A 72089-nucleotide genomic window follows, 5' to 3' on the forward strand; every position below is an offset into this window, starting at 1 on the left:
CAGACACCATTTGATCACATGTTACAATTTATTTTGTATCCATTCCTTCATATATGAATGTCTTTTGTTGAAGTATAATATAAAACAGTAATTTCATAATTTGGGGGAAATATAATGAGGGAAGCTGTGAGACTTTATGACTAGTTAATAGACTATAAATTTGGGTTTCTGGATTAGCTACACATGTTTAATATCTAATAGGAGCAGAATCCTTTGGAGTTATCTGTTTCACTGAGAATTAGCCTGCACCACTACTGAACAAAAACCTATAAATTATCATGTAGCTTTAATAGGCTTGGAAACTGTAAGCAATAAGAAACAGTAAGCTTAGCTAAGTACATTTTCCCAAAGAATCATTGGATGGATTTCATCCTTATGTGACATTGAAAGGATGTATCACCCATATTCTTGCATTATTTCTTAGTTTCAAATATTTTTGAGATATTTTAAATCTGGATTTATTAAACACATCTCTAAGCAAACACTTTCCTTTTTCAAAGTGGCTTCCCTTTTCCCAGAAAATGTAGACTGTGCGTTAGTTGCTTTAACACCTTGATCCATATATTACTTTGATGAACTGTAGAGAATTTAAGTTACTTGTCTCCTAAATAAACATTTTCCTCACTCAGAGTTTACATCTTTTCCTTTATCAAGGAAATGAATTGAAAATTTACATATCTATATGGGTATAAAATCCAGGTTGATTTTACATTCCTCTGACATGATAAATGTCATAAAATAGTAAACATTCAAGAATATTAGGTGGCAAGATGTTTTACAGAATGTTAACATTTAAATATATACTTAAAGGTTATGGAAATATTTAGAAGTTTAAAAAATTTGTGGTATCCAAAATGTCCCTTCATAAAACACTAAAGTTTAATGTTAGAATATATCTTGGTTAACTATATTTCTGATAAAGTGTTCACAGGGATTATAGAAATTGGATTTTCATTATTAGTTGCTAATAGCAGTATTAGTAAGATAAATATTATTTGGCTCATGTTTGTCTAATACAGTTAGAGCAAAATAATGCAAAATAGAGCTGAAATTTCATCTCACATAGACCATAACACAATTCCAATATGAATTTTCTTCACTACTTTTTATTTTAATAAAACCTGCAGAATTAGTTAGTACTATGTTTAAAAGGAACTTCCTTAGTGATGAAAACCAAATAGTTTATAACTATTCAAAAAAGCAAGATCTTTGAAATGACTTTCTATTATCATACAAAATACACCCATTTTGGACTTTCCTTCAATGTATTCTGATAGTCATTCGAGCTTGTCTGATTTAAAATTAAAATTAGTCATGAGAAGAATTATTCCTTGAGAACTGTTATGAAAAAATTCCATTCACCTCACTGCCAACTCTCAGATTCTACTACTTGGATTTTCTCAAGACCTCACGGAAATGTATGTTTTTAGACATCTCCATATGGAGAACAGTTAATTTTAAAAAATAAGGAGAATCTGTGAACTGGCCTGTAACTTTTGTATATTAGACCTTCTTCAGAAAAATAACTTTTGAATAAGATTTTGGCAAACATAAAGACATTCTATTTAAATCCAACATGTTCAAAAATCTATAAGATATATTCTTAAAATCAAGAAGGTAATCTGGATGTATGGTTAGCATATTTGTTTAAAATGAAGGAAGATTTCTCACTGAACAATCGAGAAAGAACAGACCTCTATCTTTAACTTGTTGTAAGATCTTTTCTTCTTTCTGATTTTATATGTTGCTTAAAGTCCAGGTTAAGTTATTATGATCAGGTTTAGGACTAGTAAGAGAGAACAAAGTATAATTTAGTGATTTAAATAAAGGATTTGAAGTAAGAAATGTCTGTGTTCAAATTTTAATTCTAATACTTGTTATTTTTTTTTCTGAGATAAATCGATCACTTTGATGATCCTTAAAATAAATTTAATAAATAATGTCTATCTCATTAATACATGCATACATTAAATTATATAATATATTACTGTTCTTAATACGTTAAAGTTATTAATTTATTGAATGATAAATGGCAGAGGTTCAGTTGTTAGAATTAATGGCCATTTCTATTTCTATTGCATTATAAAGCACCCCTAATTGAACAAGTGCATTCTCTTTAATTTAAGGAAGAATGTTCTAAAAGGGGGCTTGCATGTCAAAATTTTTCCAATTTGCTAGTTTCCTTAAGTTTGCACCAGAGACCATGTTTAGTTATGAGATAGAGAAAGATAAGAAAAGTCTTGTAAAATGGATAAGAAAGGGTGTAGGAAATAAGCTAATTATCATTTTTTTTATCCACCCCACAATTTGCTTTCCATTGAAACACATTTAAACACAATCACTAAGGTTTTACCTATTTCCATGAAGGGGATCAGAACATGCCAATCCCAAAATGCCACTTTTCATATTCATTATGTTGAGCTAATGTTACTTGAGAAACAATAGTTGCAGGAAAGGTTTTCTGACTTCTGGTTTCTACCTAAACACATTATAAAATTTTCCTGGAGAAAGATGCCTTTCCTCTCTCAGGAAGAGAACATTCTTATCTCTGGAGGGTGAGTTGATGCCAACTGTATCTGTACAAACATACCTACTAAAATAATTCTTATCTTCCATTGGTTTTGCCCATATATTTCCTAGTCCCTTTCTCACAATTTACTGCCCCAGCACAAACCAATTTATCTTGTCACTTTACCAAAAATCGATTATTTGTTAAACAAACAAACAAATAAAAAGTATATAAGCTCTCAGTCCTAATTGCTCTTTTGGGTCTTCATTTTCCATCTGAAGGTTTCTGTGTGCACATAAAACTATTATATTAAATCTATATGCTTTTCTCCTATTACTGTTAATTCTCAGACCCAGTGACAAAAACTAAGAGGATAGAAGGAAGTTTCCCTCTGCACCAACTTCCCCTTTATGAACTCAGATATACCAGGGGATTAGTTTGATTTAAATAAAATTCCATAGATAGTTTCAATGTGGGGGGAAGAGGAGACAGTGGAAACCAAAACATCTTTCTCAAGATGGTCTTGGGAAAATAGAAGGATTTTGAGACTTAAGCACTAAATAATGAAGGACATAATAACTAGCACTTATACAATGTAAAACTCTGGAAAGAGCAAGGATAAAGAGGCAGAAATTCGCCCAGGCTGGTTGTGAAACTGAATCACTGGAATTTAGGATGACAACATAAAGAGCATACGATAGGGAAACCTGACCAGGACAGGCAGAATGAGGAAAAAAAAAGAAAAAATAAGCACAAAATGGTTGCATAGCTGCATTTCACAAGCTTCTAAATCATCAACAGCAGATAAACAAGTGGGAATGAATTTATGGAAGTTTATTGACATGTCTCCTTTTTGCCATGAACAGTGGGTCTCCCAGTGACAATTATCTATTCCTGCTCAATTAAATCACTCCCTCTGAACACTATTCAATAACTAGGAGGTTGTAAACCCACCCAGTCCCTTCATTACAAATAAATCGAGTATGGAGTTCTTGACTCTTAGTGAAAAAGTGAATGTCGTTAGTATTGATAATTTGGGTAGGCCTGCTGATCACCAGCTTGAATTTTCCCTGGAGTCAAAAAGCAAGAAATAGTCTTACACTATATACATAAATCTTACCACACCAAATGTAACATAAGAATATTCAAAAGTTAAGAAAATGTTATTTGAATTAGTGTTGGGAAATGAGAATGTAAAGACTATTAATTTGATTTTTGTGTTTTCCTAATTTAAGGTGCCCTAGAAACATATTTGAGTGATTGTTTTCAAGTTGTCTGGCCAAGTTTATTAATTTAAAACATTTATTCTTGCATTTTTATAAAAAGGCTATAGACCTATGTAACCCAAATATTTCAAATTTCCATAACCATATGACTACAAAACCAAACAGAAGAATGCAAGTTGGACCCCTCACACATATAACCGACTGATAGAGCCCGGCCCCTACGTGTGCACAGGGGAAGCTGTTGAAAGCATCCAATGAAGTCTCAGTACAACAATGGACCCATATTGCCCATGCAAACATATCTGACTGAAAATGTCAGTCTTTAATATTTTCAATATAAAGGCATTGTATGGTAAGAGCAAAGACAGAAAATCAGATTCAAGAGTTAAAGGATAATGAGAGAAGAACCCTGGACAGTTCTCTCAGAGTAGGCTTCTGCAAATTGGGTGGCACTCTCTGGGGATCAATGTAATAGAGGTGGATGTTTGAAATTTTCTATCATGTTCTTTGTATAAGTATTCTGTGATAAAAACAAGCAAACAGAAACACGCAGAATCACCATCTTTGTTTTTGTGCTTCTGCACTTAGGAGAATCTTTGATTCTTACCCTCTCAGACAGAAAAGAAGGGTTTTTACTGGGAGCAAGTGAGACTCAACTCTCCAGCAAAGGATCTAACATAGACACACACACACAAAATCTGTATGAACAATATAAAAGAAAAAAAAGTTACATGACAGATAAGACCTGAAAATTTTTCCAAAAGGAAATTGCGACTTATCATCACACCATTAACTAAAAGACTTAAATGAAATAAGTCCTTCTATCATTCTGAAATATATTGTTGAGTAATGTCCAGACAAAGTTTATCAGAGTACTGCATAAACGGTACTCTATACAGTGTTTTTTTTAATACCAGTTTGTTGTTGTTGTTGTTATTTTTTTTATTATTTTTATTTATTTATTTATTTTTTAATTTTTTATTTTTTATAAACATATATTTTTATCCCCAGGGGTACAGGTCTGTGAATCACCAGGTTTACACACTTCACAGCACTCACCAAAGCACATACCCTCCCCAATGTCCATAATCCCACCCCCTTCTCCCAAACCCCCTCCCCCCAGCAACCCTCAGTTTGTTTTGTGAGATTAAGAGTCACTTATGGTGTTGTTGTTATTTTTAAACTGTGATCTTTAAAAAGATTCACCAAAAGGCTGAGCAAATTGTGTTTGCCTCGAGTAATGGAAAAAAGGGGACTGACAGAAGATATAGCTCATTATTCTACACCAAACTTTGAACCCTTTTGTAAACAGTTTATGAAAAATTTTGTATTTTGTAACTTGTTATATATTATGTATCATAAATCAAAAATACAAATAAACAAAAGATGTAAGTAAAAAAAGTTTTAAAACAAAGAAAACTTGGGGCGCCTGGGTGGCTCAGTGAATTAAGCCGCTGCCTTCGGCTCGGGTCATGATCCCAGGGTCCTGGGATCGAGTCCCGCATCAGGCTCTCTGCTCAGCAGGGAGCCTGCTTCTCTCTCTCTCTCTCTGCCTGCCTCTCTGTCTACTTGTAATCTCTGTCAAATAAACAAAAAAAAAAGAAAAAGAAAAAGAAAACTTTATCAAGCACAAGTGTTAGCACTTGGTCTTAGCACTGAAAAAAAAATGTATATGTATGTGTGTGTACACACACACACACAGCACCAGCAAATACTGTTTCTGCTGTTTCCACTACTTACATATAATCTTAGCCACCTACTTAAATATGACTCATTTTCTTTACCTGAATTCTGGAGTCAGTAAATGTAAATCAAAATTTTTGAGAAAAAACTCCAAGACAAACTTTGAAAACTGTTATAAAGCCTGGTACAGAAGGACTCAGAAAGTTGATGTTGTTACATTATTTATATTGAAACACATTTAAAATTAACAAAGCTGTCTCATTAATTAATCAAATAAAATAAACAATAAAGAAAAACTCACCAAAGCCAAGTATTCATTCTAAGGAATTTCAAATTTGGTTTGTTCTTTCATTTAGAATAAGCTCTCTTTGTAGATATTCGCTATCATAATGAATAGTTTCAAAAAGGAGCATAGTATGGTGAACTTTTTTAAGCAGTAAAATGGTGTCTCATATGAGAACATATGTAAATTGTGATCGACTTTATGTATTTGATAAACTACTTATTTTGATATTTTCTGCCCTCAAATTCAGGAGACAACACAAGAATTGTTACTGGTGTTAAGCACCCACAGTTTTTAACATTCAATTTGGCAAATTATATCTCTGCATCTAGCTTTTGCTCTCATAAACAGTGATAAAACAAGTCATGTTCTGCTTATCTCAGAAGTTAGGTGAACAGAGAAACTAGAAGAACATATGTGAGAATTCCTTGAATACTACCTAAGTAGTAACTATCTTAACCAGCTTATCTGATGATCACATGAATAACAGCAGAATGCTAGAAAGAGATTATTTTTAAACTGCTTAGATTTGAAGGAAGAAAATCATTGATTTCTTTATTTATTGAATTCCTTTTTAATCTATATATATGTATATGCTTTAAACCTAAGTCTCTTTTTAACTGAACTAATTTAGGTTGAAAAAATTGTAAGCAATGCATTTAAAGGATTATGATAAATCTCATTTTAAATAAAGAACTTATATATCATTTAACTATGTAAGAGTTGGAAGGTCAGCATTTGAGATATTGGAGTATTATTTTCCTAATTAGCAAAATAAATTAAATACATTAAAATATTTGGCAATCTTTTAGTGGTTTTGTGTTCTGAAGTAGAATAGAAATAAAATTTAATTTAAACCAGAATATGATGGAATTTAGCATTATTAACTTTAATAAATTAATAATTATAGAGAGGACATATGTTTTGAAAAGGACATTATCAGTTTGACTTTTAAAAAATTCAATATTTTCAAAGATGATGCATAATTCATTTATGCAAACTAAATGTATAACATTAGACAAAAGAATTTTTCATTTAAGTATATGATTGGTAAATGATAATATTCTGGTACTCATTATTTTAACATATTAGTTTCTAAACATCTTGAAATAATTTCCTTCAAACTGTAATTTAAAACTCAATATGCTTTGGATTATATTTTTGCATTATAATACTATCTAAAGTTTGATGATCTGTATGGAAAGCATTAGCTCTTCCTTAAAAAATAAGTGGATTTTCAGCTTACTGAAAATCACAGTTCGAATAATCCGATTTCTATTAGTTTTACTCAGAAGAAATGCTAAATCATTAGAATGTTTTTATTTTTACTGTTATTGATTAGTTTCTAAGTTCTTCTAAGACAGATTTAAGCAGCCACCTTGCTGAATGTAATGACAAATTTGGCTTAGGCAGTTAAATATTCAATGAAAAATCCTTTAAGGTCCACTCTTTAAATGAGCAATCTTAATGAAAAGAACAGTTTTTATATTCCCATAGAGACAACTTAGCATTTGATGAAATTGTGCTTAACATTTGTTTTTGGATATTACATATATCTTCAAATTGTCTTGCTCTAAAACACTAAAGAAAATGTTTGAAAATTCAAAACACCTCAAATATTTAATTAGTGATTCTTGGCACATTTTATTAAAATATTAGTAAATTAATAAACAATGAAATAGAATTCTGTTGAGAAATTGATTTAAAAAGGCCATAATAGCATATCCTCTTGTCTACTATTAGGTTTTCACATCCTCCCTGGATGATAAACTGTCAGTTCTTTTATTTTCCAGTTGTCATTGTTGTCTCTTACAAGGAAATTGAGTGGTAATTTTAGGAAGGACTTTAATAGTGATTTCTTTTTTCATAAGTATCTAACACATAGTAGTCATTCAATATATAAAGAATGAGAAAGGAGACTACAAAAACATGGACAAGAATATTGTTGGCATCCAATAATGATTTTACAGTGAAATTTTAAAGAACATGAAGTCAGATTTTTCTTCATTTCCATATTTACCTTGGAGATGAAGATTGAGAAAAAAATTGTGCATAATATCTTATTATTTGTATTACTTCATTTTGGCTCTGTGGATCCTTTTCACAACATGGAGTGATATGGCAGATGTGTCATAGAAGGGTGTTTTTCTTCTCATAAAACATAATTTTGCTCTATGTATCAATGTTGGCACCATATCTCCACAGTAAATATGGAGACGTAGAAGACATTTAGAGAGAGAGTCACAGAAAGTGAAGGAACTCAGACTCCTAGTGATGTATAAATTTGTAAGGAAATCAGCCATGACTTTTATTTATAAAGTGAGTGGCCAATAGTAATCTACCAATAAAAATGTGTTAAAATATAAATTTTATTTTTCTATTTTTTTAAGATTTTATTTATTTATTTGACAGAGAGAGATCACAAGTAGGCAGAGAGGCAGGCAGAGAGAGAGGAGGAAGCAGGTTCCCTGCTGAGGAGGGAGCCTGACACAGGCTCCATCCCAGGACCCTGGGTTCATGACCTGAGCTGAAGGCAGAGGCTTAACCCACCAAGCCACCCAGGCACCCCAAATTTTATTTATTCTTTAATCCAAAAATATTCATTGAATATTTACTATGGGCTATCCATAAATTTTGAATCTGTGTAGAATAAAATGATAAATTGTAGGTTAATTCAACATTTACTCTTGATTAAATATCTAACATATTCCAGATATTATTCTTATCACTGAAATTCAACAGTTATTAAAATGGTCAGCAATTTATTTTTTCAAGAGAGTTACAGTACAGAGGAAAACCATAAAAGAGAATAGGTGTAACATGCGGTATGTTAAATGGTGATAGGTACTAGGGAAAAGTAATAGAAAAGGGAAGGAGGATGGAATGGCAGAGAAGAAGTGGTTTAGCAATTTAAATAGGGGGGTCAAAGTAATAAAAGGTAATGATGCAGGTAAACGGTGAAAAGGCATTTTAGGCAGAGGGAACAAAAAATACAAAGACCATTTAAGATCTGAATGTACCCTGCAGGTTCTTCTTCAAGAAAAAGCTAGAGATTCCTGTGAAGAAAATGGGAAGATAATAGTTTGTGAGTGCTTGGATAGAAAGGATGTAAGATTGTGTTTATACCCTTATAAGCCTCACTATGTAAGATAATGGTTTTCAGTTGGAAATATACAGGGTGCCACTGGAGGGAGGAGGAGAATAGGAAACATACTCTAATGAATGCTTTTTCAGGATCACTGTGATTGCTGTGCATTAAATAGTTTAAGGGGGGATTAAACGAAGTAGAAGGAAAACTTCTACTTCTGAGATTTGCAATAATCTTAGTGAAAGGTGAGTTGGGTCAAGGTACCTAGAGATGATACATCTTGAGATGGACTTAGGGCTTATGGGTACAGGCAAAAGAAGACAAGTTAAGGAAATGACCTAAAAATTTGAGGAATAGAGAAAACACTAAACTGTGGAAAACACTGAGAGGAGATATTTTGTTTGTTTGTTTGTTTGTTTGTTTGTTGTAAGAGAGGGAAATCAGGAGTTTCATTTTTGACAAATTCGATATGCCTATTAGATATCCAAGTGAGCTGTTAGCTCAATGTATGATTTTTGAAATCATCATAGAGGTTTGGCTAAAAATATAAATTTAGGGATTATCAGAATGCTGATGGTATTTAAATTCAGGATACTGGAAGGGATGGTCAAGAAATAAACTATATATTGGAAAAATATGCAGACCCAGATGTGAGGCCTTAGTTACAGCAATGTTAAGATTAGGAAACATGGGTAGAAAACACACTAGTAGCCCAAGATGGAACAGCCAGTGATGCATGGGGAAAAAGTCTTTAAGTCAAATGAAGAAATTTTTCAAGGGAAGAGAAGAGACAGTTGTGTCAAATGCTGCTAATGGGTCAAATAAAATGAGGTCTGAGACTGTATTTAGCAGCAAGGAGGTAATTGGTGAACTTGACAATGGAGGTTTCTGTGGATTAATAGCAAAAGCCTGCCTAAAATATTTTCAAAAGAAAGTGGGAGAGGAATTTGAGACAGTGAGTGGAAAAAAAGCTTTCAGTTTAGCTGCAAAGGAGAGAAATGCAATGATAGCTGTAAGGAGAGTCAAGAAGGATTTTTCCCCCCTAAAAATGGGAGAAACAATGCCATGTCTGCATACTAATAGGAAAGTCTGAGTAGAGGAGGAATACTTGGAACCTGGCAGATTTGTTCAATTCCTGTTTAAGATTCCAGGTGTCCTGGGCGGGGGGGGGGGGGGGGGGGGGGCTCTGCGGGCTCTGGCCTGACTGGGGCTGCCAGGGAGTCCATGATCTCTCAGTAGTCGCTCCTGCCACCATCAGGTCTCCCGGGGAGGAGTTGCAATAACCAAACCAGGTGGAGACCAGGGGCTTGGAGGGCCATGGGAGGGCCAAATCCTCCTGGCTTCTCATTACCTCTCCGCCCCAGCTGGAGAAGTTATTCCTGCCTGCCTCTGTTCCAGGGTCCACTTTCATTTTTGCTGTAGCTCCTGGAGGAGGTCTCTTAGATGCTGACAAATCAAGTGCTCACTGTGGCCTTTGCTTATTGCCACCAGCCTCTTCTAAACCTCCTTAGCTCTGCTGCTCCAGCTACGATCCAGGATAGCTAGGTGGTAAGAGAGGCAGGGGAACAAAATGAATCATCTTCTGCTTGTCCTAGGAGACACAATTCTGGGGGTATATTTACGCAGTTCTTCCATAGTGACAGGGACTTAAATCCATAGGATTTAAATCTATAATTCGCTCTTCATTTGCCTTTTCCATCCCTTAACTCTCTTGTTCTCCCTGTCTCTCTCCCCTGCTCCCTGCGTTCATTTACCATAGGAAGTTCAAGTATCCAGGCTTTCCTACTGGCTCTGTTTTGTGAGGAACTCAAATTAGACTAAGTCCAAGAATTTTAATCTTAACATTATTTATAGTGTTAAAAATAAAGCCAACATCTAAAACCGTGCAGGACTAGTTAAACATTATTAAATGTTAGGTAGTCATTAAAATGTGAAAAAAATACAAAGTGTTCATAAAAAATTAAATCTGGGGGCACCTGGGTGGCTCAAGGGATTAAGCCTCTGCCCTCTGCTCAGGTCATGCATGGTCTCAGGGTCCTGGGGTCAAGCCCTGCATAGGGCTTTTGCTCAGCAGGGAGTCTGCTTTCCCCACCCCCTCTGCCTGCCTCTCAGCCTACCTTGTGATCAATCTCTCTCTCTCTCTCTCTCTCGCTGTCAAATAAATTAAAAAACAAAACAAAACAAAAAACCCAACAACTAAACTAAATCTGGGGGTGTATATATGGTTGTATTTTACAATATTCTTTTCTTTAATTAAAAACAGTTTCTTGGGGCACCTGGGTGGCTCAGTTGCTTGAACCACTGCCTTGAGCTCAGGTCATGATCCTGGAGTCCCTCTTTGGAGTTCCCCAAGAAGCTCCCCACTGGGGGTGGGGTATGCTTCTCCCTCTGACCTTCTCCTTCTTATGCTTGCTCTCTCTCATTCTCTCTCTCTCTCACTCTCAAATAAATAAATTAAATCTTTAAAAAAATAAACAAAAATAAAAAGCTTCTTAAGTAACTTGTGACATCTTTATAAACATGAAAATACGATAAATATTACTTATGAAGATAAATGCCATTAGCAAAGCATTAAATACAGGGAGAAAGTCTGTGTATTCTTTTCCTTGCCTGTAGGCAAATTGCACAAATGATTGGGTTTTAACTAGTTCAAAAGGTAGAGCGAAAAGAATAAATATATTTTAAGGAACTGGAATGTAGCACAAACATTGTGCCAAAAAGAAAGAAACAAACAAAAACAACACCTAAAGTAATAGCAGCTTTAAAAATTTTCTTATTTTCATTTATGTTAATCATATTTGTACTGTGTAATGACCAATATTATTGAAAGTAAATACCACGCATTTATAGAAAGTCTCTCTTTTTTTATGCAGCATACATGTTTACAGTCTGTTCACAGAACAGACATCCACATTTATTTAATCATACTGATGACTTTATACTTTTTTTTCCTGCTTCATTGATGGCTAATTTAGAGGCTATCCATGGATCTAAATCATTTACAACTATTTCATTCCATGTTTATTATCTAGTCCTTATCTATGCCATAAATCAAAATTAATGTTTTTATGAGCATCTTAGTGCATTACTGGAATCATGACATGTTAATAAAAATTACAGCATTTTATTTTATTATATAAATGGGTACTCTCCTACCAACATGTTGCCAGAGAAATCCTTACAGCCTATTATGTTAATAACTCAAGGGTGCCTAAAATCCCCAAATGAAAATAATGAACTAGAATAAATAAATAATAGGTCACACAGAAATATTTAACCACCTTATTACAGTTATCAATAAGATGCTTTTAAAAATCAAGAAGAATGTATTATCCTTATAAGATCTTCATATCCTTAAGATTTAGTAGATTATATTATATATTTAAGACTATAATGACTCCTTTATAACATTTTTTTTTTAAGATTTCATTTATTTACTTGACAGAGAGATAAAGAGATCACAAGTAGGCAGAGAGGCAGGCAGAGAGGGGTGAAGCAGGCTCCCTGATGAGCAGAAAGCCCTGAACAGGACTTGATCCCAGGACCCTGAAATCCCCGAAGGCAGAGGTTAACCCACTGAGCCACCCAGGCGCCCCCCTTTATAACATTTATAATGACTCCATGAATATTTGAAATTTCTATGATTTATATGATCTTTGAGTCTGCTTATATATCCAAAGTAAAGCTTAAGTATGATTTTCTATTTAGGCAAAATAGTGACTAAAAGCTAAAGAATATTATTATAGAACTATATTAAATAATGAATTCATTAATTTTGTGTTGTTATTCTTTTATTCTGCAAACATGTGCTAAATATCTTGTATATGCCGGGCACTGTTTTGTGCACCAGATTGGAAGAGAAAACAAAACAGGCCTAAATTACTGCTTTTAATCTATTGAAAGAGGACAATATAGAAACTTGAATTATAAAACTATGGGATATCAAAAGGAGATCAGTACTAGGGAGAAGAGAAAGGGAAGGAGAAGGGGATGAAGATGAGGGTGGGGTAGCACCACAATTTTAAAGAGAGTGGAAAGGGAGTGTTCACTGACAGTAGCCCACACAGACGCAGGAGGGATTAGAGCCAGCAGTGAGGAAGGGTATTTCTAAGAGAGTACATAAACCCTGAGTTGAGGCAGGAGATGATTTGGAGTGTTTGAGATTAGATAGAAGCTTTGTAGTTTGGGAATAGACTCAGTGAGGGAGAGGGGGACTCTCTGAAGACAGACTGACAGATGTGGTCAGATACTGTAGGCCACCACAAAGAGTGAAATGCACAGGACCCTCAATTCTTACTCTACCAGAGTCCTAAAGCTACAAGATTATCTTCTGTATTTCCAAAATAAAGGCTTGGAATCTCTGTCACTTCAGCAGAATATTCTTCATGAAAACTCAAGAATCTCCATTAAACTACATGATTCGAGCTACCATGATCATACAGACCAATGAATATCCCAAAGGAATGTCGGTATGCATAATTACTTTGAGTTTCTTGATCCAAACCATTTGTCAGCATATGTCTCTTTATCCAGACATTTGAAGCATTATTAAATTTAATATATTTATATATTCCAAATCATTTTCACTTGTTATAATGAAGACAGGGCTTTTATTTAACTATTAATTGTGACAATAGCAATCTAAAGACTAGCACAAATTATAAATTTACTAAACCATGTTCACTCATTGCAGATCCCAGCAGGAGATATATATTTAGCATGTTTTATTAAAAACAGGGAAGAAGAGGCTGACATTGCAAATGTGGATTTATTTCATTTGTTGTTAATAATTATTATCAATTTTTATGTTAATATTTGCAAATAGAATGAAACTTACATGAATAATGGCTACTATATAGCATCTGTTATATGCAATGCATTGTGTAAAACATTTTATATTTATTACCTCCTTTTGGAATTGTAATAATAAATATGTATTTTAAAGATTTTGCTTATTTATTTGACAGAGAGAGAGTACAAGCAAGAGGAGCAGCAGGCAGAGGGAGAAACAGGTTCCCCACCGAACAGGGAGTCCGATGCAAGGTTCGATCCCAGGACTCTGGGATCATGACCTGAGCCAAAAGCAGATGCTTAAGTTACTGAGCCACCCACACACATCAATAATAAATATATTTTAAGTAAATATTTTCTAGTATAAAAGCTTTAGAGTTACAGAAAAAATCCCAAAGATAGTATAGGGAATTCTCGTATGTCCCACAGTTTCTAATATTAACATCTTATATAAATTATGATAATTTGTTATTGTTAATAAGCTAATGTTAATACATTATGTTAACTTAAGTCCATCTTTTATTTAGATTTCCTTAGTTTTATCTACTATTTTTTTCTGTTCCAGGATTACATGTAGGACATGACATTAATTACACTGATTTATGGGTTTCCTTAGGCTTGTGCTGTGACAGTATCTCAAACTTTTCTTATTTTTCATGATCTTGAGGTACTTTCATTTCTGTTGAGGTACTGAAAGTTAGGATTTTAATTTATCTTTTTTTAGGGGAACACTATTCAACCCATAACAGTGCCCTTGATATGATGTGATAAAAATAACACTTTACTTCTATAGTCTTTCTCCTAAAAAAACATAATCCCATTCTATTCATGAGAAAAAAAAATCAGACAAATCCCAACTGGACAATATACAATATGGATATATGTATATGTAGTGATATAAACTGTGTATATGTAGCAACTTTATGAAAAGTTTTAAGCATTATCATAGCTCTAAATCACTTACAATTTCCTTAATTTTTTTTCTTTTCCAAATTTCATCTTCCTTCATTAAGAATCTCAGATAGCTATACTGCAGTTCCAAGCTTATTGTTAAGCTTCTGCATCAGAAGATTCTACTATCTTTTCTATGAAATTTGAAAATAATTTCTTAATAATTAATAATTAATAATTTCTTAACTAACGTAAGTTCTTATGTTGCATATCCACTGATATCAAGAATATATTCCTAAAATATAACAATGATCATACAACCCTTTTGAGGAAAAATATTCACGGCCCTTCTATCACTAATCAAATAAAATTCTACTCCCACTCAAGGTTTATATGATTTAATTGCATACAGAATTTCTAGTATCACCTCTGTATTCTCTTTCCCAAGTCTCTAACTTCAGCAAGCAGAATTTTCATCAGTGTACACACATATATTAACCAAGTTATGTTCTTATTCATATTGTTCCCACTATTCAGAATACACACAGCCCACAGTCAAATGTCTGAGTCATATTTATCTTTTCCGGACAAGAACAAATGTAGTTTACTTGATGAAACCTCTCCTAATCTTTGCAGTTTGAAGTAATTTCTGGTCGCTGAGCCACCCATGACATTTGAGTGTTTCTCCTTTTACTCACCACTCTTGATCTCACCCATGCAGCTATTAATATTGAAACCAGGACACACATCAGCATTTTTTAAAATCCTCCACGGCACCTAACATAATATCACCCATATTTAGTTTCATATTTATCATGATTTCATGTGGCATAAGTTACAAAAAAAGAGAGATTTTTAATCTTCTGCTAAATTGACAACATTTACAAACCTTTTTTTCTTTTTTTCCAGTTAAATCTAATTACACAACAATTTATTCAGTACTTTCTCCGTATTCAGGTCTCCATATTCAGCAAACAATTTAATGGAGTTTTTCTAACTCAGGCTAATTTATAAAGTCAGATATTATTTTAGCCCTGTCTCCTTCTTCCCATTATTCCCATATTTTATTCTGTATCTGCAGGAGTTGTTTTTCTCTAAGTACATAGTCATATCATTGATTTTCATATGAATGTTGCACTTTCAAATTTAAGGAAAGAGAATCTCTCCAAGAAGACAAAGCTAAAGAAAAAGTCTTTAAATCTAGGAAAATACTTATAAATGAAAACGATAACTTTCTATATAAGCCCATTCTATATATTAGTCAGTGACATTTTTAATAATCAGAAGAGTTTTTAGTTTCCTGCTAGGAAATGATATAGGGATGCCTGGGTGGTTCAGTTAAGTGTCTGACCCTTGATTTCAGCTCAGATCATGGTCTGAGGGTCCTGGGATCCAGCCCCATGTTGGGCATTCTCAGCAGGAAGTCTGCTTAAGATTCTCTCTCTCTCTCTCTTATAAATAAATAAATATTTTAAAAAATGATATAAATTCTAATAAATAATTGAGAGGAAAAATTGAGTGAAGAAGCAACTTGAAAGCAAGAACAAAATGGAAAAACTGAATATTAAAATGCCTCCTCAAAAATAAACAACACAACAACAGAGTTTAATATGACCATTAGTAAAACTCATATGGCTATTGCCAGTTCTTTCCAAGATTGGTCATTACTTCCCAATATCTACTTGTCTAATTAAGTAAATATTTTTCTAGGACAATATTTCTTTTTAATGACTTTTCCTTCAAGAAATATAATCAGTAGTTTTTTACAAGGACATTTTGACAGGACATACTGATAAATCACATATGCAACAGAATTTGCATCGAGTACTTAATATTCCTCTAGTGCTGTTCTACACATATTAGATACTGTGTTGATAAGTCACTGCTGTTTCCTCACTCTGTCAACATCTTAACAATAAATGGACAAAATATAAATGTTAATATATAGATTTAAAAATAAACTTGAGTAGTAATCATTCTTATAAAGCTAAATATAGTAAGGTAATATGTGAAGGCGTGGCTGGCCTGTGTGTGTGTGTGTGTGTGTGTGTAACTTGAAAGTCAACAAAGACTTCTTTGAGATATACCATTTGAATAGGAAGCTTGAATGAAATGAAAGTGTGGGTTCTCTGAGATCTTAGCATGGGTACTATCCTTCCCCATTGGGGTTTTTGCAGACTGAAAACAGTGCAGTTGTTTAAAGAAAGTGAAAAGAATTTGAGCAAGATAAGGATTTGGGATACTGTTATTTTATTTTGTTGCATACATTTGAAAGTTTAAAGCTTAATCCAGAATTTTTAGTATCTTTCTGCATGTATAGACACACCTGATTGCTTAAGATGCACAGAATATTGTAAGCTTTTGGTATAAGAAACTCCTTTTGAGTTTCAATGTGATAGTTAATTTTATGTGTCAAATTGAGTGGGGGCACAAGATGCTCAGATATTTGGTTAAATATTATTTCAGTGTGTCTGCAGGGATGTTTCTGGAATAGATTAGCATTTGAATTGGCCAAATGAGTACACAGATGGCTCTCCCCAATGGCAGCATCATCCAATCCACTGAGGGTCTGAGTAAAACTAAATGGTAGAGAAAAATTGAATTCACACTCTGCCTGAATGTTTGAGTTGGAACATCAATCTTTTGCCCTCAAACCAGGACTTGCATGTACATATACAATTATAGTATCTTGGTTGTTAAGCCTTTGGATCCAGACTGTAATCTATACCATTGATTCTTGGGCTTCCAATTCTTTGAACTGCACCGTGGCTTTCCTGAGTTTCCAGTTCATAGACAGCAGATGGTGGGACCTCCCAGCCCCTATAATTATGTGAAGTAAAACTTGATATAAAACTTTATGTATATAATTCCTATTCATTTGGTTTCTCTGAAGAATCCTGGCTCTACATTCAGTTTCTGCTGTGATAAATAAAAATGAAACCCACTTTAGCCTAAAAATCTCAGGTATTTGTTTCTTAAAAGAAACACAGATGTGACCAGAATTTCTTCATTTTAAGGTGGCACTTATTTTTGTTGACAAAGTATCACTTTAATAACAGTTTAGTGGAAGAAATGCTAACACTGCTTGGAAAATACACATACAAAAACTTTATAACTGGGAAAAATCTTGTATTTAATTATATCACAATAAATGTTTACATTTTGAGCTTTTTTTCAGTTGGGTTCTAGTCTTCTTAATCCTTTGAATGCATCAACATGGCCACACTGTATTTTATAACCCATGCTTGTGATTTCATACTCTTAAGCAATCAATCACCACTACCCATATATTACTTTATCTTTAATTAATATTTTAAAAATATTTTATTTACTTATTTAAGAGAGAGACAGTGAATGAGAGAGACCACGTGCAAGTGGGGGTTAGGGGCAGAGGGAGAGAGAGAAGCAGACTCTCCACTGAGCAAGGAGTCCACCACAGGGCTCAATCCCAGGACCCTGAGATCATGACCTGATCATGACCAAAGGCAGACACTTAACCAACTGAGCCACCCAGGCACTCCTAATTAATATTTATTTAAACTCATAGTATATTTCCCTATTTTCATTATCTGTTAATCATTAAGTGATAAATATCTTTTGTGTATCATAGGATATTTTTGCCTTAGATGAATGTATCAGAGTCATAGTAGTTAACAATTAAAGAACTAGTAACAATCGTCATTCTATGAGGGGAGAAAATTCCAGACCTTCCAAGGTATTTGGTAATTTCTTTGTTTATAATGTGTTGTCTGGTATATGACTTTAAATAAATTATAATTAGATTAAGGTTTTTCATTTTTAGATTATCAAAATATGTTCTTTTAGAAGATGTTTTAATGTTTTGTTATCAAGAACTAGGGCTAAATATTTAAGTTAAACTTCAATTTTATTATGTTCCCTGTGCAAATAAGTCAAGTGACAATTAGTGAAAGAGATACATTCTTGTACTGCTAACTTCACTTTGGTATAGACAACGTGAACACCACAACTTATTAAACATATATAAACTACTTCTTAAATTTGGAGTGCACACACAATAACAACTTTTCATGGTGGCTGGATGTATTTATTAACTTATTAGTAAGAAGTCCTGTATGGCTTGCTTGGATCTTTGGGTAAATTTTGCAACAACCTAGGATTCCTGTGCCATTGAAATGGCACAATTCAACTCTCACACACTGAATGAATACTAGAGTCAGCCTAGTTGATATTTGCTATTGCTTCTTAATGCCACATTATGCATGTACCAAACATTGATAATTTGGTTTCTCTGATTTAAAGATTTCCTGCTGGTTCTAGTCAGTCCACATTGTTCTTCAAAGAACACAGTCATTTTCTTGGTGTTGAGTCTGACATATGTCTTTAATATTGTAGTCATTATATTCTGCCTTCAGATTCACATATATTTATCCTTTCCGGCTGCTAGCAATATGATTTGTTCCAGCAATTTCTACCTGAGAGACCTATAAATGCTCTCCCACAATCATCCCTGTTCCCCCAACAGGTCAAGCTGTTTGTCTATTTCAAATCTTAAATTAAAAAGTGTTTAATTTTCTTCCCTTCTCCAGAGACCCATCCTCTGCAAGGGGCAACCCTCAGTGATTTATGTGGATCTAAACTTGGCCTGCTGTGGTAGCTTTCATGCAGGGACTTGAATGAAACTTCCCTCACTTCCTCTTCTCAAAGAGGACATTCTTGGTGATTCCAAGATGACTTTCAGTTTATGTATGTGTCCTTATTAACTACTCTCATTAAAGAAAACGAAGTGCAAATGCACGCAGGTATAACTTTGCCAGAATACACCCTTTGGTAGTTTCCTCACAGTAATCCTCTGCCAAGTGCCTGGCAAATTTATTTTGGCACCAATTACAAGATATCTTGATTTCAGAAAAATAAAATGTAAGAAATGTGCTACTTTGACTTTGGCAACATATTATGTAGAGTCACAACTTTCATATTATGTCCTCAAGCTGAATTTAGAGCTGTGGAATTATGCTGTGAAAGAAACTGAATGGGGAAAATAAGAGATAAATGGTAATCTTGATTAGCATGTTCAACTCTGCTTACTCCTTAAGGGAAAGTGACGCTGCTATCTATCCATCTATTCAAGCTGGGAAACTATGTATCATCAGACTTCTGCTGTCTTATTTTTTTCCTGTCTCCCACATATAATCCATCACCAGATTGTGTCAGGTCTGTCTTCTAAATATGATTCACATCAGTCTACTTCATTTCCATTTCCACTGATGTACTTCAGCCGGTGCCACCAGCATCTCTGGCTTGAATTACTCTAATAGTCTCCAGCTAGAGGCTCTGCCTCCAGTGGTGTTTAAAAATCAAATCAATTTTCCACACTCTAGCCAAAATATTATTTTTAAAGTACAAATCTGATCATGTCACATTTCTGGTAAACTATGCTATTGGCTCCCCAGTGTTCCAAGAGTGAAACTCTATATGGCTTACTAGGCTTTTCATATGGGCCCTATTTATCTTTCCAGCTTCAGCTTTTAGCATTATTCTTCCCAAACCCAGTGATACAGTAAAGTAAACTTGGCTTCAGGTAATTTAGCACACTGTTCTCTTTGAATGGAATGTTCGTCTGCCTTCTCACTCTGTCAAGACCCAACTGCTCATTTTAACCCTTCAGTGGATGCCACATTTACAGAAAAGTCTTATCTGACTCCTGAATTTGTTTGTATACATGTCCCTAATGTAACATTTCATCCTGTATTAGGATTGCTGGTGTTACTAGGATATTTTTATTTGTAGGTGCTCTGGAGTCTCAGGTTGAAGGTAGTAGAAAGATGTATTGTATGCTCCCTAATTTATTTTAAGTATTCTGCATTTCAGTATTATTAAATAGAGTATATAATTGTCAATTTTCCAGTCTTCATTATTGCCTTTTTTTTTTTTTTCTATACCTGCTCTACACATTTTAAAGAATACCGCATTTCTTCTGGGGATATTTAATTTTGTGACTTCTATATTGCCATGTTAATTCTTTGGTGCCTTCCTTTGTTTAGAGTTATATCTCCTGAAATTTGCATAATGGCTGAGTGTGTCTCAAAACACATTACATGAATCCTTTCATCAGTGTGAGTTATACATAACTTATTCACAGTATCTGTGGCTTATTACCAAATAAATAAGCCTATCTAAAATTGTTAGACCTACGTATGCTGTTTAAATAATCACTGTGGATATAAAATGAATTCCTTAACCAATAATTATAAGTTATATCACTGTCCACACAGATAGCTTACAATAGACAGTCTTTATGTTATTATGGTTGGGGACAAAAAGGAATTTCAAAATTTATAAATTATCCTTGTGAGGATCTTGAGAATATAGAATAAAGCAATAGTTTTTTTTTTTTTTCCCCTCTTGAAATTTGCTTAACAATGCCCATAACCTCAAAAAAACAAAAATATTCCATAAAATTTAAACTGTATTTGTGACCACCCATGTTGCTGATTATATAAATGAGCTGCAATAACGTTGGGTCAAAATAGCTTAAATTCAGAATGATGTTTACTTTTCAGAAGAAAATTATTTCTAAGGGCTGGAATTTTGATTATTTACATGAAATAAATCAAAGTACAATGAATAATATGTTATAATGATTTGAATATTTTTATAAAAAAGCATTTAATTAATAAGGTTAACTTTTAATTTTTTTCTTTTTTTTAGTTTTTTGCTCACTGTACTATGTTAGTGTTCTACAATAATTCATGTAAACCTGGTATTTCTGAATGTGACTTACTTAGAAATAGCATCTTCTAAAGATGTAACTTCTAAAGGATTTCAAGATGAAATCTTCCTGGATTTAAGATAGACCCTAAGTCCAATGGTTTTTATCCTATATGAAAAGAGAAAAAGGACCTAGAAACACATAGAAAAGCGACCCACTGGAAAGTAATACCCCAAGAAGGCTGGTAGTGACACAGTTTCCTTATTTTGTACTCCTGGCTTCCAGAACTACAAAGGAATAAATTTTGGTTGCTTTAAACCACTCAGACAGTGGTAATTTATTATGGTAGTCTTAAGAAACTAATATACCAATCAAGCACATAATCTTTGAGGATATGTTTTATCTACATTCATTTTCCTATAATTTTGACATTTTCTATTGAAAATCATTCTATGCTTTTGAAGATATTCAAAGTTCAAACATTTCTATCTATAGTTTTCTAATGCAATGTTCAACTACACTTTTAAAACAATAGCAAAAGTTGATTTTCATCTTTACTAAATAAATAATGCCATGAGAAAAATGTACACAATTCTTAAACAACCATTTATTATTTCTATTACCAGAAAAGTAGAGAAATTTTAAATACAACTAAAAACACTGCTTATTCAACTAGAGTGAAAATCAACTTTATTTCTTTATTTTTTTCTAACAATCTACTTAAATGTGGCATTTGTTTAATAATTTCAAGAGTTATAGTTTTTTGTTTTTTGGTGGTTTTTGTTTTTATTTTTGATGTTCCAATAGTGGAAGATCTACTGAAGTCTTGCAGTAAGGTATATTTTAGCTTCATAATTAGGAATTTTCATATTTTTGAGATGCATTATAATTTTAGGGATTTGTTATTGCCTGAATGTTTGTGTTTCTCCAAAATTCATGTTGAAGCACTAATCCCCAATGTGACAGTATTTGTAGGTAGGGTTTTAGGGAGGTAATTTAGTTAAGATGAAGTCATAACGTGATGCCCTCATGATGAGATTAGCTCCTTTACAAGTATAGGAAGAGACACAAGAACCCAGTCTCCAATTGTGCATGTACAGAAAAAAGGTCATATTAGAAAAAAGTAAGATGGTTGCCATCTGCAAACAAGAAAAAGAGCCCTCATCAAAGCTTTGAATTGGCCAGCACCTTGATCTTGGACTTACTAACCTCTAGAACTATGAGAAATAAGTGTTTTAACAATAGCCCAAACTGACTACAATAGTACTCTAATAATTTCAGTTATTTCAGGTACAGATACCTAGAACAAATATCCATTTTAAGTGCAGTACTATGTTTAAGATAATGAGTTATGGTGCTTACACTCAAACATTAGAATGCATTGGAATCACCAGATGACTTTTAAAAACAGGTTGGAGCTGGGGCAAGGTGGCGGAAAAGTAGGAGACCCAGTTTCAACTGGTCCCCTAAAGTGAGCTAATTATCTACTAGAACACTCTGAATACCCATGAAATCAACCTGAGATGTAGGATTATACACTTCTGGATCTCTATGAGGGCAGAAGACTCCAGTGAAGATGTAAAGTGGAGTGGGAATTGGACTGATATCTGAGGATAAACAGAGGGGGAGGGAGCCACCAAAAGCGACCCACTGGAAAGTAATACCCCAATACGAGAATGCCCTGTGATTGGGGACCAGCATTAACTTGGAATCTGGTTAAAAGCACTCAAAAAGAGCAAAAGATCTTAAGGGGAAACTGGTGGAATCAGGCAATCACAGGCATAGGAATAAGCTCATGGACCCAGGACGGCCACCACCAGTTGTGCAGTAAAGCCTCCAGCCTGTGGTTACTGAGCCCTCAGCTGCTTGCACCAGTGCTGTGCTAGATGCACTTCCCACCAGCGCATGTGAGACAGTCTGGTATGGACACCAGCTGACACTCTCTAGAACCACAGCCTTTTCCACTCTGCATGTGCCCTGTGTGACCAGGGTCTGAACCACACTCTCCACCCCCACCTGAGAGAGCTCTGTGTAGGCACTAGCTGAGGTCTCTAGGGCCAGCTGAGAGTCTGAACACTCCCAACCCATGCTTGAAAATCTCAGTGCTTTATCTCTGATTGGGATCTCTCTGTCCATCTGTACCCCAGACAGCAGTCCCCTCAAAGGCAGCCACTGGAAGCAGGCTCCCTGGACCAATATTGCTTGTGGTTTTAGTGGCGTGAGGATGCAGAGATAAGTGGGCACTTTGGGCAAACCCTGAGATGGTGGCTAGGGAAGTGCACTGCCAGTGCGAAGTTACAAGGCTCAGCGGAGTTGGGGGAGGAGGAGTCTGTATGTTCTAGACTACCCAAAGGGGAACAGACTGAAGCTTCTCTCTGAGATGGAAGTCTGGGTGCAGTTTGTTTTCCATTAAACCTCTGAAAAGCTGCAAAAAGCCGCCAAAGAACAAAAATCTCCAGAGAACAAAAGCCTGAAAAACCGGTTTCCACAGAACCCAGTCCCTTGGTAAGGAGCAGAAGGACTCAACCTAAGCAAGACTGACTGAAAAACAATGTGGCAGGCCCCTCCCCCAGAGAGCCAGCTGAGAAAAAATGAGAGGACAATCACTACAGGGTCCCCATAAAACTGTAAAACCCCAATATCAGGATAAAGCAAGATATTATACTCTCGATATTCCCCTAATACCAGTTACTTCATATATACAACTTTTATTTTTTATTTTTTTTAAAAGATTATATTTATTTACTTGACAGACAGAGATCATAAGTAGGCAGAGAGGCAGGCAGAGAGAGAGGAGGAAGCAGGCTCCCTGCTGAGCAGAGATCCCAATGTGGGGCTCAATCCCAGGACCCTGGCAAGATGACCTGAGCCAAAGGTGGAGGCTTTAACCTACTGAGCCACTCAGGCGCCCCCAACTTTTATTTTTAATTTGTTCTCACTATTCTTGTTCTTTTTAATTTTTTAACCTACCATTACAATGAGGTTCAGTACAACAAATTCCATAATAACCTTTAACTTGGTTCTTTTTTTCATAACTGAACTGTGTTTTTCTTTTGCTTTTCTATTTTTTTAAATACATATAAATATAAGTTTCAAGGTAATCCTCTTTCCATAATCAATACTACCCCTATATATAAACCAGTTTTAATCTCCCTTTACCTGTGGAAAGTTGAGTCCTTTAACAAAGGTATCAAGATACACCCAGGAAGGATCAAAATAACCTTCCTTGCCCACACTGAGGATTTATAACCACCATCCCATCTTTTTCTTCTGTCACTGTTTCTGTTTATTTGTTTTTGTTCCGGTATTATATTAATCTTATACTTGGAGTTAATTTTGGCTGGGTTCTTTCCCCCCACCCTTGTCCTTTATTTTTATTGGTCTTTTTTTGGTCCATTTTTGTTTTTATATCTTATAAATCTTACCTTTGGGGTCCATCTGGCTGGGTCAACTCTCTCTCTCTCTCTCTCTCTCTTTTTTTTTTTTTTTTTTTTTCTGTCTTTCTCTTTCTCTCTGTCTTTCTTTCTTTCTTTTTTCTTTCTTTTTGGTGTTGACTTCCAATTGCTCAAAAGCATTCCAGGGTGCACCTTACCTGGATCATGGTTTATATGTTCAGCTACATATCTCCTCAACCACCTCTCACTAAAATAACTAGGATAAGGAATGAGGAAAGGAAAAATTCAGAGACTGTACCCTCTCCATCAGAGCTACTTCATATGGACATAAACGTATGTCAGAAAGGGTAACAATTATTCAGGCAGTGACTAGGTTGGAGAAACCATTAATAACAATATAGAATTGATTAGGGAAGAAGTGAAAGCTCTCTTGGAAAGAAGTTAAAAATGCTATCAATGAAATCCAATCTAATCTAAATTCGCTAACAGCTAAGGTAACCAAAGCAGAACATAGAATTAGTGATCTAGAGGAAAAACTGATAGACAAAAAGGATCAGGAAGAGGCCTGGAACAAACAGCTTAGAAGCCATGAAAACAGAATTAGGAAAATAAATGATACCATGAAGTTTTCCAACAGCAGAATTATTGGGATCCTTGAGGGGGAAGAGAAAGAAAGAAGACTAGAAGATATAGTTGAACAAATTCTCCATGAAAATTTTCCCAATCTGGGCAATGGAACTAGAGTTCATGTCCTAGAGGCAGAAAGATTAAGATCAACTAGTCTAGAAAGACTCACAGACACTTAACTGTAAAATTCACAAATTGTAATTTCAGACAAGAGGTCTTAAGGGCAGCTAGGGGGAAGAGATTCTTTACATGCAAAGGAAGGACCATCAGAATAACATCAGACCTGTCCACAGAAACCTGGTATTTATGTTTGCATTCTTTCCCACTAGTGTGTGTGCCACTTGGAAAATTGTGTGGAAGATTAGATGAACATGGACCTGATCTCCTTGAGGTCCCAGAACTATCTTTTCAGTTGTGAGATTATCACTTTAGGGTGGATAACAATGAAAATAAGCAGTTATCTTTTTTTTTTTTTTATCTTTAAAAATGGTCAGTTCAGGGTGGGTGCAAAGGATTAATTCCACATTGTTATAACAGAGGAAATGAATTACGAGGACAGTCCAATTAAAGTCACATTGGCAACTCTGACAAATGTCAGCACAGCCAATGGTTGACCTTGGGGGCTTTGAAATAATACCACCTGTCGTCTTTCACTGAAATGTGGTTCACAACCTGCACATATTTGTGGACAGCACTTAGTAGTTGTGGAGTAAAATGCAGAGTCAGAAGATAACAGAGGAAAAAGATGTGAAACCCCTTAGTATATTTGGAAAATTCTTCTGTCCTAGAAGTGGTAAGAAGTTTCCACAGAAAAAAGTAAAACTTGCTGCCAATGAAGATGATGATGAAAATGATGATTTGGATGATGAGGAAGCTGAAGAAAAGGTCTAGTAAAGAAATCTATACAAGATACTCCGGCCCAAAATGCACACAAAACAAACCAGAGTGGGAAAGACTAAAAGCAATCAACACCAAGATCAAAAGGTCAAGAATCTTAAAAAAAAAAAAAAGGGAAAAGATTCCTAAAACACTGGAAGGACCTAGTCCTGTAGAAGACATTAGAGCAAAAGTGCGGGCAAGTATAGAAAAAAGGTACCTCTTCCCGAAGTGGAAGCCAAGTTCATCAGTTTTGCAAAGAGTTGCTTCCAGATGACCGACCAAGAGTCTATTCAAGATCTCTGGCAATAGAACAAGTGTCTTTAAGAAATAGTTTAAAAATTTTGCTAAAATTTTCCATCTTCATTTCTGTAACAGTTGATATCTGGCTCTCTTTTTTATAACGCAGAGTGAGAACTTACACTGTGTATGATAAATGCTGTCCGGGTTCCATTGCCAAGGATGTGTTGTCCAAATTGCCTGTTTAGTTTTTAAAGATGGAACTCCACCCTTTGCTTGGTTTTAAGTATATATGGAATGTTATAATAGGACATAGAAGTGGTGGTAGTCTGACAAATGGAAATGGTGGGGACTTGAAAATATACATGTGAAATAAGCCCAGTGTTTTAATAAGGTGAAAAAAAGATCTTGCTTCTCTAGAAGTTTTCTGGTGTTGTCAGTGCTGTAGGTCTGTAGGTCTGGTGTTGTCAGTTCTGTACTCATTGAGAACTAATGGGTAGAGAACAAAGAATCCTAAGTATGAATTCTTTGTTCTTCCCTAATAACTCTGAAGTAAATTTTTATGAATTTCCTTATCTGTTAGAATAAAATTTTTAGAATTTATATTACTGTTATGTTAAATAAAACAATACACATAAGGCACATAATATAATACTTAATGCATGGTAAGTGTTCAAAGGAATATTGGTAATATTCCATTCATCTACTTCTCCCAAACTTGGTCAACCCTGAAACTCTGGAATTCTAACTATATACTTCATACTTCCGTATGTGTGTGTGTGTGTGTGTGTGTGTGTGTGCCTATGTGTGTGTGAGTGTGTGTATGCATCTGACTTTTGAAAGAAATAGATTTCTGTGTAAATTTATCCAGAATAATTTTCACACACACATTATTATTATTATTTTATGGCTATCATTATTTTGCTATTTTAATCTGAGGTTATTTAATGTAGTTTGGAGTGACCAAAATTTTCAACAGCATAAACCATCTTTCAGAATTCAGATTATTGAGATAATCAGTTTATATTACTCAAATGTTTCTATGAGGTGTAGTATAAAAAATATAGATCTCAGGTTTTTTTTTTTTTTTAATTTATTTCTGTCTCTCCCTAAGCATCTAGCACAGTGATCTGTGCTAATCTAATTAACTATCTGCTGAAATGTTTTAATTCTGTCAGAGTTCTCTACACACATAATATTCAGGCAGCAAACACAAATAATATATCTGAAGAGTAAAATTCTGTTGTTTTACTGGTTTTCCTCTATCTTGCTTATAATTGCATTGTTCTCTCAAGAATTTGGCCAAAGATTATTTGGTTTGCTGCTTTCACACAACTAATACATATCCATGAACAGTAAAGTACAACAGATGTCTTTCCAGTAGCAAACTTTTTAAAAAAATCTTTACCAATTAAAACACTTTCAAAACCAATCCATTGACTCACACAACAAATTGGTGCACTGCAGCATTACAAAGTAACAGCAGAGTTCTATCTTGGGGCAATGGTAGAATACTTAATAACCTATTGGATGGTAGAAATAATACTGCCAGAGAGATGGATCTGCCTCATAAAAACATACAATCTTCCAAACTCTGCAAAGGAAATATTAACAAAGTTTTATGTGATTATATCTCAATGGCAAAGTTCCAACTAAGATTAATATCAATATTATAAGTGATAATACAACATAACATTATTTTTTTAATTTTAAAAGCAAACACAAACATTTTAAAGGGAAATATAAAAATATATATATTTTTTCATTTTAAGACTTCAAACTTAAAATCCTGAAAAAATTTTATTTGGTGAGGTTCAAAAAAATTTATTTTATCATATTGTTCCATGCATTGCTACTTCTATCTCCAAATCTGAAGTATTTTTTTTAATTCCAACTTTTAAAAAGAATTTCTATGGTTATGAATTTAGATATTATATTTCTTTTCTTTATCTTTTTTTCTAAATAAAAAAATTACAGTATAATCTCCTACTTATTCAGCAAGTATTTACTTATAACAACATGATAAAATACCAAATAGATAATGACTTATTGTGCAAAAAGCTGGTGAAATATTTGAAGGATACCTGTTCAATTCTTAAACACCCTTTTGTGGTGAAATAAGTAAATACTCTGAAGCCTATTTTGCAAATTATTCTGTGAAAGGAAAAAAATATTAATAATCATGTTGTCACTTTTTCTTTCAGTAATCAATTTTGCTAGAATGGGTTGAAAGAAATTTGGCTCACCATCAATTTCCCTTGATCCTGTGGAATCTCATTGAGAAACATGGTCAAATTAGATTGTTGGAACTTAAAAAGTAATAGTTGGTTGTGAAGAAACAACATAAGATTTCCAACAATTTCAAAATTTTTCAAGTTTTGCTTCACTATAGTAAATCAAATATCACAATTATTATTATTTATAAAGTAAATCGGACTGACAGTAATAAAGAAAATCACTTATATATGTAGCTTACTTAAAGACTGTCAAACTGAATATTACTAAGATTGTCTACTTATTTCAAGTAGTAGCACGTCACTGTAAAACAAGGTCATAATTCTACAAGAATTTTTATATTGTGAAACAAAAGTTATTGACAAAAAGGTAACCACTAACAATATTTAAGGTATTTTTCCATACAAATTTGACATTATAAATCTGTGCTGTCCAATATGGAAGCCACTGACTATACCTGGTTATTTAAATTTAAATGTAAATTAATTAAAATACATTAAATCAAAGGTTTACTTTCTCAGTCATACTTGTCACATTTCAAGAGCTCAGTAGTCACATGTGATTAATGGGTATCAAATTAGACAGAGCAGATATGGGATATTTCCATCTGTGCAGAAATTTCTGTTGGTCAATACTATAGTATTTTCCCTAAATCAGTATAGTTTTATTTTAATAGCAAACATTCTATATTTTATAACCAAAATTTCATGTTCAAGTGTTTATTTCATGCATTTTAATTTAATAATTGAAACATTTATATTAATTAATTTTGTGTATGTATTTGCACTTATGTAAAATATTTTAAATAATATTTAGTATATTTTTAAAAAATGTCTATTATATTTGATCAATATTTGATCAAGTCAATATCTCTTAAATAGTTCAGTGACTGATTTGCAACTGTCTGTGGAATCAACCAGTAGCAAGCCTTAAGAAATTTATGCCAAGCTAGGACCCTTGATAATTTATGTCCAGCATTTGATCAGAAGATATTTATAATGGCCAGAACTAAATATTACTTCCATATAGGTGTTGCTGTCATTACACCACTGTGATCCATAGTTAGCCACTCTTTTTTTCTATTTATTGAAAGAATGGCCCTCTGAGCAAGTTAATTAAAGGCTATGAATTTAGTTGAATTCTCACTCTCTATTCTCTGTGGGTCTTAAAAAAATTATAATTAACATCATATGAAAGCTTGATACAGTACCAAGAAGTGATATATAAACAGCATGAATTCATTAGGTCACAATCTTCAAAACAACTTTATAAGATAGCAACATTATCTTTGTTCTATATTTGAGTAAGTTGATATTCAATGTAGTAAAATCATTGCTTAAAGGCTGCACTGCTTCTATAACCCAGAGTATAAAATTGGGTATTCCCTTAATGGCCTTTGCTGAGCTAAACTAACTCTATTCACGTGTCATGGAGTAACCCTCCAAAGGTAATTTAACCAACGAATGTGTTAGGTGTATTAAAACATTTATAAAATTCATAAAGTTAAAAAATAATAAAACTACCCAGAAAGGAAATGAAAGAGAGAGCAGTACAGAGGAATAAAATACAGAAAAATGGGGGAGGGGGTAGAAAGGATAAAAAGGTAATAAAGAATAGATGAGAGAAAAAAAGAAGCAGAGTAAAGAGTTGACAATATACGAAATAAGAGAGTATAGCTCAGGATGAGAAAATAAAACAAAATCTGAATTTCTGCCCCTTCCTTTATAATATAGTCAGTACCAGGTACAAAGTCCAATTCTTTTTTTTTTCCTTTTTTTTTTTTTTTTGTTATTGTTGCTAACATTTTTTTCAATTATTTATTTTTTATAAACATATATTTTTATCCACAGGGGTACAGGTCCGTGAATCACCAGGTTTACACACTTCACAGCACTCACCAAAGCACATACCCTCCCCAATGTCCATAATCCCACCCCCTTCTCCCAAACCCCCTCCCCCCAGCAACCCTCAGTTTGTTTTGTGAGATTAAGAGTCACTTATGGTTTGTCTCCCTCCCAATCCCATCTTGTTTCATTGATTCTTCTCCTACCCACTTAAGCCCCCATGTTGCATCACCACTTCCTCATATCAGGGAGATCATATGATAGTTGTCTTTCTCTGCTTGACTTATTTCGCTAAGCATGATACGCTCTCGTTCCATCCATGTGGTCGCAAATGGCAAGATTTCATTTCTTTTGATGGCTGCATAGTATTCCATTGTGTATATATACCACATCTTCTGGATCCATTCATCTGTTGATGGACATCTAGGTTCTTTCCATAGTTTGGCTATTGTGGACATTGCTGCTATAAACATTCGGGTGCATGTGCCCCTTTGGATCACTACATTTGTATCTTTAGGGTAAATACCCAATAGTGCAATTGCTGGGTCATAGGGCAGTTCTATTTTCAACATTCTGAGGAACCTCCATGCTGTTTTCCAGAGTGGCTGCACCAGCTTGCATTCCCACCAACAGTGGAGGAGGGTTCCCCTTTCTCCGTATCCTCGCCAGCATCTGTCATTTCCTGACTTGTTGATTTTAGCCATTCTGACTGGTGTGAGGTGATATCTCATTGTGGTTTTGATTTGTATTTCCCTGATGCCGAGTGATATGGAGCACTTTTTCATGTGTCTGTTGGCCATCTGGATGTCTTCTTTGCAGAAATGTCTGTTCATGTCCTCTGCCCATTTCTTGATTGGATTCTTTGTCCTTTGGGTGTTGAGTTTGCTAAGTTCTTTATAGATTCTGGACACTAGTCGTTTGTAATATCTTCTCCATTCTGTCAGTTGTCTTTTGATTTTGTTAACTGTTTCCTTTGCTGTGCAAAAGCTTTTGATCTTGATGAAATCCCAATAGTTCATTTTTGCCCTTGCTTCCCTTGCCTTTGGCGATGTTCCTAGGAAGATGTTGCTGTGGCAGAGGTCGAAGAGGTTGCTGCCTGTGTTCTCCTCAAGGATTTTGATGGATTCCTTTCGCACATTGAGGTCCTTCATCCATTTTGAGTCTATTTTCATGTGTGGTGTAAGGAAATGGTCCAATTTCATTTTTCTGCATGTGGCTGTCCAATTTTCCCAGCACCATTTATTGAAGAGGCCGTCTTTTTTCCATTGGACATTCTTTCCTGCTTTGTCGAAGATTAGTTGACCATAGAGTTGAGGGTCTATTTCTGGGCTCTCTATTCTGTTCCATTGATCTATGTGTCTGTTTTTGTGCCAGTACGATGCTGTCTTGATGATGACAGCTTTGTAATAGAGCTTGAAGTCACGAATTGTGATGGCACCAACGTTGGCTTCTTTTTCAATATCCCTTTGGCTATTCGAGGTCTTTTCTGGTTCCATATAAATTTTAGAATTATTTGTTCCATTTCTTTGAAAAAGATGGATGGTACTTTGATAGGTATTGCATTAAATGTGTAGATTGCTTTAGGTAGCATATACTTTTCACAATATTTATTCTTCCAATCCAGGAGCATGGAACATTTTTCCATTTCTTTGTGTCTTCCTCATTTTCTTTCATGAGTACTTTATAGTTTTCTGAGTATAAAATTGATAAACCCCTGGCCCGACTTATCAAAAAGAAAAGAGAAGGGACCCAAATAAATAAAATCATGAATGAAAGAGGATAGATCACAAGTAACACCAAAGAAATGCAAACTATTATAAGAACATACTATGAACAACTCTACACGAAAAAATTTGACAGTCTGGATGAAATGGATGCATTCCTAGAAACATAAAATACCACAACTGAACCAGGAAGAAATGGAAAGCCTGAACAGACCCATCACCAGTAAGGAGATTGAAACAGTCATTAACAATCTCCAAACAAACAAAAGCCCAGGGCCAGATGTCTTCCCGAGGCAATTCTACCAAACATTTAAAGAAGAACTAATTCCCATTCTCCTGAAACTGTTCCAAAAAAATAGAAATGGAAGGAAAACTTCCAAACTCATTTTATGAGGCCAGCATCACCTTGATCCCAAAACCAGACAAGGATCCCATCAAAAAAGAGAGCTATAGACCAATATCCTAGATGAACACAGATGCGAAAATTCTCACCAAAATACTAGCCAATAGGATTCAACAGTACATTAAAAGGATTATTCACCACGACCAAGTGGGATTTATTCCATGGCTGCAAGGTTGGTTCAACATCCGCAAATCAGTCAATGTGATACAACACATCAATAAAAGAAAGAACAAGAACCATATGATACTCTCAATAGATGCTGAAAAAGCATTTGACAAAGTATAGCATCCCTTCCTGATCAAAACTCTTCAAAGTGTAGGGATAGAGGGCACATACCTCAATATCATCAAAGCCATCTATGAAAAACCCACCACAAATATCATTCTCAATGGAGAAAAACTGAAAGCTTTTCCGCTAAAGTCAGGAACACGGCAGGGATGTCCATTATCAGCACTGCTATTCAACATAGTACTAGAGGTCCTAGCCTCAGCAATCAGACAACAAAAGGAAATTAAAGGCATCCAAATCGGCAAAGAAGAAGTCAAATTATCACTCTTCGCAGATGATGTGATACTATATGTGGAAAACCCAAAAGACTCCACTCCAAAACTGCTAGAACTTGTATAGGAATTCAGTAAAGTGTCAGGATTTAAAATCAATGCACAGAAATCAGTTGCATTTCTCTACACCAACAACAGGACAGAAGAAAGAGAAATTAAGGAGTCAATCCGATTTACAATTGCATCCAAAACCATAAGGTTAGGAATAAACCTAACCAAAGAGGCACAGAATCTATACTCAAAGTCCACTTCTTTAACAAATACTGTGGACATCTACTAGTTTGTAGATGCTCTCCTAGATAATTGGAATACAAATGTCATTGATATATACTTATGGAATCTTGTCAGAACAAGTTGTGATGATGTATCATCCTTGAGATCTGACTATTAAACTTCCACTAATCTTGTCACAGTTTATGGGGCTCTGACCTGCATTCTTCTATCTCTGTACTTAAAATCTCAATGAGAGGAGAGGAGAGGAAATCAATTCTGATTTGCCTACTAAATGAGCAGTCCCCTTATTATATTCTTGTATTTTTAAAAAAGTAGCTTCATTAGTTACATGTTATTTAATTTTTCCGTCCAAGAGAAAAACTGATTCTCAACTAGCATTGGCTCTTTTTTTCACACAGATGGTGGCTTTTCTTGTCTTCTATTTTTCCATTTCAAATCATCTTTTCAAATCATCACTTTCATTTTGTCATTGCCTAACTAAAACCCACCGTACAATCTTTTCTGTTTTCTTAAATCCCAACATTTCAATCCAAGCATAGCATGATGAACTGGGTTTAAAAGGATCAATTTTTAGGAGGGCTGTATAATGTGTTGAGATCTGTTTTCCCATATTTCACGTGCTGAAGTTCTTATGTTGAGTACCTCAGAATGTAACCTCATTTAGAAATAGTCATTGCAGATGTAATTCGTGAATTGACATCTCCTGATGTTGAAACAAACAAACAAAAAGTAGCATAAATTGCTAAATATAATTTAAAAATATAACAAAATATGATAAAATATTTTAAAATATATAATAAAATAAAAATGCAAAAAACAAACATATAATAAACATATTTTTAAAAATGAGCTTCCTATGAATTAGGCATTGTGCAAAATGTGTCTGTATCATTTGATCTTTACAGTCAACAATAGGTAACTTTTTAGCCTGTTCCACTCTTCCATTCATTTCTCTTTACATCAAAATTACCATCTCTTCATTATTATCATGTTATAAGTTTTGATAACCAGTAGAACAATTTCCTCAGTTTTATTTTTCCTCAAAGGTGTCATGGCTATGCTTTTTTTCTGTTTCTTTGAATGTCAATATATATTTTATTTATCTGTTTAAAGATCTTATTTACTTATTTGGGAGAGAATGAGCACATGCATGAGTTGGGGAGAGGCAGAGGGTGAGGGAGAAGCAGGTTCCCCACTGAGCAGGGAACCCAACATGACATGGGGCTCAATTTCAAGACCCTGGGATCATGACCTGAGCCGAAAGCACTTGCTTAACCAACTGTGCTACCCAAGAGCCCCTCGATATGTACTTTAAACTCATCCAGATTAAATTAAAATTATGTGTTAATCTGGAGAGATTTGACATCCTAACAATACTAAATTTTTCACTTAATGAAAATCTTGTATTCCTCAACTTATTTAGGCATCACTTAATTTCTCTCAAACATTCCTGAAACGTATATAGTCATTAGACTTAGTTTTTTCACACGTACACATTTATATTTTTATACTGTTCATGTTACATATAAAATACAAGCTCAGGGGCACCTGAGTGGCTCAGTGGATTAAAGCCTCTGCCTTCAGCTCAGGTCATGATCCCAGGTTCCTGGGTTCGAGCCCCGCATAGGGCTCTCTGCTCAGCGGGGAGCCTGCTTTCTCCTCTCTCTCTCTGCCTACTTATGATCTCTGTCTGTCAAATAAATGAATAAAATCTTTTAAAAAAAATAAAATACAAGTTCATTTTCATTACAAGATGTATGATTACTGACCTGTATTGACTTTCTGAATAAATAATTTATTTGAAATTTGTTTTGTATTATTTTTATATATGATTATATATAAAAATTATATATATAATCATATATAAAAATAAAGTTTTATTTTTATATATGATTATATATAAAAATAAAGTTTCATTTTTCCTTTACAATTTTTACACATATCTTAAATCTTTTTTTTATTATACTCCCTAGAGTATAATTAAATTTTGTCAACTTTTTTTCATTAAGTTTGTAATATCATTTTGTTTATAGCTACACTTAACCAGATTTTATACATTCGTGGCAATTTTTAGCTTATTCAAACTGTTGCTCTAAATGGTTTCTTTGAAATTTTGTCACAATTTGTGCTTGTTATTAAATTATCATTTTTTTAATCCTTTATTACATTAGTCTGTTGGATTGCATAATCAAATTGAAATGTTAAATCAACTTTACAATCCTGGAGAAACTCAATTTAATTGTCATACTCTTTTCATTTTTTATTATTCTTTTGATATATGGCTGGATTTGGTTTGCTAATATTTTGTTAAGCATTTTATTATTTTTTTAAGATTTTATTTATTTATTTAACAGAGAGAGAGTGATCACAAGCACGCAGAGAGGCAGGCAGAGAGAGAGGGGAAAGCAGTCTCCCTGCTGAGAGAGCCTAATGCTGGGCTCATCCCAGGACCCTGAGATCATAACCTAAGGCAGAGGCTTAATCCACTGAACCGCCCATTGTTAAGGATTTTAAAACTATGTTTATAAATAAGACTGGTTTGCACTTTTATCTTCTTGACATTTTGATATTAAGACTATTACAGTCTCATAAAATAAGTCAACAGTTCCCCTTTTTTTTTCTATTCTCTCGTGACATTTGTGAAAAATTAGTATTATTTCTTTAGATTTATCAGTGAATAAACTTGTCCTGAAGTACTTGTTTGGTCTGTTTGTTTTCACTGAGAAGGTTTCTTTTTTTTTTTTTTTTTTAAGATTTTATTTACTTATTTAACAGACAGAGATCACAAGTAGGCAGAGAGGCAGGCAGAGAGAGGGGGTGAAGCAGGCTTCCTGCTGAGCAGAGAGCCCTGATGTGGGGACTAATGCCAGAACCCTGAGATCATGACCTGAGCTGAAGGCAGAGGTTTTAACCCACTGATCCACCCAGGCGTCCCTCATTGAGAAGGTTTCTAAGATTATATTTTTGAAAAAAATAAGAATTAGTGTAGTGTTCTATTTCTTTCTGACCTAATTTTAATAAGTTGAATTTTTCAGGAAATTTTCTATTTCACTTAAAATTTCAAATTCATTGAAATATGACTATGATGTCTTTTTTATGATAGTTTTAAATAACTTTTTATTGTCAAATATAACATAAATAGAAAAAATAATAAGGCAAATGTAGTGTTCATATTAAGCAGCTACACCATTATAATCTTCACAATTTATAATATTTTTCAATGCCTCTGGTCATTGAACAGTGATGTCACTACTAACTTGTTAGAATATCTGCAAAGGAGTACAGAGCTAATCTGGTGAAAACATTACAAAAATATACAATAGCTGGAATTTCATGATTGGTGGATGTTTTCATGGAGGAGATTATGAAAATCATTAAGTGGACTGAGGTTGTTTTGAAAGTACATCAAAGAAAATCTGGCCATGTAAATTGGAAAGAAAGTTTAGAAAGTGATGAAGTATAGGATTTTCTGGGAGTTCGCTTTTTATTTTTGAGTGTGTAGGATATTTAATATTTTTAATCTTTTGTTGTCTAACAAATATAGCCTCTATGAAGATAGTCCTTTTTTTCCTTTCACTTAATATAAGGTAACATAATCTCGAGTTGAAAAGACAATGGGAAATGTATGAAGGTAATACATTATTTATAGGTACTAACATTTTTATTTTGAGTAGACTTTTTAAAATTGAAGTTTGTAAAACAACATATTTTGTGTCTGGGCTTGCAAGAGCTATCCGATCAGTGTTTTAAAGTTGTTATAACATTAGTCTGTGAGAACATACAGGCATAGATGCAGATCTTGGGTCTGTCATTTACCTCCAATGATACCTCACATATTTCATCTGTTTCAGTGTTATTATATATAAAATTCAGATAATATGTCACAGGTTTGTGGTGTTATGAATAAGAGCATCTACTGTTGATCTGACTATGCATGTAAATCTCCATTAAATTATACACATGTATTTGTCCTCAAAAGGTATAGTATGACTTAGGTTGTTACTCTAAAAGAAATGAAGACACTAGACTATGAAATAACTGCTTTTACTCTGGTTCTTCTATTTCTCATTGGGCTAATTAGTGACGGGAAAAAATTGCAGGCAAGAGAAAGTATTCCAGCCTCATAAAGGTGGTGGCAAATGCAGAGAATGTAAATGGGGCAAATTATTTTTAACTCATCAGATAGAGGAAAGTAGCTAAAGTTAGAGATTCTAATGATTAACTTTAAAAAGGTATAGAAATTACTAGGCAATTGGATTTTGATACCAAAATATAACCATTATCACAATTTAAAAAAAAACAGTCTTTGTGGTATTTTGATTTATATAGTATGTTACAAAATACATTTGCCTTTGCACCAAATTGATGCCTATTGCTTTATTTATAAGGTTAGAAATCAGAGTAAATAAACCATATCTAATCTTCACAAAGTTTAAATAGTGTGTGTGTGTATATATACAGTAAGCATGTATTTTGCTTTCAATAAATTTCTGCTTCTTTGAATTACTAACAAGTGTTAATGAAAGTAATTTTATCATACAGGAGCAAAGAAACTGAATGACTTATTGAGTTATTCCAGACTGAAACATTGTATATGTGCAGCAAAGAATTTAGTGAACTTTTAGGGCTTTATACCTAAAGTACTAATAAGGTCAGAATTGAACCTGCAAATCACCAGGGTATTGAACTAAATAAAGAGCAACACTTTCAAAGACTTCTTTGCTTATCTTTCCCTCAAGGTAAAAAAAAAAAAAAAAAAAAAAAAAAAAAAAAAAAGACTGTACAAGCATGTACAAGGCACAAGTCAAGGATATGGTACCTAGAAATTTATTTTTGACCACCTATGAAAATAAAGAAGAGTGCTCCAAAACTGAATATTCATAATAATTTTTTTCACATTAGAAGACAAATGAAAAGTGATGTTAAAAAAACAAAAAGTCAAGTTTTCAGCTAGCTCAGAGAAAGTGCTTGGCAATGTTGAACTTAACTTAAATTTTGTGATTCTGTAAAACAACAGTAAATAAATTGTCTCATTCTGTTATGTTCCAGAAAGCTATGTCCGGGTTTCTTATTGAGAACCAGAATTCTTGTTTAACCAAGTCTTGGACATGAATCTCTGTTTCCCTCAGTCCCCTGAATGTTGACCTACCCACGATTCAAGTCAATATGCAACCCGTTCTTAACAGCTTCTCCAAGAATTGGCTGGCATCAGGGTAAAACCCACTCCGGTCTACTGTCCGATCCATTCATTCCTTCAAACTACTCCTCTGCTCCCTGCTCTTTCTTGTTTTGTTTTATTTATTTTTGTCTTGTTTATTCTTCCCTATAATAGAAAAGCTAATTTCTGCCTAACTTCTGAGACACTCATAGACATAATGGTTGCTGTTATCTCCCCAAGGAAACAGTCTTTGCCCCCCAACTTGGTAGTCCATTTTCTCCTTTTGTCAACAATTTTTGACATAAAATTCCTCCTTGTCTAAATTCTGATTTGCTTTTTATTTGAAATAGTTCAGAATAAATATTATATATATAACATATACATATATATATACACACACACACACATACACACACACACACACATATATATAAAACCTTGTCATTACATATGATTTCACTCATATGTGGAATTTAAGAAACAAAACAGATGAATATAGGGGAAGGGAAAGAAAAATAAAATGAGATAAAAACAGAGAGGGAGGCAAACCAACTCTAGGGAACAAACAACGTTTCTGAAAAGGAGCTGGGTGTGGAGGATGAAGTAATTGTGTGATGAACATTGAGGAGGACACTTGATATAATGAGCACTGGGTGTTACATGCAACTGATGAATCACTAAACTCCATCCTGAAACTAATAATACACTAAAGGTTAACTAACTTGAATTTAAATTAAAAACAAACAAAAAAACCTTCTCAGTCTTGATTTTCCAATGAATGAATGAATGAATAAATAGATGATAATGATAGATAGGTAGAAAGAAAGAAAGAAAGATTTGTCATGTCTACACTAACATTTATTATCCAAACCAAAACCAAAAAAATCATGAATCATTATTAAATATTAGTACTATCACTTCTTGCCTTCCCTGTATCTTCTCCCACACACCTTTATTCATCATTAAAACCCTTGACCATAGGGTGTAAAACAATCCTAAAAATGGAAGAATGAACTACTTAAAATGCTTATTTCATTTTGGTTTGGCTATGGTCATCCTATTCTTATTTCTCATTTTTTGGAAGAAAAGAACTTTCACAAGACTCAATATGTAAGAAGTCTAGATAAATACTTAATAAATATGATTGCTATTAATGAAAAGTAACCAGTTTCTTCAATATAAATATTTATATTGAATATTTATATAAATATATATATTTATATTGAATATTTATATTATTTATAAAAATAAATGAATATAATTGCTACTAATGAAAAGTAAACAGTTTCTTCAATATAAAAAACTCCATTAGTAGTCACTTTAATCAAAGTATATTTGAATAGTGCTTGGTTGTTTATTTTTATTTTATAATATATTTTATTTACTTGTTTGAGAGACAGACAGAGATAGCACAAGGTTGGAGGAGAGGGAGAAGCAGGCTACCCTGAGTTAAAGGCAGATGCTTAACTGACTGAGCTACCCAGTTGCCACTGCTTGGTTATTTATAAGATAACTTTCATAATTTTCTTGTTACCCTCCAAAAACTCTTAGTGTGCAGAAATTATAGGGGCACCTGAGTGTCTCAGTGGTTTAAATCCTCTGCTTTTGTCTCAGATCATGATCCCAGAATCCTGGGATGGAGCCCCGCATTGGGCTCTCTGCTTAGCAGGGAGCCTGCTTCCTCCTCTCTCTCTGCCTACTTGTGATCTCTGTCTGTCAAAGAAATAAATAAAATCTTAAAAAAAAAAAAGTTTAAATAAAGTATTATTATTTGCTCTGTATCAAGCAAGAAATGATTAATGATGCTAAATTAGAGTTTCAAATTCACATAAATAAGTTCCAAGTTCTTTTAATTAATATATTTGTTTTCTGTATTAGAAAGAGAATTCTATGCACTGCACCTAGATATTTGTGAAATGATTTTTTTCACTTTTTTTTTTTTTTTTTTTTTGCATGGGTTGCTAGAAAAATCAAAGTTAAACCAGTGCTCTATTTATTTGCAGCAACTATCCTTAACCTAATTGTTTGCCTCTCTCTACCTTGGCTCTACTGCTTTCAGTAAGACTCCTTATTATTTATTTATTTTTCCCTAAAGTAGGTGAGGATAGATTAGTGAATGCACAAAATAGTATCTACCAGTAATTACTTTTTAAGACTCTTTCTTTAGTGAGAGAGCAAACTTTTCACAATGTTATTTAAGGCAGTCTTTATTTAATGGGAACTCTTTCTCTTGCAACTTGTCAACCACTCATTGATCATGTCTTTTTAAAAGCCTCATTTAAAGTGTTTCTATAAAAATTGGCGAGACACTGATGTAAAGACAAGCAGAAAAGTCTTTTTACTTAGAACATCTCATCTGAAATTCCTGTTCAACCACTTATTAGGTAAGTGGCCTTTAATGAACCATTTAATTTCTCTAAAACTTGGTTCCTTTGTCTTGAAATGGGGCTTATAAATAGGGATTATAAAATAATCCCTACTTCAGAGAAATTTAGTAAATATGAAATGAAAGCATAAGCAAAAGTGCTATTTCAAATACCATGTACCACTGATAAGAGAAAAACTAAACGCTAAGCGGCCCATCAAACCAGCAAGGTATCCCCGTCCCTGTCTCAAAGCCCTTCCTTGTTCCTCTTCCCTACTCTGTTTCCCAAGGGCACCAAAAGCACCAAGTATGAGGAAGTAGAAGGGCATACATTATTACCCTCCCTGCTTGCCCTCTGGGCTCAGACTTTTGGAGAATACTCTCCTCTGGGCCCACGAGGGTGTTGAATAAAGCTTCCAATCCTCGCAAGTCTCCCAAGTGCTGCTTGTTTCTTCTGTCAGGACCCAGTCCAGGTTCCATAACATCATACCCATGCTACTTATGTTTATTATACTTTAAAGAGCTCAAGGGAAAAAGTTTCTTAAGCAATGTAACGTTTCACTTAAATATATTTTAACTATATTTTTTTTTCCTAAAGTGAATGTATAAATTAAAAGCCGAAAACTCGGGACGCCTGGGCGGCTCAGTTGGTTAAGCAGCTGCCTTCGGCTCAGGTCATGATCCCAGCGTCCTGGGATGGAGTCCCACATCAGGCTCCTTGCTCGGCAGGGAGCCTGCTTCTCCCTCTGCCTCTGCCTGCCATTCTGTCTGCCTGTGCTCGCTCCTCCCCCCCCCCCCCCCCCCGATAAATAAAGAAAATCTTAAAAAATAAAAAAAATTAAAAAAAATAAAAAAGAATAAAAACCGAAAACTCATTAATCAAATATGAATATGCCTATATTCTCCTAGTAATTCAGGTGAGGGTAATGAGTTTGTTTGAGTGTGTAGAGTGTAAAAGCAGGCAAAGATAAAACACTTTCAAAGTCCACACCCAGAGTGAGGGCCCTAGGCATTATGAACTCTAATTTTGTATACTTGTCTCCTCAGTTCTGGCACTTGGATTTATACATTTTCATTGGAATTTAAACAGGATTATTTCAATGATTGTTAAGCTCTGATGTGATTTCCTTCTTGAACAACTCAGTTCCCATTACAGGTTACCCTGTTTTATAGTGGGCATTTGAAAACCTATGACTATGCTTCATGTTCTAATTTACACCCATTTCACGTACTGTATGGTTTTAACTGACTCCCTTCAGAAGGATCCCAGGAGTCGCTGTTCTTTTTATTTTTCATATAGCATCAGTGTTTTAAATGATAAGGCTGTACCTGTGGTTACAGGAAGATTTAATAGAATGAACCAGTGACAGCAAGGCTATGGCATAGATAATCACCCTCTCCTTCTTAAAGTTTCTTGCTCTTCATATAGATAATAAAGTATAATACCAGTAAAGAAAAGAGCAATACATATTTTCTTTAAATGCCAAATATTTAGGAAATACATTTTTTAAAGTTTCAGGAAAACATACATATACACACATATATATAAACTTAGTTAACCTACACACATATATACGCACACACGCACACACACACACACACTCACACACATATAATGCCTCTATATATACCCATATACATGTACACATTATATATGTATATATAATATCTATTCTCATTTTTTATATTTTGGTTTTCTCTGAGGTCTCTTCAGTGCTGTGAAGCAAATGACATTCAAGATAAGGATGACTAAGAATTTCTAGAGTTTTAAACTAATCTTCCTGTTGAAAATATCTGTCATTCTCACACTTGGTGTGTGGAACTTATTTATATTCTTCGGTAAAAAAAAATATTCTTTCTGTTATTTTGTAGATATGTGTGTGTGTGTGTGTGTGTGTGTGTGTGTACATTTTGAACAGCACAACAGACCATTCTAATTCACCAGACAGCAGATAAGAAGACAGGTTAGGGGCACCTGGGTGGCTCAGTGGGTTAAGGCCTCTGCCTCTGGCTCAGGTCATGATCCAAGGGTCCTGGGAATGAGCCCCACATTGGGCTCTCTGCTCAGCAGGGAGCCTGCTTCCTCCTCTCTCTGTCTTTCTCTGCCTGCCCTTCTGCCTACTTGTGGTCTCTGTCTGTCAAATGAATAAATAAAATCTTAAAAAAAAAAAGAGAGAGAGAGAGAGAGAGCAGGTCAATCTGCAGCGGTTGCTTCTTAGCATTCTTGATTGTGTGAATTTTTTGTCACTTCAAGTAAATAACCAAAGCACTCATAAAAAGATTTGAAATAAAATGCAAATAAAGAAATAGTGATAGAAGAGGTGATTGTTGCAACATCATTTCTATTCATTAAAATAAACAATGAACTTTCCTTATATGTTTCATTTTGAGAAAAGTAATACTTTTCCACCTTGTTCAAGATATGAATGTGCGTGTATATACCAGATAGAAAAACTAGTCCAATCAGGACTATTTTTTAGAATAACATTTCATAATGACACGTTTTTCTTAAACTACTGTATTGGTTCTTTTCAATAGCTTCAAATGGCATTTTTAAAGGTTAACTGCAAAGAGCCTGTTGAATCTATTCCCACTTCAAATCTTTTATTATTTTCCCCTGGATGTTTCAAACTCTTTGTTATACTGTCGAAGCTGCTCATCTGTGATTACACTACACTGAGCTGTGTATGTGTCAACTCATTATCCCAAACAATAGTTAATATAGCAATTCTGAAATGTTATTGCCTGATTCTGGACTTAAAGAAAATATTTATCTGCTCTTAAATATACTGGTACAGATACTAGTATTGTCATCTTACTTAGGGAAACATTTTCATTAAAAGGCAGATTTATTTTTGTAATGGCTTAGCCAAGGTTCTGAGTTTATTGTGTCTAAGATCCATGTTTCAATCATAATATTTCATACTGAACAATAAAGTACACAGCAAAATTTAGTAATTGTTTAGAAGTCGGCTTAAAATGGGAAGCAAAAATTCTATTACATTAGGATATTCCTAAAGAAAAATAAATATTCTATATTTTCAAAGATGAAAAATAAACAGGTCAATAGCTCTTGTGCTTATATACCTTATTTTGGCTGGCTAATTTTAAGGATATGGGAAGAAACTTAGAAAAATTGTAATTATTTTCAGGTTTTTATGAAATTATTTCAACTTAACAGGATACTAACATATTCAGAAACTCTTGTACTTCTAAATATACAGTCTACTACATTCTTAAAAAAAAAAAAGTCCTAGTTATGTGTCATAACCATTGCTTGGTTTTCCATTCAGCTAAATGGCCAAAATAAAGATATATAGACTCTATTACACTTTTTGATCTCTATCCTAAGGACTTCTTTGTCATAATTAAAGTTTCTAGTGTGAATACATAAAACACCCAAGTGGTCTGGAATGATGTGGAAAGTTATTTATTTAAAATTTTAAAGAATAACTCTAAGTAAAGCCTTTTTTATTGTGAACTTGAAAAATACATTACTAAATTTTCTGCATTAGTAAACAGAACTAATACAAGGAATTAGTTAAGACCATCTGGTTTTAATTAAGACTGGGTTTTAACCCAAACTAGTTTGGTGGACTACTTTGGCAAGTAGCTTATCTTCTCTGCGCCCTATTTTCTCTATCTATAAGGTAGGGATAATAATTGTAAATATCTTATAGAATCATTCTGAAGACAAAGTCAGTATTTTTAAAATACTTGGAATAGAGCCTGGCACATAGGATTATTATATAAGTACTTGTTAAGAAAATAAAGGCTTAAAATAAGAACATATATAATGTTCTTGGATAGAAAGAATTGTCATAATCCAAATGAAGTAATATTGTAGCTTGTATAAGAATGTTGGTGGTGTAGGGGGTGCCTGGGTGGCTCAGTGGGTTAAGCCGCTGCCTTCAGCTCAGGTCATGATCTCAGGGTCCTGGGATCGAGCCCCGCATCAGGCTCTCTGCTTGGCGGACAGCCTGCTTCCTCCTCTCTCTCTTCCTGCCTCTCTGCCTGCTTGTCATCTCTCTCTGTCGAATAAATAAATAAAATCTTAAAAAAAAAAAAAAAAGAATGTTGGTGGTGTAGATGAAAATAAGCAATAAGCAATTGTATGAAAAAGACTTTAGGAAGCTTTTGGCTGTGAAAGATGAATATTATGCTTAGACTTGACATAACTCTAAAAATGGTGGGAACATTCTCAGACACAAATTGATAAAAGTAGAATTGTCCTGGAGATGGCTATCTACCCCATTTTACACATGTTGCATTTAAAGGAGCATTGAAAAGATATCCTGCAAGCAGTTGAACATATAACTCCACAGCTCAGAAAAAAGGAAGTCTGAGGTAAAGTCTTGAATTTGGGCTTCATCTTTGTATGTAGCCATCACTGCAGCTGTCAGTATGGAAGAGTTCACCTAAGGGGGGGAAAAAGGAGAGACAAGAGGGCCTAGAACTGACCATTAAAAACTGCAACAAATTATGTCTGCATAGAACACTATAATCATTCAAAGAAGAGGAGATTGTCAGAGAAGGGAAAGATTGCTATGATTTAGAAGCAAAGGAGTTTCAAGGAGCTCAACAACATCCAATGATGCTGAAATAATTATGATATGAAAATTAAAACATCCATTAAATTTAGTGACATGGAGTTAATTGGAAACATGATCAGGAGTCATTATTCTTTTTGAGTAGGAAGAGTGGAAACCAACACTAAATTTGGTGATGAAGAGAACTAGAGTAGAGAAAGTAGAGAGGCTGAATATTTACAATTTTTTTGAAGAGTTTGGCTGCTGGCCCAAATATTGTAGTACCCAAGAGGGGAAAAAATAGATCAAAATAACCAACATTTGGGATCTGATTTTTTTGTTGTTGTTCTACATTTTTATTATCCTTAAATTGGTCTATTTGTAGACTAGGTGATAAATGAGTACATTGTCCTTTCTTGAAAATAAAGTAATGAATCGAATTTCATTTAACCTATACAAAATTACTTCCTTGCCTCCATATTTCTTCATAGCTTTTACCCAGCTTATATAAACGGAACTAAATCATTGCTTAAATTATCAATATTAGTAATATCTGATTTTGCTCTCAGAATCATGGCCCACAGGTTCTGTGACAATTGCATTAAGAAGATAAAAAGAATAAATAGTGCTCATGATTTGAAGAAATGGTATCAACTAGTTTTATGTATCTTACCTCAAAGTTTACAAATTTATCCTTTATAAGTAAAAATGCTACTGCCAAAAGAAGATAGCTTGTAACTATTCCCAAATACTTAGATGTTTAGATAAGAACAACAGGTAAAAATGAACCTTTTATCTTACCATGATATTGGCAGTCCTACATATTGCAAGCATGATGCATGTATTTTAGAAACTTCTTTTAATAGTGCACTCTGAATTTTTTCCTCTTTATTTAATTTAAAATCCATATTAAAGTCCATATTGGTCTTTTTCTTTTCAGAGTTTAATAAAAGAAGTGAAGTGTAAGGTGTATCTCTTTCTGGCAGTCAAGGCAAAGGCATCATATATGCTTTTGATTTTTCTTGAAGTTATGGTATCTTAAAACACTTCTTGAAGGAGTAAGGTGCTACCATGACAATTGTGTCACTTATTGCCTGTAAACCTTAGAGAGTTGCTTAATATTTTGTAGTCCAGATGCCTCATCAGATAAAAGCAGGGAGCATGATGTGGGGCTCAAATCCAGGGCCCTGGGGTCATAACCTGAGCTGAAGGCAGATGCTCAACCAACTAAGCTACCCAAGAACCCCCTTGACTAGCTTCTATTCTAACCTATTTATTTTTCAATATTATCCCCTTCCCATCCCTGACTATTGGCTTTATATTTTGCTTGTACTACATACCAGGAATCTGGAATATCTTAATTATTTTCCTCATCTTGGCTTTCTGACAATAATTTTATCTTAAGCAATGCTATTAGATTTTTTCATTTTAACTGTTAATAATATATTCAATTTCACTGTTAATCTTGCTTCTTTTCTCACGGAAGCCATAGATGTGATCAGAAGATCACGTTCTCACCACCAAATTTATTCTATGAACTCTCCTCTTGAAAGTTGTGCTTGGTGAATTGTCCTCATCCAATTTACAACATTCTCCAATTCTTGCACTCTTTATCTCATCTCCTTCCATGTACTTAAAGAATATATTCCTGCAGATATCTTTTTTCTCTCATCCATTAAAAATACACATTACAAATAACTAAAGAAAGCAGAAGGCCCCTGCTCATTTCACATACACAACAAATCATTCTTTGATCCTCCAGATTTCCCCTCCATCCTCTATGGATTGCAGGATAATGCCCCCCTGCCTCCACCTAAGATGCCCACCTCTTAATCCCTGGAACCCATGGGTTACCTTACATGGAAAAAGACCATTTCACAGACTTAATTAGGTTAGGGATTTTAAAATCAGAAGGTTACCCTGTATTATCTGGGTGGTCCCAATGTAAGTAATTAAAAGATGGAAGAGGAAGGCAGAAGAACCAGGGGAGGATGTGCACATATAGAAGCAGGAGCACTGAAATGGAGAAGACGGCCATGAGAAGAGGCTTACAGGCAGCCTCTGGAGGCTGGAAGAGGCAAGGAGGCAGATTCTTCCCTAGAGCCTCCAGAAGAGATGCAGTACTGTCAGCTCATTGATTTTAGTCCATTTGGACTTCTGACTCCTAGAACAGTAAGAAAATAAGCTTCTGTTGTTTAGAGTCACTAAATCTGTGGTTATTTGTTACAGCAGCTGTAGGACATGAATACAACCTCCATTCCTTCTTAAAACCAGTCCTGTCAGGGTTTTCTTTCCACAACTGAAGATAAAACATTTTTTTCAAGGTAATCAACATCACTGTGCCCAAACTTTCAGCAGTCTTTGAGATCCATGTTTGTTTCAAAATATTTTTATTATTCTTTGATTATTAGCTCACATTCTTTTATTCTTTGTAACATTTTTTTAGGTCTGTTTCTAAAATATGTTCTCTGAGAAAGGAAGAGTGTGTTATTTCTGTCAGGCACTTGCCTAGAGCCTGATGGCATAACCACCCAATGAAAAATGTTAATGTCAATTCTCAACTGGAGACTTTTCAGACCACAAAAAGAATTCAGACACCCACTGAGTGAATAGTGGTATGCAGGTAGGACTTATTCAAGAAAGCTCTTCTATAACCCCTGCTTTACTAAGAATAAGAATGAGACAGGAAAGTCTCCTTTTAAGGGCCCTTTGCTCCCTGAGTTCAACCATTGAGTCCTGACACTATATAGGAAGATGTGATCCCATTTTCTACCCAGATTTTGCCTCCTCTACTTATACATAGAGGGTTCTTCTAGTCCAGGCTCCACACCACCAGGGAACAGAAGAATATTTTGAAGGAAAACACCAGCTCCAGTGTTAGCATATGTTTGTGGAATGCAGCTTTCTTGTCATTTTTGGCATCTGGTTGTTTCCCTAACATTACCACCTGCTCTGTTTTGCCTTAAAAACAACTTTGTTTAAAATATTATGTCCATCACTCATAAGTATCTATACTGGGAACATTTTCTCTGTACATCTAGTGTGCCATCTCCTGGAAATAGAAAACCCTTACTTCTTTAAACATTTATACACTTGGCTATAGAGATGCCACATGCTTTGATTTTCTTCCTATTGCCTTTGTGTTCCTTCTCAACTTCCTCTACTATTTCCGTTTTTCTTTTCCAACTATTTGAAGTTGGAATAAACTAGGATTCACTACTAGGGCATTTATTCTTCTCTGTACACACTCTCACTTTTTTGCTCATGTAGTTTTAAATGTAATTATTGTATTGGTAACTTTGAAGTCTTCAGTCCAGAGACTGTCTCTAAGTTCTTAATTCTACAATATATCTAACCCGTTCAAAAATGTACTTGGATAACTGATAGGTATCTCAAAATTAATATGTCCAAAACAAAAAACACAATTCCTCTGCCCCAACTGTTTTCACCAATCCACTCTTCACCACCTTTCATGCCCCCACTTCCCCAAATCAAACTATTATTTCATCTCACTTGTATGTTCCCTAAGCAACAGAAAGGATGGAGTCAATATTACTGCTTAGGGAACATACATCCTTGAGTCTCTTTTTTTCCCCTCATATGCCACATAAAATTTATTAAGAAGTTCTCCAGTCTGGCCACTCTTCACCACCTTTCATGCCCCCACTTCCCCAAATCAAACTATTATTTCATCTCACTTGTTTTAGTGTAATATCGGATATCTCCTTGTGCCAACACAGTTGCCCAGGACTTGACTATATACCTATAAAAATGTTAACATAAATGTTTGACTTGAGATTTATTTTTAATTTAACACTTGTCACCTCTACTTGCCCAAATGTTTTCCATAGCTTTCATCACACTCAGACCAAAATGAAAATATGCACAAAGCCTGAATGAATGCCTAAGTTCCTTTTTGCTCAGCTCCCTGTACCACGATCCTCCCTGACTTGGCTCTAGCCATATTTACTTTTTACTTACCCTCAATACGTTAAGCTCTTACCCTTGAAAGATTTTTGTACTTTCTGTTCTCTCTCCCTGAAATACTCAATTCCTCTGTTATCACCCATATCTCATTTATTTAGTATCTCCCTGTGTTTACTTAAATGTCCCTTCTCCAGAGAAATTTTCATGACAGCACTACTTCAAAAAATTGTATTGTGGAAAATTTCAAACATATACAAATAATATGAGAAAGTAATTTGGCAAAGCACTGTTGGTGAGGAAGGATTTCCTATGCCCTTTGAGATTCTTCTGGGTGGACTAAGAATCAAACTGATATGAAACAGATTAACAGGAAAAAATCAAATTTAACAGCATACTTATGTGAAATCCACAGAGACAAGAAGTTCCCAAAACAGCGAGGCAATCTGACACTTATATGAGCTAATGGGAGGGGTAGCATCCAAAGATATAAAAGAGAAAAAGGCCATTAGCAGGAAGTTGAAAGGAGATGTTTGGGAAACAAAGGTTTCCCTACTCTGTAGATAAGTTTCTTAAATGAAGAGGAATCACTGTTAATAGTTCTCTTCCTGGCACTAATAGACAGTTGAGGGGGAGTTAAAGAGCTTTTCCTGAATCTGCTGGGTTTTGACTGCTTTTAACTTAAAATAATCTTCATGCCAGTGTAGCCAATCTTGGGGCTGCTCCCTTGTCCCTGACATGTCTTTGTTATTTTAGTTTCAACAATTATCACCTCATTAAGCAGAGTTTGATCTTACAGATATTCATACATTTAAATATGTATAGCCTAATAGCCTAGTTCTTTGAAACTGGGACAGCCCATCATAGAAATCAAAAGAAGGTGTGCTAGAGGGGCAGGGAGCTTTAGGATACTTTTCCAAAACAGAAGAGCTGGCAGATACCATTTCCCTCCCCTTCTCCTCAGCCAGATACAGAGACACCTGCAGAAACCGGTGTAGTACTAATATTCTCACCTAGCTTGCTAACACCCAGCCACTGTGCTTCTCTGCAAACCTGTCCCTTCCAACCCATCCTCAGAAGTTCTTCAAAGAAACTACAGCCTCTCCCCCCAATAGCAGACCTGCACAAATCTTGCTAACACTATGCAACCTGACCTGCATTCTCCTGCAGACCCACCCCATCCAACATGCCCTGCAAAGCAGCACTGCAAATGTGGCAGTGAATAAGCAGCTTCAACAAGGCCAGTGACACTCTCAAGTGACTTCTGTCCTAGGGATAAAGGAAGACAACCACACAGACCAGTTCAACTGAGGCCCCAGCAGCATGCTGCAGACAGAGATCTAGTCTGACTGCAAACCCCACACACTAATGAAAGCTTCTCAGGGAAAAACACAGGGAGAGCACCTTGCTGTTTCATGTAACCACAGGCCTGCCAGACACCTCATCTGACTCAGCTCAAGCCCAATGTGGCCCCATGAATAACACAGGGCTCAAACCCTGCCCAGAGCAGGCAAAGAGAACCGTTTCTGATAACTGGACAGAATGCAAATGCAGCTCAGCCACAATACTATGGCGCAGACAACAGACATAGGAGATGCCCTGAAGTTCCAGGTTCTGGTGAACAGCGGACACGACATTGCAAAGCACTACAAGATCTCTTCTTCATAAGGCCAGTACCTTCAAGAGCAGAAGACTTAGCTGAGTTTCCTAACACAAAGAAATAGACATAGGGAGTTGGACAAAATGAAGAGACAGAAGAGTATTTCCCAGATAAAAGAACAGAATAAAATTATAGCAAGAGAGCTAAATGAGACAGAGATAAGCATTATGCTTGATGGAGAGTTTCAAGTAATGATCATAAAGAAACTTACTAGGCTTGAGAACAGTGTTGAGGATCAATGAGATCCAGAGATGAAGAACTGAAAATAAATATATACTTGAGGGCATAAATAGTAGACTAGAGGAAACAGAAGGATGAATCAGCAATCTGGAGGACAGAGTAATAGAAAGCAATAAAACTGAACAGATGAGAGATAATAATAATAATACATGAGAATAGATTAGGGGAACTCAGCAACACCATCAAGCATAAAGACATTTACATTATAGGAATCCCAGAAGGAGAGGAGAGAGAAGAGCTAAAAAAATTTATTTGAAGAAATAACAGCTGAAAACTTCCCAGATCTGGAGAAAGAAATAGATCCAGGAGGAACAGAGAGCTCCCAACAAAATCAACCCAAAAATGTTCACACCAAGACACATACTAATTCAAATGGCCAAAAAAAGTAGTAATAAAGAGAGAATTTTAAAAGCAGCAAGAAAAAAAGGAAGCAGATACATACAGAGAAAACCCCATAGGGTTGTCAGCTGATTTTTTAATCGAAACTTTGAAGGCTGGACAGGAGTGGCATGATACATGCGAAGTGCTGAAAGAAAAAAATCTGCAACCAAGAATATTCTATCCAGCAAAGCTATCATTCAAAATTTAAGGAGACATAGTTTCACAGAGAAACAAAAATTGAAGGGATTCATCATCATTAATAAGTGAGTAAATAAATTGATGATTAAATGATTCTGGTTTATTATAAGAGGTTACAATGTTTTGTGACAAGAACTAGCCTAGAACATGAATTGGAATCTGAGGGGTGTTTAGTATACTTTACATGATGGACATAGAAAGACTTAACAAAATTAATTTAGATCTGCTTCAAGTAGGGTCCCAATTTGTTAGGCAATCTGTAGGGAAAATAAAAATTGTAACATTTGTGGGCCCTCTAGGTATGTGGATTGATTTCCTTAAATCTTATTGAATACTATGAAATTTAAGTGAATGACTTCCATGAAGCCCCTTACAAGTAGATAGAGATAATTATTGAGCCTATTGTTATTGAACCCTCTTGTGAAAACCAGTCTTCCTAGGAAGAATTATGAGCATAAAGCCTTTGAGAATAATATTTTATGGTAGAGCTGTGCCCAGTGAGAGTATTGCTGAGCTGAGAACAAACACACTGTATTTAAGATTTCTTTCTTAAAATTTAGCAGCATTATTATTCGTTCTCAGTGTATCGCCTCACCTCTCCTTTATGTCTGTGTGTATTTCACCCATCTATAAAGTCTTGACCAGTTTTTCTCTGAATCAGTTCTCTTCTTCTCTCTCAATCTCTCTCTCCCTCTCTCTCTCTCAATCCCTTTCTCTCCCTCTTTCCCCTCTCTTCTTTTCTATAATATTATTTATTGATGTTGTCATACACATCCCATTCCATACTCTATTGTACTTCTGGTCACTTTTGATCTTAGTAAGGAATAACCATGATGCTTGAGTGATGAGATCCCTGATAGGAATTTTGTGTTCAGGGACCAGAATGGTTGCCATGCCACAATATTAGAAATGTTCCCATTAAGAAAGGAGCAGAACATTCTCCCAGAAGTTTGTAAAGATAAGTGAACATAGGAGCTTTGGCTCAAAGTAAAGAAAAGGGGTATGCTAAACCAAAAAATCAGATGATGAACTGTAAAATATGTGGAAGAACAAGGGAGTGCCTTATGCAACGAGAGTCTGGGGGAGGACATGTTGAATGTAATTTCTGAATCAAGAAGAAAAAGCTGCTTATATTTAAAGCTAGGAAATTTGTTATAGGTTATAGAGACATTCTGCTACATTTAAGCATATTTTGGTATCACAAGAGCAGACTCTGGAAGAGAGCAAACAGGAAGATTATATTTAACTTTTGGAATAACAGATACTGATAGACCTTTAGGTAAATAAAAATTTTAAATTATAATAGCACTTATAGCACTTGCTTATATATAAGATATATATACACATATATACATGTATATTTTGATGAAAAACAGTTATTAGAATATATATATACGTATATATGTAAATATATATATTCTAATAACCATTTTTCATCAAAATAACATTGACAGAAATGTAATAATACAATAAAGTAACTTAAAGACAGTGTTTGAATTTGAGATTTTTTTTTTTTTGACTCATTGAACTGTACTACCTACCTCCTCCTAAAGCCATTGTGGGAATGTTAAGCTGGTTTTTAAGGGCACCTGAACTCCATGTCTTCCATAGAGAAGTCCATAATTAACCCAATGCCACTATATCCTGTACCTATTTGACAGCATGGTGTAATGAAAAATTGCATTGAGAATTAGAGATATGTATTATGGGCCTAACTGGATAACACTTACTAGCATTTGGCACAAGGCAAGTCATGAGTCTGAAACTTAGTACATTTGTACATCCAACTTATCTGTGAAGGGGTTTCCAGGGTGATGCCATAAGTCAAATTGCTCTGATATCTCTAAAATATGATTTCAATGCAAAGTGCTTTACTTAAATTACAGCATCACCAGCTCCTAGAAAAGAAACATGCTATAATGAGTTTAAAGCATTCTTAAAACTCTGCATGTCCTGGGGCGCCTGGGTGGCTCAGTGGGTTGGGCCGCTGCCTTCCGCTCAGGTCATGGTTTCGGGGTCCTGGGATCGGGTTCTGCATTGGGCTCTCTGCTCAGCGGGGAACCTGTTTCCCTCTCTCTCTCTGCTTGTCTCTCTGTCTACTTGTGATCTCTGTCTGTCAAATAAACAAAAATTTTAAAAAAAACAACAAAAAACAAACAAACAAAAACTCTGCATGTCCAAGTAAATATTAGTAATTTCTTGGTTCCCATGTGATTGCTTATTATATGGTTTCTCCTATTGAATAATTAGAAATATTTAACTAGAGTAACATACAAAAAAAAAGTTTATTCTTTTAAGATCCTCTGTAGTACCTCTATTACCATTTTGCTGGCTATTTAATAATCACATTCTAGGTACACATTTAGTTGCATGTAATATTAAGGAAAAAAAAATCCTGAAGTGTGATTTTTGTCAGACCCACCATCTGTCTCATTATGTAAAGGACACACTCTTTGTTTAAGCATGCAAAACACTCCTTCACTTAAGGTAGAACTGATCATCTGGAAACCCGTAGGTCAAGTGGAAAAAGCTGACTGCTTGTGATGAACCCAAAGGCTTTCCCACACTCAGTCTGGCCAGCGTCTCTGCAGTGGTGGAAGGACCAGTAATGTACCAGTTTGTAGCTAAATCTACAGGAAAAAAAGACAACCAAAACCACAGAGCCGGATCAGGATACCCCCCATCCCTTCACCGGGTAGATGCTGAAGCTTTCTTTAGCTTATGAAGTGACTTATTTTCTTCCAGTCCTTTTCCACTTTCCCACATTTTCTTCCAGTCTTTTCCATTTACTTATTACTACTTTAGAAAATCTACACTGGAATTTTTTTTAACTATGTTGGAAGAAGAAAAATAAGATGACATCTAAAGTCAAGATAAAAATTTAAAAATCAGAGGCACCTGGGTGATGCAGTGGGTTAAACCATGTGGGTCTTGATTTCAGGCACAGTTCCTGATCTCATGAGATGGAGTCTGCCTGAGATTCTCTCTTCCTTTGCCTCCACCCCGATTCTTGCTCTCACTCAAAAAAAAAAAAAAAAAAAAAAAAAAATCTGAGTATTAATAATTTCAGTGGCAATATATACTCAAATGAGAATTCTAAAAATGAGGAACATGTAAGTTAAGACAAGAATAATGAAATAGGGATAGAGATGGCAAGTTGGTAAAACTTGCAAATAATCAAATAATCAAAATCTTGGTGAAAAAGAAATTTTTAGTCACAAGAATGGACTCCAGGAATAATCTTAGTAGACCTCAGGCAATTATAATTGTGTTTCCTTTAAGACTTTCAGATGTTTTCTTTTGCTGTCGGAAAAAAAAAAAAAAAAAGATAGCTAAAGAGTATACTTGGATCAACAGAAAAATCAGTAAACAAAATTAGACTATAGATTTAGGACAAATCTATCTCCAAAGCCTGAATGCAACCTACTGGTTATTTATTTGAGTTTAGGTAGTAAAATTACTATTTAAATCTCATGAGTCTTAGCTTGTGACCTGACTCCTTAGGTTGTTTTAGGTAATAAATCATAAACTTATGTAAAATACCCATGGTATATCTGTGCCCAGAAAATATTAGAACTGAACTATGTCATGCTTATTGTCTCCTCTAGCATGCATTTTTAAAGACTTATTCATTTGGATTTCTTAATTCCTACACAATGCCTGGAGCACAGAGAGTATTTACTAATGAAAAAAACCTTCTCTTGAATATTTGAAAATTGGCAATGACTTATTGGTTCAAAAACATTTAAGTACTTAACTTTTTTATTTTATAAGGGCAGAAAAGGTAGTCACCGTTTTTAAAAAACAGTTTCAGAGTTGGTGAAATACTTTCTGTTGGCACTAAGAATAACAAAAACATTGTTTAAAAATCAAGGCATTTGAAACAGAAGATTAACAAGTGTATCAATTTGGATGGTGATAACTTTCGATTAGTTGGCACAATTTCTGCTAGTTAAAAATAAATTCTAAACAGCATATAATCCAGCAAAGATAATTTCAATAATGTCAAAAACATGTATAATTTCACTGTATCTCATAATAAATTTTGTTACCTTTTGTTGCCTGTAGAACTCATAAAGCTTAATATTTTTTCTGTAACAATGATTTCTTCTCACTCCCCCAAATATCTAATAAGACTGACCGTTCTTTACCTTTCGGGCAGCTATGATAAATGCATACATTCATTTAGATAGACACACATTCACACACACAGAGTGATGCCAAAGAAATTAAAAATTCAAAGTTTATTTTGTTGCTGCTTTTGTGTTAGTAGTAAAAATGGCACGTGTTAAAAAGGATGATTTGTAACATCACACCAAGATACACATGTCTGAAGTGCATCTAAGACTATTTCAAACAGCTGCTTTTGGCATTGAGCTAAATTTAATGCAGTTTGTCACAAGACTACTCTCAGTACCATTTTAAGTGACAATACCGCTAGAGTACCATCCAATTTGTATTAAACTCTCTTTTTCAAAATGTGTAAGTATAGCTAGAAATGCTGATTTGTTATGAAATACACTCACATGCCAAGGGTGCTATCTAATAGTTACTTTTCCAGTGTCATAAAATTTGACATATTTTTATAGAATTCTTTGTTACATGAAAATAATCACTGCAAGAGGAAAAATTAAGTCTTTAAAAATTAAAAAAATTGTACTTTTTCATTATATATATATATGAATTTGCTTATTTTTCACAGCAGAGGTCTGCAAAGTATGACCCGTGGGTTAGGTCTGGCCTGTGGACCCTTTACCTTTTTTATACCATTAATGAGATAAGACTGGTTTTTAAATGGTCTTTAAGAAATGTGAAATAAGACCAAAGAAGAATTTGTGAGAGAGACCACATGTGGCCTTCAAAGCTTAACATATTTATTATGTGGCCCTACAGAGAAAAATTTATAGACTTCTGTTCTATAGTAATTCTCTAATCCACACTTGTATTTAGAGTATGTTTTAACAAAATATTTCAAAAGAACAAAACATTTTCTCCCTTCTTCCTATGACATTTTGGTGATTCTTTATGGCATAATAGATGTAATTCCTTTCCATTTACACATTGATTTGTCAAATTATCATGATTTATAAAATTAAAAGCTTTTAACTTAATATTTTTGTAGCTATTTCTCTCACTTTGGACCTTATTTTCTCAGTACATTTTGTTTTAAGTGTGCAAAATGAATGTTGACTCTATGTCTGCACTGCTACTAATGTATACATTTTAAAAGGCTGAATTTAAGCCATAATTTGGCCATAGGGACTCTAAATAGACATACCAGACTTCTACTAGATCTGGGGTAATGCTGAATTTTTATTTATGTCTTCAGGTGACAAGCTGTGATGGATAGCCTGACAAGGTCCCATAGTCTAGCTTTGCAGGGCCAGGGAAATGATCATGGCATCGCCCTGCCAGTTTAGTTATCAACAGCTAGCAGCCTTAAGGCAGCAGTTTAAAAGTCATTTGTTTGCACTTCTAACAAGTACATTCTATTGTGTCGTTTATTCAAGTAAGCATAATTTTATAACAAGTTGTTAAAAGCCCTTTGTCAACAATAAAAGTCTCTTTTCCTGGTATGAACAGTCCTAATAATGGAATATCTTGAAAATTGTATACTCTATTTAAAATCAAAGCAAACACTTCAGTAAATATTGCTAAAGTAATTAGTGTGGCATATATATATATATATATATATATATATATATATATATATATTGCCATCAAATCCTTCTTATGTAACATTTTTTTTCTTTATCACAGAGATTGCTCACTTAAAGTGGATTATTCCTCTCCCTCTTATCATGAGGTGAAGGCTGTCACCCTGTGCTGTTGTCAGGGAATGCATATTTCTAAGAGGAAGGTATCTAATTTTAGCAGTCATAGCTAAAAATGATGTTACTGTTAGTTGTCAGAGAAGTGATCATTAAGGAGTCTATTTTCCCTTTGATGCAAGCAATTCAGATCAACTTTTCAAGGCACTTAGAATTACCATGAATATTCCTCCAATTTCCACCTCATTCTTGCTACTGTCTTATCAATGTCATTTGTTATGAATGTAATACAAATAATAAAAAACATTTTTCTTGTTCATTTTTTCCAGATATATCTTTTCTAAGTCAATTACTTTTTAAAACCAGTTGTGACAATTACTTTAAACTGATTAGTTTTAAATGAAATTCTATTTTTCATGTTTGTGCTATTGAAATTCTGTGTTGTTACATGAAAATTTTCCTAAATACAAAAACATCTAGATTTCAATGTATTTAGCTCTTACTGATAGTAAGCTTTTGCTTCATTTTCATGAGGGATATAATGGGAAAATATTTGGTTTTAATTTGGTACTTCCAACATCCTATAACTGGGCTTAACACAGTAATTAACTGATAGTAACTTTCTTTTAATTTTTTCCTCAAGAGTCTCAAGCATTGGGTTGAAATTAGGCAACATATCTGCATTGTTCATAAAAATACTAATTTATAACACATTTTTCTAGAAAGTAAATATAACTATATAAAACAAGAAAAGAAAGCAGCTGAAAAGAGATTCCATAGAGATATAAAAAGTATCTGAAAAAAATTGACATAACCTCCAGAGTGTAGGAAATAAATTAATATTGAATTTAAAACAGAGATGAACAACTGTTTTCACTTTTGCTCTTTTTTTTTTTTAAGACTTTATTTATTTATTTATTTATTTGACAAAGAGAGATGGTGAGAGAAAGAATACAAGCAGGAGGAGTGGGAGCAGGAGAAGCAGGCTTCCCACCAAGCAGGGATGCAATGCTCAATGCGGGGCTGGATCCCAGGACCCTGGGATCATGACCTAAAGACAGACACTTAATGACTGAGCCATCCAAGTGTCCCTATCCTTTGCTCCTTAGTGGAAACTACTGGTAATATTTTCTAAGCCTTGTTCTCACCGGGTTTCAAATGACATTTAGCTGCATGAGGGGTACTGAGCACTCTGCCACCTCCATGAACAGAGTAGCTCTGTTTCTCTGGGTGATGGGTTCCATAGGAAATACTTCTGATCTAAGGATTACTATCATTTTTTGTAGACACCTGTCTGGTGGTTGTGGAGCTGCAGAGTTGAGAAGGCAGAATGGATTCAGTTACTTTTTGCCTATTGTGTCACCAAAGTCTTCCTGATCTACTCTGGGCTACATCCCTGAGTGGCAGCACACAGCACACAGGCATCAAGTTCTTCTGTTTTATTTTCATGTACAGTCTCACATGGAGACTGATCCTTCACCATTACTCTATCCCCTTTACTGTCTACCCATAGATATTGCAATCTATTTGCCATGTTATGAAGATTCTTTATATATTACAACATACACTTCTTTTAATAGCTCAAGTTAAGCTCTTAGGTATTTAAAATACAGTTACAGTTTCTGACACATCTGTCTCTATTGAGAAAAACAAAGGTATCCAAACACTTTTTTAAATAATGGAAAAGCATTAGTTACAAGATGAAGTTTTCTTTATCTCAGAAAAATCACTGGAAAACATCCAAGGTTGGATAGGGCTCTTCTACAGGTGGGTAGTGCATAGATGATGGCACAGCTGTAGAGGTGAGTAGCAAAATGTGAACTAAAATATGGGTAAAAAGAAAATGTGCTTTGAGGTGGTCTATAAAATATTACAGACAAGAAAATGTAGTGGGACCTTGGGGAGCTTATGTGAAGACAAACAAACACAATATGGTGTTGCCTAAATACTAACGGTCCTACTTTATCCTGGACCATACACCTAATTCCTCAGTTTTAAGAGGTCGGTTTCTCAGTGAGACAAAGACATTTATTTTTGCAAAGGAAAACATCCAGATAAGAAAAATCCAGTCTTTCTTTACTGTATTTGAAATTTATCAAATGTAAGATGGTTATAATATTCAGTGGGCCATAAAAAAGGTAGGAGTCAGAAGAAAGATGGAGGCTCAAGGGAAACTGGAAATAATTCTCCAGTAATTAAAGAAAAGGTTAAGATACTGAGAGAGAAAAGTCAGTGATCCTGGTAAGTAAAATAAAAATGCCTCTCTTCCCACAGGAATCATCTAAGGTTCAACATCAAGGATTTGTGAAGGAAGAGGAACACTTCAGAAGTATAATAGGTTAGAACTACACCTACTTTAGGGTGTGCAGTATAAGCATCAGAAAGGAGAAACAAGGGACCCCTAAGACTCCTCACATGCAATTCCATCACAAACTAGAGCATGATAAGGTCAGGAATGTGGAAGCATGTGAGAGAAATTTTTTTTTATTTGTACTTCTAATTAAGCAATTCTTTGATTTTTTTCCCTTAATTGAAAGCCATTCTTTTACTTATCATTGGATAACAAAGTACTCCAAAACATTGTGGGTTAAAATAACAACAATAATATTACTTCATCTCATAGTTTCCATGGGTCAGGAATCCAGGTACAACTCAGACATCTGGCTCAGTGACTCTCATGTAGTTACAATCAGGTGGTGGCTGAATCTTGAGGTGGGTGACACTGGAGCAGCTGACCAGGAATTTCTTTCAAAGCAGTCTCAAGCCATTTGGTGTATAGGCTCACATGGTTTCCATATTAGCTTTTTAGGATTCCTCACAGCTTGGTGGCCTCAGAAGGCTTGGCCCACTTATGTTGACAGAATGTTTCAAGTGTTAGAATCCCATTGGATCAGGCAGAAAGCAGCATCACTATTTATGGCCTGGCCTCAGAAATCACACAGCCTCCCTTCCACCGCATTCTTTTGGTTGTAGCCAAGCCTGGAGCCCTCAATGATGGCAGAATATCTAGGTCACATTCTAGAAGTGCATATAAGATGGAGATATTGTTGTGGTTATATTTGGAAAACCTATTGCATAGGCAAATGAAAACCAGACATACCATAAAGTGCTGCATGCATATTACTGGTATGGATATGACTGGTATTGTTGCCACTATGCTCCTGTAAACCAGATGCTGGTGCATGACTGACACCAAAAACAATTCTCTATGACCACTTAGATTTTGTGTCACTGCCTCCCAAATTAAAGGTTGGGTCAAATTCATCTCCTTAATTTCAGATGCTCAAGTATTAGTCTAAGAGAGGCCAAAAAGTGATTAGCTTGTCTTTAACCTTCAATGATGCAGGGTGACTTATAACTCCCACCAGTACCAAGACTCACAGCATAATATGGGTCATTAACTAAATATTCTCAAATAAAGAGGTATTCCTAGGTGGGGCAACCAAGAAAATTTCTACTTCACAAAGTACATTATTCCTACAGTAAATGGACACAGAAAAAGGAGGGTTATATAAATCTGGCAGCAGTTTATGAAAATTCAAATACAGCATCTCTATAAGGTAGGCCTGAGCAAAATATATATAACTACATACATACTGTTATATATAGTTACTCAAACATATTATTTTAACGCAGCCTCTTAAAAATATTGATTCAGAGTTTTTAAATCTACCAAGTGACTTGAAGAAAGTCAGACAATATAGAAAAGGTATGCCCTAGTGAATTTGTCTAAAATTTTTAGCATAAAATCAAGTTTAAGTAGAAAATCTATTAGTATTTTCTTGATAATTTATAGAGTACATACACATGCATATTTGCTTATATGTATATATACATAATTGAATATTTCTAAATGTATGTTTACATGTATAAATGTAGATAATTTTTATATACTCAATGTTATTTAATTGCTTTTAAAATATTCATTAAGGATGTCTATAAAACAAATATAGAAATTAAATGTCACACACAATAACACAAAATTTAATACAAAAAGACAATTCTTTTTGATCTAGCTTGTTCTGTTATGAATGTTGTTTCAGCTGCTAATCCCATTACTTTAAAAGCCATTTTATTAGTAAATATGTTTCTAACTACACTGAGCCTGTAACTATTAAAAAAAAAAAAACAGAAATAACACTCACTGCTTTCTGAATGGAGGTTTTTTTAATTCTTTAAATTCCAGTAAGACATTTTTATATAAAGTATTGCTATCTTATGAATGTCATTTATATTAACTCATTTTTAAGTGGTCCTCAGCTACTATTTGGTGGTTGGACCTTTGAAGTGTGTTCATAAATCTTTAGATTACTGATGAATGCTATAAGGCAAATTTATAAATGCAACATTATGTTCCTCACTTTCTGTTGAAAATCATTTTTCTGCTACACCTTCAAAATCTATTTTTAAGATTCCCCATGGTACACAAAACATAGCTAATCACTTATAATAATGGCTGCTTCTGAACATTTAACCTGCTGACATACCGATGCATCTTAACACAATAAGATGGCAAAATTCCTTGACCTAGAATCATTTAATGATTTACACAGAAACATATGTGTGCATACATATCCCCAATGAGTTGTGTAAACTCAAATAAGGGTAGGGGCCATAGTTGTTTTGTTTATAGCATATGCAAATTTTTTTCACATTCCCTAGAACAAAGAAGGCACTCCAAAATTATTTCTTAAATTAATGACTAGATAAATTAAAGATCAATTAAGTGACAAGATAGAGCTAGGGGCATGATTGCTTTCTTGAGACTTTCTAACTATGAAGTTCTACTTTTCCTTTTTAAAGCTGCATCAAAGCTTTCAAGCTAAAATTTTAACTCTGTTGTTCAAAACCAAAACCTGGCCATCCGTTCTGAAGTTTATACAATTTGGGAAGGGAAAGCACACAAAGCATGTTTCTTCCTGGGTAAATATTCTGATGTCTATATTTCTTTTCCTCATCCTTCTTATCATTGCCCATCCCACACACCCCTCCCATAAGCCATGCTGCTCTTTGCTCAGGCTTCCCTAATTTAATATATAGCAAACCTATCCTTAAAGAGGTCTTTTCTAACTCTTCTTGAATCTCTCAGAAATACTATCTGGTAGATTTCTAAAATATATATCCATAATGTTCCCACTTACACAGGATTTTTTTACTGACACCACCCTGGTCTGAGTCAACATAGTTTCTTACCTGGATTGTTGCAATATTTACCCAGCATGTCTCCCTTCTGGTCCCTTTACCCCAACCAAACTATTCTCCCCAGTTTGACCCCAGGACCCCGAGATCATGACCTGAGCCAAAGTTAAATGCTTAACTGACTGAGCACCCAGGTGCCCTGGATAACCTTTTTAAAGCATGTATCAGAACATATTGAATCTCAAAATCTCTCAGTAATTTCTCTCATCATATTAAGGATAAAGCCAATATCTTTCTGACAGTCTTCTAGACCTTTTGTGATCTGGTCCCATTTATGCCTCACTTCACTTCCCAAGTTCTTCAGATGTCACATTTCAGGGAGGACTCTCCCAGCTACTCTGCCAAACATGGCATACTTTGCCTGACATATTGTTTCTTTTCTTTGCCTTATCTTTATCTTAGCACTCCTATGACCTAGCACCCATTATATTTTAATTATTTGATATTTTTATTACATTGCACTAGAATCTATGGCCCATGAAGACAGGATATTTTTGTTTATTTTTCTGACTGAACTCCAACACCTAAATAATGGAGAAACTCTCGAAATCTTTAGTGCATAAATGAGTGAGTGTTCTAGTTCACCAGTATCCCTCTTTTACCTTTGGTGCTTTCTTTTTGTGTCTTTACTTCATGAGCTTTACCGAGGTTAAAATGAACAAGAACTGAATCCTCTGAGAACACAAGTCATATCTCTGTTTTTCCATTACTTTTATTTTCATAGAACATGAGAGAGATCTGGAGACCAAATTAATAATGGTTAATATAGTTATGAAGCACTTTTAGGTGGTAGAAAGCTGCATTGTGACATCCCTTATATTAACTTAAAATGTCTATAAACCTATATAAACCCAATGAGGTAGCTGCTTTAATTATTCCAATTTCATTAGTTTAAAAAAAAAAAAAAAGTCTGAAAATGGTTAGGTAACCTACACAGCCATATATTCTGTGTGTTTGAATCCAAAGACTTGAACTGCAGAGCTTTTATTCTTCAATTCAATACTGTAGCACCTTCTCACTGCTCCAGCCTGCTGTGCTCTAGTCATTAGGCAAACACTCTTTTGTTCTGTCTTTCCGGTTTCTGTTCTCCTTTCTTATTATGGGTTACTATGGTTTCCTTGGCTTCCTTTGACTTCCACCATTTAAGAGCTACAATTTTATTTGAGCTTGGAGTAGATATAGGGAAAAAAACAACCTTCAATTGATTGGATTCTAAGTCACTTAGTTCTGCTTAATTTAGATGACAGAGTCACCCCTTGTGTTCTACCCAAATCCAACAGATTTTGATATCAGAATTTGACATGGAAGCCCCAGCCAGCAGTAAAGAGGTATTTGTTAGGTTTGTATTGTATGCATACACTGCCTTCCAGAACTTGTGGGCAAGGGAGATTGGGAATGGAAAACAGATTTAAGATGCTTAGGAATCCAAGTATGTGCTTGATTTGTTCTTCTTGTGAGGCTATGTCCAAAAGCTAATAAGTAAATAATTGCCCTTCAAAAATATAAGCAAAATGAGAAACTGCCAGTTTTAGTGGTTATAAATTCATTTTAGATTATATAAGAACATATATAAGAATAGCAGCACATTGTACCCATGAAACAGTAGTTACTACAGTTTTAGTGTCTTCTATTCAGTGCTGGATAATTTGTAAATTATAATCATGCAACCAGAAACTTAAAATTGACTATGTATCCTTACCATCACTTTCTACTAGTCCAGGAAATGACACATATGATAGATCATTAAGTAGCATGGAAAAAAATATCTTAAAGGATATTACACAGCTGAAGTTTTGCAGAATGTTCTTTGAAAGATCAAAAATGACACAGATATGCATAGTTAGTGGTAATGTTAGTACAATGGTTGTAATAATAAATGTTTTTAGCATTACATAGAATTTAATATATGCCAGGAACTTTGGTGTTTCATATTGAGTAACCCATGTAAGACTCAAAGGATCTATAAGATCTTTTATTATCTCCCATATTATACAGATGAAAAAACTGAGTTATAAAAAACTTAACCAAGGTCACAGAGCTAGTAAAAGGAGAAGTCCAATCTTAAAATGAGGCAACCGGTTTCTGAGGCTGTGATCTTTACCATTACATGATATTACTTTTACAGGAAAAAAAGGTTTATCTAGAACTAAAGAAATAGAATTAGTGAGAATTTAGTAATTTGATTAGAAACCTAGATCTAGTTATAGGTGAAGATACTGGGAATTCTCAGCAAGTTATTTAAAAAATGCAATTTAAGAAACTAGACCTTCTAATCTAGATTGTGTGGTTCACATAGTGGAAGAGCAACCAAAGTTTGCACAAATAAATAACTTCATTAAAAAATGCACAGCAGAGAAAAATCCATCTTTTCTAGCCATTTATGGAAAGAATATTCATTATTTCCTTTTAAAGAATAATTAAAATAAATACCAGAACTTTGTCATACTTTATTATATCAGATATAATGTAAAATTTTGTTGTGTTTTTCAGAAATTGTATCTACATCACTCTAGAATGGTTTGGATCATTAATCTTGTATTAAATCTAATGTTAATATGCATCATACACCAAATGTTGCTAATTAAATGCATGAAAGGGTGCCTATATGGATTTTTTTAATGTAGAAAAACACTGCAAGAAAGTCAATCAAAATGAATGGTGATTTTGTATTAGTCACTAGAGATAAAATGGAAAACAAGAAAATCTATTTGCATAATGGAAAATACATTTAACCGTCCTCATAGGTATCCCTTCTGTCTAAATAGACAATCTATTCAGATATGCAACATAATGTACTGGCATGGCAACCAGTCTTCATGATGCATCTCTACTCCAGAATGTTTTGCTTCTCATTTTTGGAGTAATATTCACACAACCTTGTAGTTCCTATGGAACATTGCTTCCTATGTAAAGCTTTATTATCTATCTGTCAACTATCATCTATCTATCATTTATTTTTCAGTCTTATCACTAAATTTTTCAGTCTTATTACCACAGTTTTGATATAAATTCTTAACTTTTTTGACTTTAACTCAGCTTTGATCCCCCACAGCTTCTTCTTCCTATTTGAGATGAAGGAATGTCTCATCCTCTCTAGAATGTCCAAATTTTCTTCTAGGAAGAAGAGAAATTCACTAACTTCTCCCTACCAAATCTGTCTTTCTCCTTTGAGGTTCACATTTCATCATTTTCTCTTATGTGAACTCAGCTTTAGAACCCCCAACAGCTTATTAGAATCATTGCTTATTTTATATTCTTTCCAATCTATTTAGTAACTCTTAACGAGCTCTGATATATTAGAAAGTTGAGAATTTTTCCACAAGGTCTTTCTTGTTCTTATCAAGATCAGCCAAAAGTCTTGCATCTAGGAAACACACAACTTGCTTCTGTAAAGATCAAAATAGCACACTACCATCAAGTCATGTGGGCTGACCAGTAAGTAAAGTGCACTTTGACTAAAGTTCAGATACTAAGTGCACAGACTATTACTCCCTGGCCTTTACTCTGTAACTACCTAAGTTAATGAAATCAAACATCTATTGTGGCCTTAACTTAGAAGGTTAAATAATCATTCTCCTTTCAGTACCCTAAAAACTTTCCTTCCATTTCCCAGAAAGTCATATTTTATTGTTTTTTAACAAACAAACAAACAACAGTAAGTTACATATGGAGCATAGATTCTAGAATACCCATATATAAGTAGTTACTACAAGTTATTAAGAAAAGATAGAATTATTTATGCCCAAATATTTCAACTATATTTTAATATTTAAACATATTTCAACTATGTTTTATTTTATTTTTTAAAGATTTTATTTATTTATTTGACAGAGAGAGAGATCACAAGTAGCAGAAAGGCAGGCAGAGAGAGAGGGGAGGAAGCAGGCTGCCTGCAGAGCAGAGAACCTAACGCGGGGCTGGATCCCAGGACCCTGGGACCATGACCTGAGCCGAAGGCAGAGGCTTTAACCCACTGAGCCACCCAGGCACCCCTCAACTATGTTTTAATATTTGAAATATAATTTCATTTTAAAAATTTATAGATTTCTATATAAATGAACTAAGTCACCCATTTGTAAAATTGTTTCTATCTGTACTTATAAGTTTTATAATAATGTTGAAGCTTATATAAAAATAAGGGTAAATTCATATAATATGATTTCCAAAATTAATATAATTGATTAATTAGAAATCAAATATGTCATAACTATATTGATTAATTAATTGTTTCAGATAAATATTCATGAGTGGTATGTGGGATTTCTGCATTGTATGATAATTATTTATCTCTATAAAAGGAAAAGGAATTGAAACACTAATTTCCAAAGTGCCTGTGTCATTTTGTATTACCAACAACAATATATAAAAATTATTGTTTCATATTCTTTGGCATCATCAGTATTTAATTCTAGCTGTTCTAATAGTTGTAGAGTGGCATCTTAGTGTGGTTTAAACTTGCATTTCTTTAATAACTAATGATTTTAAGCATCTTTAAAATAGATATTTGCCATTTTTAAGTCTTTTGGTGAATATAGTAAAATTTTTACCCATTTAACAAGAGATTCTTTTAAAATTAATTTTATGATTTTTTAGAACTTAATTTTGCATACAAGCCTTTTTGAGATTTATGTTTCAACAACGAATTTTACCATTTTGTGTCTTTCCTTTTTACTTTCCTTAAGATTGTATTTTGAAGGTCAAAAGTCCTCATTTTTCTTTTTTATCCTTCCCCAATTCAGGCTAGAGTTAAAGAAGAAAAGCGGAGTTTCAACAATCAAAAGATGCAAGCAAGGAATTTGGAAACCATTTCTCCCTAACTTTGTATTGCCTAAATTTTCTACCAGGTAGGAAAGCAAAGAGTAGATTCTTCTCCCCTCCAAACCACGTGAATTAACTCCATGCCACTTGTCAGGGTTCAGGTCACCAGTCCCAGGTCAGAGTATTTTATGTCTACTCCAGGTCCTCCTTCCCAGTTCAAGGTTCGCCCTTTCGTTAAAAACTTTATAGTTCTTTGTTCCTTCCCCCACCTTTTAAAATAAAATGATCTGTTTTAATTTTGAATTTACTATCATGATTCTTTTGTAAATATCTGTCTTCCCACACTAAAGGTGCAATTTTCATAAGGGCAGGAATAATACTGATTTTTATTCAGTTTATCCTCAGTGACTGGAGCAGTACATGTCATGTTGCATCTGTTTAAAAATACCTGTGTACCAAATGTTTGTAGATAACTCCGTTTGCCACGAAGCGGCACCATCTTCCGTAAGTTAGTGTATATATAGAATGATCTGAATTAGATGTGCACTATAAATTAGATATACAATAAAACCTACATTTCTTGTTGTCTGTTACCGATCGCTTGCCTTTGGGCCCTCAGGTCTGCTTACTATGGGTTAAGCCTGAGCTTTAACTCAGTACACTGATTTTGAGTCTCATTTAGCAAATGTTTAGTCAGTTCAAAGTTCTGACTCCCTCTTCTGGCTGTTGCTGCCATCTCAAGACTTTCCCTCCATTTTCATTTTCCCAGGTTGGATGCAAGGGCGGCTGTACCCATGTTGGCGTCTAGGGTATAGGCCTTTTCAGACACATGCTGTATTCTGCCAGGCCTCCCTGAAATGACTACCAATTGCCAAGTCAAGGTTCATTCAGGGTCTGCAAGGTGTGACTGATAATACTTTACATTTTATAAAGGGACATCCTGGCTCTCTTATATGAGAAGATGGTATCAAATGCTCTGCTGTTAATTGCTATGTGTGTTATAACAGAATTCAAGATTATTCTTTCTTTCTTAGTGCAATCTAAAACTGAAGAGGGTTTTTTAAATTAATATACTATAAAAACTAAATTTGTAGAACATGTACAAGGGAGATAAACTTATTGATTTAAAAATAATTGTTTTAATAAAAACAGTTGTAATATGAAATGTAGGTAAGCATATTTATATACCTGTAAGATACTAATTTCAGTAAAAGAAAAAAATGTATCTTTTTTCTTTAGAATATTCTAGGACTTTAAAGTATAGATTCAGATTTAAATATAAGTATAAACCCAGGTATAGATTTGTTTTTAATGAATTCCTTTGGATATTACTCATGAGAGTGTTGTATATTTTACATTGTTTTTCAGCATGATAATTAGAAAAATCACAGCATTATTATACACAGGTTGACATATAAGAATTATGATAAGAATAAATAAACTTAGATCCACTATACTTCCTACACCACCTTAGTGAGCAGCATTTTCATTGCGTTCTATGTGAATGCTTTTTTAGAGTACAGTTCCAGAGTACAGTGTGAGTAGTGCCCTTAGGAGTAATACAATTCAGCAGCCCTGGAGGAAATAAGCTCCAGTACATCTGTCTTGATATGCCCAAGTAACTAATTCCTAAGGGAAGAGTTAGTTGCTTTTCAAATAATCCATCTCATCTGGGTCACCTCCTTCAAAAATCCAGGAGAGAGCTGATGTTGTCTGAGATTAGTACAGAATAATAATAGCAAGAAATCGGCAAGTATGAAGTTTTACAAAGGACCTTAAACAAACAAACAATAACAGAAGGTATACAGGACTGTATGTTTATATAGATATATAGATCAAGAGCTAATAACAATAAATTTCAGAACATAAACAGCTATTATCATGAGAACACAAACTCAGAAAAATATATTCAAATATTTGGAAAAATTGGAACATTAAGGAAATCCCTGGTTTTAAAACTTTAGATAAAACTAGATTTCAAACTCTAACTGCTTATCCTTTTATCAGAAAGAACAATATTAAAACAAATATAATTATAAAGACTGAAGTTATCTCTATAGTTAAGTAGATTTTCACATTTTAATTACATTGCACATTATACAATAGGAATCGAGAATAATGTGTATTTTTTAAACTCAACTGATATAATGAAAATAAAATGATCATCCCTGACTAGCCATAAACAGTCTTCTCTTAAGTCAATTCTGAGGTCATATTTAAAGTCTATATTCCTCTAAAGACTTTCATTTTCTTTTATTTTTTATTAAGACTAGAAAATATGGCTTCTTGGGGCTTTTGTGTGGTTTAGTCTGTTAAGCATCTGCCTTTGGCTCAGATCATGATCTCAGGTCCAGGGACCCAGCTCCATGAGCCTGGGTTGGGCTCCCTGCTCATCAGGGAGTCTGACTCTCTCTTTCCCTCTGCCTCTCCCTCCTCACACTCCACTTCCCACCACCTCTCACACTCTCTTTCTCTCAAATAAAGAAATAAAATCTTAAAAAATATATATGGTTTCTTTTAAAAAAATATATATATATATGGTTTCTTTTTAGATTAAGCCAATTTTCTTGCTGAGTAATATTTTCCTCCTTTTTTATATTTATTTTCTGTAATATTCTAAGTATTCTGAGTTAATGAACCCAGACTAAATCTAAATTATATTAGAAAAGCACTTGATTGCTTTTAACAAGTGATAAATACAATTACAACCAAATAATTCAGATAGTATTTGAAGAACACAATTGTTTCATTTTCAGAATATTTAACTCTAATTATTGGAAGATGACCAAGCACCTTTATAATTAGTATCCAAATCTAAAATCACTATTTATAATGAATTATATTATCATTAGTAATGATGGACAGCTCCAGTGATTCATACTGCTATTTAGGCAATTGTTAATTCCTGTTGCTGATAATCAAATGGGGACGATGATGCTAATGAACATCTTTCAGAAAGGCATGCTTCACTCTGAGTAGATAAATGCAGAATACAACATTGATGATAGTCCCCTTGCGCCTCAGGGTTCTTATAAGCAATTCCAAAAATTAAAGGGGTTAGTTTAGATAATCTTCCATCTTCAATCTGCTGTTTTCATTAAATTATTCTTCAAATTATTCTTCTTTAAATAGAATCATCATAATAGCACTCACTGATAATCTGTATATGATAATGGCTAATAATTATTGAATACTCCTGTATTCAGAGTTAAGTTCTGTTGAATCACTAGAGAGTTATCAACTCCTTTAAACTTTATAAGAAGCCTATGAGAGGAATAACTGTTGTTCACCAGTGCACAGATAAAGCAACAGGCACAGAGATTTCCTCTTTACTCCTTACTATACTATTCTATACTCTATTCTGTACTGCCTCTTCAACTGGAAAAACATCTTTCATGAATGAATTACAATTATAAATGACTGGTAAGTTTAGAAATAAATTGAACAAAATTTAAATGATGGTGGTTTTCCTCTCTGTTTTTCCAGTCTAATCCTTCTATTGTCCAGATACAACCTCCTGGGTACCTGCACACCCAAAACATAAGACCTCAGCACAAAGAATCATACTGAAATTATGCAACTCAGAGAAATCACACTTTAAATTCATAACTACTGTATTGTAGTTCTGCTTAGTTATAACTTTAGGGACGGGCAGTTAAAATGAATTATTAGAAGTCTTCCAATCAAGTTATTTTGCAGTTTTCTCAATTTTATCTCCTTATTCTTTTAGACAAATATTAATCACAATTAAGCCAAGTGGAGGGTCTGTGATAACATAATCATAACCATTTCAAACTCTACATCGGGGATTATCTAACATTTTATGTTACAAAACCATTTTAGAATGTAGTTCTATTTCTAGAAAAATACATACTCGTATTTAGAAGCACATATTTATATAATTCCCAGAGGTTACATATATTTTTCTGAAGACCATCCATGTCTCCTTAACATATAAAACAAGTGCTTTTGTCCTAAGCTTTTGAACACAATCTCTTATCTTCCATTATCTCATTAATTGGTAATGGCATTTACTTATATGTTATGCTCTTATTTTCTTCAACTCAACATATTGAAAAAATACAATATATACTCTGCTTTTAATGGCATAGTAATTAAAATAATGTAAGAAGACCAATACTTCACAATGAGTTTATTCAGAGACTTGTGGCAGGGAGACCCCAAAAAGTTCCCAAAGTAGTTTCATTTAGTGCATTGTCCAGTTCTTCAGGCCTCCATTTACCAGTTAAGTGAACTCTTCTCTCAGTTATGGTTGTTGCTTCTAACGGCTAACACCTTCTTAGAAGACTTGCTCTTAGGTAAGTCAAGCCACCTGCCATGAGTTCTTGTACATTTTACCTTCTACTGATTCTTCCATTTCCTTGGCAGGATGCCTGCTAACTAATGGCAGACAGATTCAGGCAGCTAAGACTAAGCTTCCCTGGTGGGTCTGGAGGCATGAAATCAGGATAAACTCTCCAGTTCAGTCTATGTTTCAGAGTTCTCACACGATAAGGCTGGGAACAAAACACTACCTGAACTCATACAGTCTAGTTTAACTTTTTACCCTTCCATTTTGTGTTGTCCCTACTCCACACAAACTAAT

At 34.3% G+C, this 72089-nt stretch overlaps 1 pseudogene across 1 annotated transcript; it reads left to right on the plus strand.

The window, feature by feature from the left end:
• The first annotated feature begins 25693 nt into the window (after positions 1–25693).
• LOC309862981 (nucleophosmin pseudogene) lies at positions 25694–26372 on the plus strand (annotated as a pseudogene). Its single transcript has one exon. The product of its transcript is annotated as a nucleophosmin pseudogene (transcript).
• Positions 26373–72089: the final 45717 nt, after the last annotated feature.

The sequence above is a fragment of the Mustela nivalis genome, assembly GCF_964662115.1.
Source record: "Mustela nivalis genome assembly, chromosome: 4".
NCBI classification, from domain to species: Eukaryota; Metazoa; Chordata; class Mammalia; order Carnivora; family Mustelidae; genus Mustela; species Mustela nivalis.